The sequence below is a fragment of the Microtus oregoni genome, unplaced genomic scaffold, assembly GCF_018167655.1.
Source record: "Microtus oregoni isolate MIOR12 unplaced genomic scaffold, Mior012 000011F_ref0000422, whole genome shotgun sequence".
In the NCBI taxonomy this organism is placed as follows: domain Eukaryota; kingdom Metazoa; phylum Chordata; class Mammalia; order Rodentia; family Cricetidae; genus Microtus; species Microtus oregoni.
The window spans coordinates 45,206,578-45,277,937 of NW_024543070.1; the positions used below are offsets into that span (position 1 = coordinate 45,206,578).

The 71,360-nt window shown below is 45.9% G+C and overlaps 2 protein-coding genes across 2 annotated transcripts; both read left to right on the forward strand.

Moving 5' to 3' along the window:
• Positions 1-20,104: 20,104 nt before the first annotated feature.
• On the forward strand, positions 20,105-41,754 carry LOC121453372 (fructose-1,6-bisphosphatase 1). The gene is made up of 7 exons (XM_041660107.1): positions 20,105-20,399; positions 31,582-31,744; positions 33,412-33,504; positions 35,534-35,674; positions 37,608-37,745; positions 39,439-39,558; positions 41,355-41,754. The coding sequence occupies exons 1-7, from the start codon at positions 20,230-20,232 to the stop codon at positions 41,544-41,546; spliced, it is 1,017 nt and encodes a 338-aa protein (XP_041516041.1). The 5' UTR covers positions 20,105-20,229; the 3' UTR covers positions 41,547-41,754.
• An 8,548-nt stretch (positions 41,755-50,302) lies between these two features.
• On the forward strand, positions 50,303-63,978 carry LOC121453487 (fructose-1,6-bisphosphatase isozyme 2). Its single transcript, XM_041660302.1, has 7 exons — positions 50,303-50,507; positions 53,875-54,037; positions 55,481-55,573; positions 60,024-60,164; positions 61,151-61,288; positions 62,308-62,427; positions 63,596-63,978. Exons 1-7 carry the CDS (start codon positions 50,338-50,340, stop codon positions 63,791-63,793), a joined length of 1,023 nt encoding a protein of 340 aa, XP_041516236.1. The 5' UTR covers positions 50,303-50,337; the 3' UTR covers positions 63,794-63,978.
• Positions 63,979-71,360: the final 7,382 nt, after the last annotated feature.

Here is a 71,360-nt window from a genome sequence, read left to right on the forward strand (position 1 = left end):
TGATAGTTTCACTTCTTCGTTTATCAAGTGGGTTGGAGGGACATGATTAATAGCACTTGCTGCTCTTGCAGATCTAAGTTTGTTTCCCAGAACCCACAATGGGTGGCTTACGATAGCCTGTAATTCCAGCTCCAAGGGATCAGATGCCCTCTTCTGGTGTCTGTGGTTACACACCCGACCAAACATAAATAAATCAATCTAAAAACAAAAATCTAAACAAAGCGTTTAAAAGCTGTGTGTTGTTCCATATATAAATAAATCCGTAGGCTATTTTAAATTTCTTTGTCTTTTTACAACATGTTTCCAAGAGCATCTTTGTTTTTAATTAATGACCGCTTTTTGGATTATACGCTCAATGCCTTCATTTCTGGCACCCGCTCACGTCTCTATTTCGCCATCATTTATTTTGCCAGAGCATAGGAATGGGTGAGCTGTAAAGTTTAACATTGGAACTCCTGCTACTCTTTAAGAGCAAAAGCCGGATTCCTCGTGGTGGAGAAACCAGGGAGGCACGGATGAGTTGTCTGCTCTATCACAGCCAAGGGGCCGAGGTTAGGGGAGCAGGGCTGAGGGGGTGCTCGATCCAGGGAGGATGAGCTGTCTGCTCTATCACGGCCAAGGGGCCGAGGTTAGGGGAGCAGGGCTGAGGGGATGCTCGATAAGGACGAGGGACAGAGCATCTCTCTAAAGCTTGTACTGGAACACCTGCAGCACGGCCAGAGACTGCACTCTGGATTGCTTTGTTTATTGGTCTACAGCTCATTGTACACAGTGGTGGGTTTCATAAAGACAATTCCTTCCAAGTACATAAGGTCTTATATTAATTTATATGTAATAATCGTATCATGTAATATAATATTACCTTTATATTAATGCTCTGTATCTTTCCCTTCTCTTCCCCTCTCTCCCCGTCTTCTTCCTTTCTTCATCTTCCTTCTACTTTCACGTTGCATGCATGCATGTGTGTATGTGTGTGCGTGTGTGCATGTGTGTGTGTGTGCGTGCGTCTATCTATATAAAGTTCAGGGTTCACATGTTAGAGAAACACATGATATTTGTCTTTTTGAGTCTGGCTTATTTTGCTTAATATGATGGTCTTCAGTTGCACCCATTTTTCAGGGAATTATGCAATTTTATTCCTATTTATGGTTGACTAATGCACCCCTGTGTGTATATGCTACTTTTCTTTATCTGTTGATTGATGCTTAAACTGATTCTATACTTCGCTACTGGTTTGCAGAAGCAACAAACATGAACCACCAGTTGTCCCTATGAGATGCTGATGTGGAGTCCTTCAGGGATGTAGATCTGATTCTAGGTCTTTTGGGGACTCTTCATACTGATTTTCATAGCGACTGAATGAGATTGTAGTCCTATGTGTAGATATATTTCCATCTTCGTTTAATTAAAGAAGAAATTGAGCCGGGCGATGGTGGCGCACGCCTTTAATTCCAGCACATGGGAGGCAGAGGCAGGCGGATCTCTGTGAGTTCGAGACCAGCCTGGTTTACAGAGCGAGTTCCAGGACAGGCTCCAAAGCCACAGAGAAACCCTGTCTCAAAAAATCAAAAAAAAAAAAAAAAAAAAAAGAAATTGAAATCCAAACCCAGACATCTAGTTTCAGGAGAGGATCAGGAAACAGGGATGACATAGGAGGGAGGAAACTACAGACCAGGCCCTGGGATGCGTGAGTCTGAGCATCACACTGTGGTGTAGTACACAGTGTGTAGAACCACGATTAGTACTTAATATTTACTGGGAGAAGCAAAACCAAACACCGAGTCCCTTATTGCCTGGGTCAGAGTCCTCAACTCAAGACATTCTGCTCTTGTGACTGCATGTGGGCCAGGGCTGCGACAAGGGCGTGGTGCAGGCATGCTTGGGCTTCGCTTCTCGAAGGGCGGCCCATGAAGCTGCAGACCTTTCGAATCTGTTTGATCTGAAGAATCTCAGACCTATTGATCCATTACTTGCATGCTAATAGCCCAGTAAATCTATGTGAATAATGAAGTCCGAAGTTTGAGAAACTTTAAGATTTAAAATCTCCCCCTCCCTCTTCCCCTCTCCCTTCCCCCACACTCGGTGTATGTGGGGGGCATGCACACGCCACAGCACGTGCTTATAGGTGAGACAGCAACAATGGGTATATTTCCACATTGTTTAACAAGGTCTTACTTATTCATGACTGCATACTCTAGGCTAGCTGACCAGAGGACTTCTGGGGATTCTCCTGTCTTCAATTCCTGTCTCCCTGGAAGGCTGCTGGATTGAGGATGCATTCACTACTCTGGATTTAGCACACAGCATCTTCTGCTCTTCTTAAAAGCTCGGTTCTGAGGATCTAGGTTCAAGTTGTCAGGCTTGTATGTCAAGCATGCTATTCACTCAGTCATCTCTCTGGTCCAGATTTTTTTTTTAATATTTTATTTATTTAGGAGAAAGAATTTTTTTAGGATGTGTAAGCCCCACGTAGCACCTATAAGCAGCGGAAGAGGATTTTCATCCCAGTTCTGTTCACAAGAGTGGCTTGTGAAAGCTGGCCAGCAGGACAGCCGTTTCACTTTCTTGGAGAGTTAGGTGTGGTACCGGAGGACTGGAGGGCTCGTTTGTCTATATTCTTGCTCTTAACTGCATGCAGTTCCGGGGCCTCTTCAAGGGCAAAGGTTGGATGGGTTGTGGTGAACAGGAATCCTTAAGTAGAAAACAGCCTCAATTTTATGGCCACTTTGGGGGAATGTGCCACCAGGAAAAGTACAATAACCACAAAGGTGAAACAGCGGCACATTTGGAAAGGGTCTTCCATCAGCCTAATAGCACATTTTTCAGGAAGGTGTATATATATGTATATATATATATACATATATATATATATGTATATATATATATATTTTTTTTTTCTAGCAAAGTTCTCAGAAAGGGTGTGGTCCAACCCCATTGTCTAGCGTGGAACAATAAAGAGCATTCTACTTCGATCACACAGCCATTAGCAAGGGACAGATCCACCAGTCAGGCTTGGCCCTTCAGTCTCCAAGCCCTGTGCTGCCCCATGCCTCAGATATTACGATGGGCTGGCAGTCAGCATCCATTTCTGTCTTCAGCTAGGTGCTTCTTCTCCCCTAGAATTTGGGCTGTGTTTTGGGTTTCTGTGATTTGACACACTCTCAGCTGTTTGGAGATGGGAGTTATCATACAACATCTTTGCTCTTCTTGCAAACTGGGTCAACAGGGTGAACTTGGTACAGCCCATCTTTGTTGCGCAGTGGGTCAAAAGGCATGGGAAGACTTGTTTTTTTTCCTAGTGCAAATCTAGACTATGAGATGAGGTTCTGAGTGCACAGCCGAGGAACCCCAATTTGCATGGAAGACACCCCCAAAGGAATAGTTCTAGGTCAGTGTCTTGATTCTCCTTTTCCATCACGCTTAAAATAGCGACAACGCCTCTTTTTTCCACTGCTAGCCCCCAGCTCTAAGTGTGAGGCATAAATTTACAGTGAATGATGAGCTCAGAAGCAGCTCTGTGAAGATCCACCCCCCACACTGGGACACATATTATTTAAAGCACAGATGTTCTTCACAGTGTGCTCTTCTTGGGAATTTATGTCGCATCATCATCATCTGAGCTTCCTGGAACTGTAGAATCTAAGAACATCCACATTGTCATTCTGGGTTTCAGGGAGAATTCCAGTATCTTATTCAACTGGGAATGACATTACCTGCTGAAAGAACAACCCCCAACTCAATTGCAAAGGAAAAATTTTAATTTAATTTTTTTTGTTTTTGTTTTTCTGTAGCTTTGGAGCCTGTCCTGGAACTTGCTCTGTAGACTAGACTGGCCTTGAACTCACAGAGATCCACCTGCCTCTGCCTCCTGAGTGCTGGGTTTAAAGGTGGGTGCCACCACCACCCCGCCTTTCTTCTTCATATTTGTATGTAATGTCTCTTCTTCCTTTTTGTTTTTCCTTGTCTTTTGACATAGGATCTCTAGGCTTGCCTTGAACTGCCTAAGCAGCCGAGGATGTTGGGGTTACTGTGTGTGCTACCAAGCCTACTTTTTTGTTTGTTTGTTTTGCATTTTTGTTTTATTTTTCATGACATGGTTTCTCTGTGTAGGCTTTGTTGTTCTGGAACTCACTCTGTAGGCCAGGCTGGCCCTGAACTCACAGAGATCTGCCTGCTTCTGCCTCCCAAGTCCTGAGATTAAAGGTGTGCACCACCACTCCTAGCCCATGCCTGGTTTTATCCAGAGATGGGGACTGACTAGGGCTGTGTGTACCAGGAAAGCACTCTGCCAACGAAGCGACGACCCTGGCCTCTCTTTATAATGTTTCTAATGCCGACTGTGTTCTGACCCCACCGTAGGGTCACCTGGCAGTTTTCACATAGCACAGAGGGTACACAGTGTGAGCCATAGTAACTCTCATCAGGGCTTAAAATAAGCAACATTTAGAGAGAAATTTAATTACACCATTCTTGTTTATTTAACAATAATGAGAGTTAATAGCACAGGGTGCTGTTTATTGGGCGTTTTCTGAGCTATTATAACAATGCTAAACACGTTAGCTCACGTAAGCCATTGTAGAAGGTTGATTTCCGTCTTGCAAATGATGGAACTGAGCTCCTCCTAGATCACTGCTAGAAACTGACAATGTCTGCATTTGAACAGAGATGTTTCTGGTTCTGAAGCTTGTGTGTATTTTTCCTTCATTTCCCTAAATAGGACCTTCAGAGTTTCATGTGACTTCAAGATACAAATTCTAGGGTAACCGAAGGATGCTAAAGGGCTGGTTTTGAAAAGTTACCTAATTCCTTTCCTTTGTGAAAATACTGGCCCAGGGTGAGGGCTGAAACTTCGTGGGAGCATGCTTCCTTAGGGGTGTGCAAGGTTCTAGATTCAGTTCCCGGTATTGGAAACACATACACCTTCCACACCACGCATACACACCACACACAGACACACACACACCCCACACACATACCCCACACCCATCTCACACACACACACTACACACACAGACACACACACACCCCACACACAGACACACCCCCCCACACACAAGTACCCCACACACCACACACACAGACACACACACACCCCACACACGTACCCCACACACCACACACACACACCACACACCCTCCACGCCACACACAGACACACACACCACACACACACACCACACACACACATACATACACCACACACACACACACACACACACACACACACTCAACCTCCTGTTGAATCTACTCCTCTGACAGAGATTGCAGTAGCTGATTTCCCTTGCTAGGTTCAAGCAGCACAGTAGAGTCTGTTCAGAAGTGCTCTGTTTGCTTACCCTGTGGCATAAAGGGTTAAAGCGTGCGAGAAGAGTCACACTCTCTGGACACTGGAGTCTAGACCTTGGCAACCGAGGGATGAATGACTTGGGGCTGTGTTTAATTTTCAGCGTTACCCAAATACGCGAGCTGGGTACCAACGTCATGGAGGGGTCAAGGGCCCCACATTTAAGGGTTGCGTCAGCGCTCTTCGCAAGGACTGCTGACAACAGCGCTGTTTTCCCAAGAGCAGATGGGAGTTCCCGAGGGGAATGAGGGTTCCACACGCCTCTCTTGCACTTGAACCTTTGCTCCTAAGCAAACACGGTGCATTTCACAGGCAGAAGCACACGGACTCAGCTTGGCGTGGTTCATCTCAGCTGACCTTTCTCTTCTATCTTCTAACCTTGTTTTTAATAAATGTTTAACTTCTTGATTAATTTCAGTAATTTCTGAGGGCAATTTTTCACAGCTCAGATAACGTGCCTGAACGCTTGCTGAGATGTGGGCAATCTCGAAACTGTAAACACTTCAGACTGCTTTTTTCTTCCTAATACTGTCCCTCGTTATGTGGGAGTAAAATTCAGTCTTTCTTCTTTCTTCCGTCTGCATAATTGCCAGCATTTAAAGACGCTTGCTTCTTTGCTTTCGTTGCCTTTGGGGAAAGAATCGGTTGCTCAACCTTCACTAAATTACTATTTTTCTGGTTTGTTATCTCTCGTTTCCTGAAGACTGGCATATAATTAGTGCTTGCATTTTGATGTTTTTCACCGGACTGCCTTCTCTTTGCTAATTCACCTGCTTTCCATTTTCTTCCTCCCCATCTGCTGCTGCTGGGGAGGAACTTCTCGCCCACATCTTTATTCCATTTGCTTTTAAAGACTCTTTGTGGTTCTTTGGGAGGAGAAAATGTTATCTGCTGCTACAGAATCAGAACCATCTCCCTTGTCGTTTTGCCTGAGCAGCTTGGGTCCCATTTCCATTCTCCCTTCTTGGGTATTGGACTTGGTGGCGCCATGTAATCCTGTAATGGAGCCACACTTAAAAGCCAGATGAATTCCTCAGAGAACTATTTCTCTCCAGCAGTCCCATTACCAGTGTTTATCAATGCGTGGCGGACACAGCAAAGCTACTGGGAGGTCATCAGCAAGCGTAGGAGGACATCGCGGTGCGGTGCTTCCCAGCACACTGACCTCCAGTGTTTCCTTCCCTGCCTGTTGGACCACAGTTTCCTGACTTCTGTCAGTTACTTCTGTCTGGCTCCTTCTTGCCAGCTCGTCGGCTGTTATAACAGCAGGTTTCATCATGTGCCTTGTGATAGGGTTCTCTGGTTATTAGTACATACCGTTTTAGAAACAAATGTTGACAAATGCTAGCATGCTACACATATCTTGAATTTTTTTTTCTGTTGACTCTTTGAATTCAAGATTATCTCAGTGTCTTTTTTTTTTTTGTCTTTAATTTTTGAGACATGGCCCTTCTACATAGCTCTGGCTGTTCTGGAACTGTCTTTGTAGACCAGATTGGTTTCAAATTCATAGAAATTTGCTTGCTTCTGCCTCTCAAGTGCTGGGATTAAAGGTGTGTGCCACCACGCCTAGCCATTTCAGTGTTTTTTAAAAACCTTTATTCCACAGAACCATCACCCAGCATGCTAGTATTTTCACTTAGTAATATACAGAAATTGCATTTTCATGTTTATAGATTCCCTTATGATTGCGATGTGATGTTTGATGCTTGCATACACGTGTGGAGGCCAGAGGGCAGCCTCCATAGCTGTTCTTCATACTCTGTCTGCTTTTGGGGGTGAAGGGTAACACTTTTTCTGACCTAGTGCTCATCTGTTAGATTAGGGTGGCTGGCCAGTGAATCCTGGGTGGAGTCTTGTCTCTGTTTCCCTACCGCTGCCATCCTGCCCACCTTTTTTTCTTTTAAATTAATTAATTGATTAATTAATTTTAGAGGGTTCTGACTTTAATTCACGCTTGCATAGTGAACACTTTACAGAATGAACATCTCTCCATCACTAAGACAGTGTGATTTCTGAACGTTTGGGTTGCGAGCCAATCCTTTAAAGGCTGAGCCATCTCTCCAGTACTCAATGTAATTCCTAAGAAGAGTGCTCTCTCACCGTGGGACCTGAACCTGTCAGTTACTGCCCTCAGTGTCCTACTGAGTAAAGAAGATATCCAGGGCTCCAGCCTCATTGTCGGAAAGACCTGCACGGTGGGCGTGAGCAGGTGTTAGTTAATTTAATGAGGTGGCAGTTCTCAACACAGTGCATACCCAGGCGTTTCTATTTTCTGGACCCTATTTTATATTTTGCTTGCTTGTCGTTGTATAATTTATAGAAATTGCAATTATTTTCAAACCTCTCACTACAGTGTGGTGGTGTTCTCACTACCCAGGAAGATGAGAGCCAGTTCCAGTCTAGCACTGACGTATAATCTGGACTTCATCTCTGCCGCCAATGAAGGATGGCCTCCTTGAGGTCCCTAGTAGTGAGACTGGTCTTTATTTTCTGACCTTCGCCAGCCCTGTACTTAGAATACCGTGGTAACATTTTAGGATGGCAGTTCCACAGTACAAGATAATATCCAGATGGTACGATATGAATGGGGAGTGACCGTGGCTAACTTCCCTAAAGCTTGTGGTTTGATCTTTCACAAGAGATAAGAACACTCTGTGGTATCATAGCCCTGTAATGCCCCAGAGATTATAGGATTATAACCTTTGAGGGTGCCCTTGGGTTCTCTCATGCCTCATTTCTAATGTTCTGGTGTGTTCTTCTTAAAAGTAGTATCTAATCCACACCCCTGATTTTCCACATCGGGCTCGCTGCCAGACTCCACTGAGTGTTGGCTCCAGCGACGGCGGTTGTGCTATTGTCCTCAGCTGTTTCCACACCGGTGCAGTGTTGAGAACTGCGACAAGGAGAGTACGGCACACACACTTCTCTCTGACCCTGGAACACACATTTTCATTGGTCTTAATAATTAAAACCTTGAGTCAGATATTAGGGGATGAAAACTGAAAGATCAGAGAAGCAGAACAGTCAGCCATTAGAGAGTTCTTACCTCTATCAATGCTCAAACCAAAGGAACAATCCTGTTCTCAGACTGCCTCAGGCTGCACTGCTCCTCAGTCTGTACTGAGCTCCTGTCTCCTTCTACCTCATAATTCTCTGTCTACCCAGCCGTATCACTGCTGTCTCGACCTCCCTAGTGCTGGGATTAAAGGCTTGTCATTCCAAGTACTGATATCACCTTTGTGTGAGCTCTGTTTTTCTTTTTATACTGGATTAATCTTGTATAGCCCAGGGTGGCCTTGGGGTGGCCATCAGTCCCCAAGTCCTGGGATTAAAGGTGTGTGCCACAGCTGCCTGGCCTCTAGTGGCTTAGCTCTGCACTTTGATCTTCAAGGCAAGATTTATTTGTTAAAACACAAACAGAATAGCACTACATGAACCTTCTCAGCCAAAGCAGAGTCACTGTGAGGATGGAAATGATCACTGTGTGTAAAAATTTCATAAACAGTGGATCACTTGCTGATGCTCTTCCTTCCCTGTTTGTGATGCAGAAGAATTCAACTAGGAGATATAAATAGTCTCTATATTCATGTCCTGTAACTAAAGTGACAAAAAAAAAAAAACCCTACAGAAGCCTACCTAAAAGTAACACCAATGTATTAATTCAGGGTTTTGGAGACCAAGCATGAAATCAAGAGATGGGCCAGGATTTTCATCATCTGATAGTTCCAGGAAGAAATGTCTCTTGCCTCCTCCAGCTTCTGGTAGTTCCAGATGGCGTATGCTTTCATTGTGATGGAAGTTCTTGTCTATAATCGACTGTGTTAAGAAACATACAGAAAACTGGCCCAGGACACTCCTGGATGTGTCTGTGGGGTGTTTCCCTGAGGTGACTGTCACACAGCTCAGCAGACTGAATGGAGAAGACACTAAATGGGCAAGGTATTATCCAGGCCTGGGGGGCCCCTTGGAGAAAACAAAAATCTGTAGAAGGGAGGAGCTGGTGCACCATGTGCTGGACTCCTAAGTGTTCTTTTAATTAATTAATAAAAATAATTTTATTGATTTTTTTGAGAATCCAATGAACACATACCATGTATTTTGATCACATTCACCCACCTAGTCTTCCCTCTAAGTCCTCCACAATTCACCCCTCCCACTACCCCCTCCCAACTTTGTGTTCTCTTTTTTAAATATAGTTTCCCAAGTTCAGTTTGGGCTATCTATATTCTCATAGTTATGGGGACACCCACTGGAGCCCATTCAACTTACCAGGGATCATAACCTCAAAGAAAACTAACTTCCCGCCTTAAAAAAAAAAAACCTATCAACTGTCAGTGGTTTCTCAGCTATTGTCTGGTTTGATCTTGTAGAGGCAACCACAGCTGCTGTGAGTTCATGAGGTCATCGTTCCAACCAAGTACAAAAGACACTGTTCTGCTCAGTCCTAACCCCTGGCCCTTACAATCTTCTCTCCACCTCTTCTTTGACGATGTCTAAGCTATAGGAGTTTAAAGTATGACAGAGATTTCCCATTTGTGATTGAGAGTTCCACAGACTCTTATCTCTTTATTTTGGCCAGCTGGGACTTTCTGCCTTAACTGCTGCCTACTGCACACAGTAACTTTTTAAAAAATGAACTGTATCAATCTACCAGTGCAGGGATATGAATTTAGGGGACAGTTTGACCCTGTGTCCCAGTGCTACAGTAAGAGTATTAGGCTCACCCCTGGGGGGCTATGAGCTCTTTAACTGTAGGTTCTAGGCTAGATTTATAGTACCAGGAAAGTGTTTCTTTCTGTAGAGCAAGCCCCATATGCAATTAGAAACTGGTTGATTACCCCCATGATATCCAGGTCACTATTGCACTCATGGACATATCTTGTCACAGCAGTCTTATAACTCAAGGGGTTCATAACTGGGCAAGGAGGTTATTGATGCTTCTCCCCAGCAGCCTTTGCAACACTTTCATGTTCTGTGAAAGCTAGCCAGCAAGGAGAAAGCTTTCTGCTTAGTACTAGCTTGATTTCTATATATTCTGTGACCAAAGTAAGTGGTGTCTTTAGAAATAGGATATGTTTGGTTTCTATGTGTAGCTTTGGAGCCTGTCCTGGAACTCACTCTGTAGTCCAGGCTGGCCTCAGTCTTACAAAGATCCACCTGCCTCTGCCTCCTGAGTGCTGGAATCAAAGGCGTGTGCCACCATTTCTTGTCCTTATCATCAGGTTTTGGTGGGCAACCCAGGAAAATAACCGATTTAGCTGTTGTTGCCTACTTAAGATCAAGTCAGTCAATATTCTAGATTAGAGTGGGGAGGACACTCCTGACCAATAACTTGAGAAAAGTCACCGGACTTTTTATTTTGGCAACCTGCAGCTTCTAGAAGTAGCATTATCTCTTGTGTAGGGTAATACCAATGGAACATTTTTATCTACCTATCTGTCTGTCTATCTGTCTGTCTGTCTAGGAAACATAAAACGACAGTTTGCATTAGGTTTCTTTAATCATCCTTCATGGTAGCTATTGTTAGTTATCCATCCCTCGCCTTCTCCTCTGCCCTACGCTCCCCCCTTCTCTCCTCACCTAAACCTCCCTCCTTCCCCTTTATATTTTCTGTGTTCCATAGTCCTTCTCCTTGAAGCTCCTTCTTCTCCTTCCCACCAATGACAACTTTCTCATTTCCTGGATTCCATAGGCACTCCAACTTAAACACACAAGTCTAAAGACTTGACACTATGATCCACATGTAAGAACACGTAGCATTTGCCTCTGTCAGTATAACACTTGGCATCTCCACCCATTTACCTGCAGATTCCATGCTTCTTTATAGTTAAATAAAATTCTCTTCTGAGCAGGCACCATGTTTTTGTTATCCATTCCTGCAGTGATGGGTGTCTAGGCTGATTCCATGTCATAGCTGTTGTGAATGGAACAGAGTAAAATGAACAGATGTGTCTCATTATCATTTGTGGGCACCATTCATCAGCTTTGAATTTAGATTTGCATCTGAGACTCTCCAGAGGCTCCTAGGCCTCTGGCTGCATTATTGATCTCTCTTGATCTGGGGCTTGTAGCTTCTTGGGCCCATCAGCCACTGGTTTTTCTTGTTTTCCAACCTAAAGACAGCCATTGTGGGATGAGCCCACCTCTGATGGTGAAAACCAACCTAATGAATCCTTTCTTGTAATACAGCTCTGCTTCTTTAGAGAACCAAGCAACACACACTTCATCCTAATAATTTGTTATGTGTGTTATTTGTTCTAACCTCAACTAGATCAAGTTATACATCATGATAGCAGCAAGCAAATTCTCATGTTGTGCAAGAATATGTTTCTTCAGGACCCACAGCTGAAAATACATCAAATATTTTGCTACAGTGGGTGGGAGTAGGGGCCATATGTGTGTGTGGGAGGGAACCTTATTGAAGACATGTTTATGCAAACCACACAAAGGAATAAACATTTCAAGCAGTCCAAGGCATTATAATAAAGAAAGACTGGCCTGTGGGGAGTTGGACTTAACTATTAGTAAAACTGAGAGAAAGATAGCATCTACTAAATTGTTTTCTTGAGTCAGAGTCCATGAGTTAAGGGTTTTTGAAACTTTCAGAGATGGTGCCAGTGAGGAAGTGTCAGGACATGGTGTGTCATTGGAAAAGGACCTAGTGGGTGAGGGCAGCCTCCCCATTGTTCTCTTAGGTGATGGGTGATGGTTGGCTGGTGACCTGCCTGATAAGGCTTCTCTGTATTTCTCATATACCCTGGACCACTTCTGCTGATGTTTTTCCTCCAGTAAGATAGCCTAGGAACGCAGATTCGTATGTGAATGGGAAGGGAAGCTTCACTTTTCATATTTCTGTTTCTAGAAAGTAGTATGTGGACAGACAGCCTGATCTCTAGGAGGACTCTAGGGAACAGTCTGGACCTTGCAGAGGATACTTTGGCTTTCAAGAATATGCTCTTGGGACTGGTGCTCATTGTCTTCAATTTTGCTTCCAAACCTATCCCACTCTTCTCCATATGCTCTAGGCCTGGGAAGATGACTTTTAGGATAGCATGAAGGGTTCTCTTGGTCTCAGGATGCCATTTGGGTTTGTCCTTTGTACAACCTGAGAAAAATGGGGAAGTGAGGGCTGATCACATTTTTCTGGTACCCTCAGGATTACAGGAGCTAGCCACTTCTCTCTTCCTGCTTTTCTGCTGCAGGCAATAGACCCTTTGACCTTGGTTTCTTTGCGTATAGATTCTGGTGAACTTTAGGCCTAGTAGTAGCAATGACATTGTGCACAGCAGTCAGTCACTGTAATATCCATCATGTCTACACCTATCTACAGCTTTGTCAAAGGTTTCTTTGTGCCATTATCCTGAAATCATCTTAAATTCTGTACGCCTGCTCTTCCCCATGCGGACTCTGGCTCATAAATTCCTAAAAGTATAAAATTGAAAGATAACGGGCCGCATGGGGTGTTCAGGACTTAGCCCAATTATGATGACACCACTGTGGTCAATAAGTGGTCGCTCAAGATGTGTCTTAAAGTGGCACTGGTCCAAGCTTCAGTTCAACAGAGTTCTTCTGATGTGTGCTAAGCTTTTACTGTTTACAAGCCCAGAACCAGCCATTTCCAGGTAATAAAGATGCTATCATGAGCTGAACGTAGTCTATGGCACTCACAGCCACAGCTTAATTTCTCTCACTTGCCCCCATCACACTCAAACACCACTTGATAAGTATTTATTAGGGCTTATAAAATTTAGAGTGGCATGCTACTAATACCTGGGGATGAAAGAGTGAATAAAATAGAAACGCCCCTGCTTTTGATACATAAGAAGGCTACCAGGGAGGGGAGAGGCGTCGGTTATAGTCTCTCACACTCATTATAGAATATGCTCTGCAAACTGATGGAGGACTTCAGATGGACACCTGTTTCTGTAGGACACAATCCTTGTCCTGGACCAGAGTCAGGAACTACCCTGCTGAGAAGGCAACGGAAGGAGGGAAATGAGCCACGCAAAGACTCCTGTACCAAGTCCACGTGCCAAGGACCATTGGAGGGAAAGGGCAGCAGTGGCTAGAGTAGAGAAATAACACATGAAGTCATTCGGCAACAACACCGAGGAGGTCGGTGGAGCCAAATGGCGCAGTCTCCGTAACCAGGGCTGGCATTTGGATCTGAATTTAAAACTGAACCTTGCCTTGATGGTGCACATTTGTAATCCCAGAATTTGGGACGTTGAGGCATGAGGAATGGAAGTCAGGTCCAGACTGAGTGCCATGGAGAACTCTATCTCAGCAAACAAACAAACAAGAACTTAAGAAACCTACCAGGTGGGGCTGGAGAGATGGCTCAGTGGTTAAGAGCATTGCCTGCTCTTCCAAAGGTCCTGAGTTCAATTCCCAGCAACCACATGGTGGCTCACAACCATCTGTAAAGAGGTCTGGCGCCCTCTTCTGGCCTTCAGGCATACAGACAGAATATTGTATACATAATAAATAAATAAATAAATATTTAAAAAAAAAAAAAAAAGAAACCTACCAGGTATCTAAATAAGGAAGGGTGCTTCACGATGGTCTCAAGGTTTGAAGGCATCACTGGAGGGCAACAGAGAGAATGGACTGGAGGGTAGGGGTGCGTGTGTAAAGATTATAGCCTTGGCCATAATCTGGGCGAAAGGTGGCAGCCTGGGCTGAACTGGTACCAGAGAACACATGGGGACCTGGATAATATAAAGGACATTAAGAAAACAGCATGAAAAAGTTGGAGGTAGATTGGATGATGAAGGATTGAGGTGTCTGACAAAGTCCTACATAACTGGCTGTGGACAAGAGCATCAGGCTAAAGAGTAAAAGTGTTGGGTGATAATCTGGTTTGGGACACAACGAGTGGAGAAGATAAAAAACAGTTCTTAGTTTAATGTGCTCTTTGAGCCATCTAGGCTGAGCATGTCAAGAAGCAATTGGATCCAGGGCTCTGTGGCTCTGGGGATAGGAGTGAGCTGAAGTTGGGAATGATTCGTGGAAATCACTGTCCTTGAAGTTCTAGGCTAGCTCCGGTGGGCTGTGCACGGAGAGAGTTTGGGAAGAATTCCGGGGAGGGGTGGGCCGGGCAGACTAGAAGCGTGGGTGACAGAGACCAAGAGGATGTTGCAAATGAAGGGAGTGGTCAACAAAGTCTAGAGTTCTTGAGAAGCCAAGAGGAGAACTGAAAAATAGTTGCTGGGTTTAGCAACATGGCAGTCCCCAGTGACCTTAGCAGGAGTGGTCCATGGCAACCAAAGTTGACTTGAGGTCATGCTGGGCAAGGCAATGGATTCCTCCAGCACTTTCTCAATTGATTTGATGGCAAATGACAGCTGAAGAGCAGGAATGAAGACAAGGGAGGGATGCACCGGCCAGCCCTCTTTTCTTGTCTGTTTTAAGATTTTTTTTTATTATTTTAATTTTTTTTTGTGTGTGTGTAGGTGTGGTATGTTCACTTGAGTACAGAGGAGGCCAGAAGAGTATGTTGGATCCTCTGTAGCTGGAGTTACAGCCAGTCGTGAGTCACCTGATGTGGGCACTGGGCACGAAACTCCAATCCTCTGCAAGAGCGGTATATACACTTAACTGCTGAGCACCTCTTAGCTTTATTCCTGAAGGGGTCCTCGTGTAGCACAGGCTTTCCCCATTTTGTAGCTGATGACAGCCTGGCATGTCTGGTCTTACTGCCTCTGCCTCCCGTGTGCTGGAGTTTGAGGCCTCCTGGCTGTGTGCAACGCTGGAGGCTGAGCCCAGAGCTTCTCGAATGTTAGACACACCATCAACGGAGCTGCCGCCCAGCTTTTCTAAGATGTGAGGCATTTAAACCTATCTGACTGTTTCTGAAACAGAACTCACTGACAACAGGTAGCTGGCGACCCAAGGAGGAGACTGGGTAGACAGCAAGCAGATTTCAGGGAGGAAGCAAGCAGTCTGTTCTATTTCCTTTCTTTCTATGATGAAAACCATAATTCATTTAATGATATAAACCACATACAGAAAGAAATCATAAATAAAAATTTATTTTCAGATAAACAGTCATTAGTTAAATAGAAAGGGAAAATTGTAAAAATAATATATCGTGAATGAAAATGAGTCATTTCTTTGCAGATACAGAAATTTTTCATGTGAAAGTATGCTTGAAATAATTTTGTATCAAGAATTGGCTCAACTATCAAAGGCTAGGCTCACAACCAAAAATATAAGGGGCTTGTTTCTCAGGCTCGGAGGCAGGACTGGAGAAACCGCTGAGCAGTGAAGAGCTCGGGCTGCTCTTTCAGAGGACCCAGCATTCATTCTTAGCGTTCACGTGGTGGCTCACAACAGTCTGTAACTCTCAGAGATTCCAGTGCCCTTTCCTGCTTCCCTGGGTACCACAGATGTGGGGTGTATAGGCATATAGGCAGGCAACACACTCATACACATAATAAATAAATAAATGTATGAATGAATGAATGAATGAATGAATCAATCAATCAATCTCTGAGAGCAGAGGTTAACAAACGAGGAAGGGGTTGGTAGAGACACTGGATTTAGAGCAGAGAAAGTTGTTCAAGGAGAAAATGGAAAGTGACCATCTGAGATCCCGTTGTGTGTGTGTGTGTGTGTGTGTGTGTGTGTGTGTGTGTGTGGTTGAGGGTGTGTGGGGATGTAGAGAGTCGACATCTGGTGTCTCCATCACTCTCCACCTTACGTTTTGAAACAGGATTTCTCATTAAATGTAAGTTTCATCAATTCATCTGTCAGAGGAGAAAAACCCTCCCCTCTCCAAATTGCTTTTGGTTAGCATTTTATGAAACAACGGGGAAGCAAACCAGGATACTTGCCAAAGACAGTAACTCACCAGAACCATATATAAATACATAGAATAATGATAATAACAAGCTTGAGTTTCTGTAGAAAGAAGCTCCTGAGGTACTTCTGGGTCAAGAAAGCCCAAGCTTCTTCCCCTGGTTGCTGTTCTTTGCTTCTCTGTACTTTAAACAGTTAGAAAAAAAATAGTTTCGTGGTGGTTATGCTAATTAGAAACAACAGCATGAAACTTGGGTAGAACAGAGTAAGTCCTTATAAGTCTGAAACCTTGGTTTGAAAAAGTCCCATTGTCCACTGGGGAAGAGGAAGGGAGTAGGGGAGAACTAGGGGATTAGGGGAGACAATGGGGTGAATGTGAGCAAAGGTGTCTGCATATATGAAAATGCCACAATGAAGCCCATTATGCTGTGCAATTAATATGCACTATAAAAAGTCCCATTGTTGCTGGTCACAAGAGCCTTCAGTGAGACCCGTATGGGAGAATTGCACCCCAATCTGAGAACCAACTAAGATAAACTGCAGGAGGCACAGCAGGCCCTTCCTTCCTTGGAACGTACACTTTGAGAGGAACGCAGAAAGTCCTGGAAATATCCAGAGTCTGAGGCAGCAATAGTGGAGAACTGGGCCTCTGAGACTTGCTGGGGTTTCTCCCAGGACTACAGAAGGCTAGGACAGGGGAACCTGAACTCTGAGATCCTGAAGACCAGATGGGCTAAGCATGTGCCCATGAGTCAGCATGTCTGAGTGTCAATATCCGCCCCTCTTAGCTGTGTGACCCAGAGAAAGGTACCGAATTTCTCTAAACCACAGGTTCCTCATTTGTGGAAGGGGAATAGATTCTTATTGCTCTCAGCCACAAGGCTGAGGTGCGGCAGAATGAGAGAATTCATCTGAAAAAGCCTTAGCTATATGCTTAGCAAGCACTGGAGAAATATGAGCGATGATTTCATAACTCCTCCTTGTTTCACAGATGACAAAACTTGGCCCTAAGGGTGAAGTGGTGTTTGTAAGGTGGTCTGGTTTGCAGGAGAGCGAGGCCTGCATCTGCACACTCTTTCTCTGTCCTGCTGATAATGAAAAACATTGCTAGTATCAGAAAGCAAAGCCAAATTCTGGGCTCAAATCCCAACTCTTCCACTGTCTGATGCTAAATACAAGAGGAAAACTGTTTTTTTTAAATTCATTAATGTGTTTATTTAGTGTGCTAGGAATTGACTTTATGGCCACACGTATACAAGCATGCTATACAAGGACGCTATCACTGAGCCTTGTACCCTTGCTCGGGGACACCTCCACTGTGTTACAGGGTCTAAGATGAAAGGCCACGTGACTGCACTCCCGAACCTAGCAAATGACATTTCCCTGCTACCCCCTTTCTACATTTTCCTCTTGCCTTCTAAGTCAGGCTCTCAGAACCCTCAAGTGGAAGAAAGCCACAGGCAAGCAAGCCTTCAGCCTTCTACTGGAGTGTCCATGGGCTAACGAGATGGCTCGGTGTGCAACGTCGTTTGCCATGGAGCCTGACATTTTGAGTCGATCCCCAGGTACCCCATGGTGGAAGGAGAGAACCAACTTCCAAAGTTGTCTTCTGACCGCCACGTGCATGTTATGGCGCACATATTTGCTTACATGTCCACACAATAACTAACTTAGAAAATAGGCCGTACTCATGATTTCTCTGTACTGGCCTTTGGTTCAGGGCCTTGGGGGAGTCGACCAAACTCAACAGGTACACGCTCATAGTCCTGGAAAGTACACGGAAGGTGCGTGGATCCTTGAGTGGGGTAGCTGGAGTCTGGAGAGGTTGGAGAAGTAGGGTTGAACCTGAAATGTGGGGAGAGTCCCAGTGGGGATCAGGGAGAAGTTGAGTTGCTTAAGCAGTCTGGCAATGTCTGTGGCTGTCGTGTGACTTCTAACGTGAAGAGTAGAGGATGGCCACAGATACAGACAGCCAGGCCTCTGTTGGTGGTGACATCAATGGGTACTGCAGGTCCCATCCAGCTCAAGGCGAACAAAAACTTCTTCCATAGCTGCTAGTACTCCTGGGTTAGACAGTGCTAGAACTTTGAAGGCAGAGGCTGCCACCCCTCCTGTGTCAGGCCCCCTTCCAGAGCAGCCTATGAAGGATGAAGAGTAACCCTGGTGTGTAGCATCTTGACCCTCACTGGAGTGGGCTCAGAAGGGTCATCTCAGTCTCAGGGCTGCCTGTGGCCTTGGTTGAGCTCATTATGGCTACTATGTCATGGCTCAGTGTCCTCTGTCCCACCCTGCTGTGACCATCAGACTGTTCCATATTGTCTCCGGGGATGAGAGGGTAATTTCTTAGGAAAATGAGTCACTGGAACACAGGGTGGGGCAGGTGGAGGAAGAGAGGATGGTACCGGAGGGCTTGCCAAGAGACAGAGGGTCCAGAAAGCGTGGTGCTGGGAGGAGTCCTCAGAGACGGCAGTGCAGAAAGGATGATGCTAGAAGAAATAGTGGGAAGAGAGAAGATGACGCTGAAGGAGTTGTCCGGAGACAGTGGGTCCAGGGCAGGGCAGGATGCTTCAAGCCCACACCATGTGAAGATTAGTGGAGATTGACAAGGGACTCAGATAAGCTGGACAGAAGGCAAGCTGCTAGGTCTCCCAGCTTCAGATCATGACCTTCTACAGTCTGTTCCCACACCGTTTAGAAGAAAACACGTCTTGTTACTACCCAGCTTAAAACCCTCCAAAGGTTCCTCAGGCACTGTGAATAGAACCCACACGTGTCTTGCTATGATCCATGAGATTTGTCATAATTTATTCTTTCTCACCCTCTTTTCATCCCCTGCATATGTGTGCCTGTTTGGGTACTCACGTGAGGTTAGAGAACAGCCTCGGGTGTTACTCCTTGGGCACTGTCTACCTCATTTTGAGAGACAGTCTCTGATACATTTGGTGCTAGTTGATTGCACGAGCCTGGCAGGTTAGCCAGTCTCACAGATAGGTCCTCACTGGCTCCGCCCCAACATCCTTCAGGTTTTTTTATTTTTTTATTTTATTTTATTTTATTTTTTTTTGTTGTTGTTCAAATATTACTTTCTCGGTGAACTTTTCCCTGACCACTCAGTTTCCTCTTCCCAGCATTCTGTGTGTTTGTTTTTTTCTGTTTCATCTTCCCCTATGTCTATGTGGCTCCTGTAGGGAACTGATCCGTGATTTGTTTCTGTTTCTTTTTGCTTGTTAAACTCTGCTGAAGGAGGCCCCTGGCCACAAAGAGAACTGGTGTTCCGGTCCACAGTAGCTGTTTCAGTAATTGTGACTTGAGACAGAATAGGAGCAGGTCAGGTTGCTGGCTGTGGAAGTGCGTGATCTCAGGACAGGGTTGTGTCTGGAACTGTTTCCCTTGCAGAACACGCTTGTTGGAACCTAACTTTCTCAACAGTTCTCCAACTCTAGAAACCTCGAGGAGGCAACAATTAAGGATTCAGACTGATGAAGGATGGGGGTACACTTCCCAGAACGTGAGTCAAGAGACAGGTGACAGGGTGCAGAGAAGTGACCGAGAGAGCAGTGGTTAGGCACCGGAACTGGCCAGCGTGGACTCCACCAGCTGTGTAGGGAAAGTAATCAAACGAGAGTTACTCAACCTCTCTGGATTTGCTTTGTATTTTAAGGGGGGGAAAGTTCATCAGGCTTCCTCTTCGGCAGGTTATTGCGGGGATTGAAGGCGATCGTCATGCAGGTAACCCAGAGGCGTGCTGCACAATGCATGCAGGGCTGTGGGGCAACAGAGGAGGAAGTGTTGATGTCAGCGTGGCATCTAGGGGAGGGTGCATGGAACGGAGGGAGGGAGGGAGAGGTTAGAACTGGCACTGGCAAAACGACAGTTGAGTGGAGGCTGGGAGCAAGGAGGTGTTTCCTGGGACTGGGGGCGGAGACCTGGCAGCTATAGGCTCCGCCAGGACTCAAGCTCATTGAACTTCTGCAGGCACCGACAGACTTCAGTACTCCCGCTGTGACCATCACCTGTGGCCCTACCTGCCAGCACTTGCAGCGAGTACCTGCAGCCGGCACCTGCATCGGGCCCCAGCAATGGCGGACCAGGCGCCCTTCGACACGGATATCAACACCCTGACCCGCTTCGTCATGGAGGAGGGCAGAAAGGCTGGGGGCACTGGCGAAATGACCCAGCTGCTGAACTCGCTCTGCACCGCGGTCAAAGCCATCTCTTCCGCGGTGCGCAAGGCGGGCATCGCACAGCTGTGAGTTAGGCCTCTGGAGGCTGTGTCTGGTCTGTTAGAGCTCCTGACTTCTCTGACCCCCTTGCTGATAGTCAGTGTGACTATTTGAAGCCTGAGATTCCTGTCTCTTGCCCTGCTGCACACAAGCCTTCATTCTCCTTCCTCCATGTGATGGAGCAGGCCCCCTAGGAGGGCTGTCTTCCAAGTGCACAAGGTGCTCTAGCCCTCTTCTGGTCTCAACTCTTCCTTGTAGCTCCTTCCAGTCTCATGGTAAAAGTGGGCGACTTACCAGCTGCCCACCTCGACCTCAGACAGAAAGTGCTATCATGGGCACTTTCCTCTGCTTTCCGTTTAACCCGTTACTCTCTTTGAGCTCCAAGATAAGTTTCTAATCCCATATCATCCTTGACCTAGACTAGTCCCGTTAAGAGTACCCGCCACCTGGCAGTCTGGGAAAAAGCAGATGCCCACAGTGCCCTGGGTGCTCCTCTTTCCGGGGCTAGCTGTAGAGGCTCACCTCATGGGGCAACAAAACCTATTTACATTGATGCCATGAGCAGATCTTGCCCAATTAGTGAAAAGTTCAAAGACAGGGCAGAAGTAGTAGATTGCTTTCGATGGAGCCAAGGAATCAGTCTCCTTCTTCGGAACCATTTGGGGACCTTGCTATTCAGACCCTCCTTCAGGGTCAGTTGGGGAAGGTCTGAGATTCTGCCTTTCCAAAAAGTTTCCTTGTGGTGGGTGCTTTATTATTAGTATTATTTTATTGTTCTAGAATCTACTATATACAGACCAGACTGACCTTGATCCCACAGTGATCTGCCTACCTCTGCCACCTGAGTGCTGGGATTAAAGGTGTGCATCACCCCACCTGCACGGTGGGTGATTTTAATGCTTTGGTCTATATTTCATATTGTAGGCAGTAGGAACTGAAGGGACATGGAGTCTCAGAGACACCTTCCTATAAACTACACAGCTTTTTCTCTTTTCTCTCTTTTTTTCTTCTTTCTTTTTTTTCTTTGCTCTGGTTTGAGCACATGTTTGGTATTTAGCTGGACCGGATACCACTGAACGGAACCGGACTTTTCAAATTATCTGTATACTTCCTCATGATTTTCTCATGCCTATGAACAATGCAGAAACTATGTGAGGTTTGTAGCTAAGTTGAACATATAATTCTTTGAAAAGCATTTTTAAATTCTCCAACAATGTGACATGGGTTGTTTGTTTCTTTATGCGTTTATTTCTTAGAACCTCTGTTTCTACTGTGTGGCTTGATTGACATAAATCTTAAGAAGGAAACACCTGGTCACATATACTTTTGGGTACTAAGCAGGTCTAGGTCTTGTTAGAGAAACCTAGGAACAGATATGTTAGAGGCGAGGACTCCTTCACTGTTTTGTTTCTGGCCCTAAGGAGTCTTTCAGCAAGCACTCAGATAAAGTCCCACCTCAAATGAAATTTGCAGCACACAGATTTAACTCTCTGAGGATCTGAGGGCTCTGTAAGAGACAGAAGTTGGCATTGTTTATATTATTTTCAAAATAAACCAGTACTGGTCACAATCCCAGAGAGACTTAGAAACCCTGATTCTGCTATGGGATCTCCCAGTTTTTAACTAACCTGAGATAATGGGAGTGGGGTTTGGTAGAAAGTGCTAGTTTTGGCACAGAAGAGAATGTGTATTCATAGTCTAGATGGTCAAGACACCAGTTTTGAAAATACTATTGCAGATTCCTTAAAGAGTTGTACCCATTGACAAAAACACCAAGCCATTCAAAATATACGAAGGAAAAAGAGACCCCCCATGTGCTAAATCCTTGGGGTACCCATTGCTAACTGGTGTCGACTATTTTCTCAGATACTTGTTTGTGCTCAAGTAGATGTCTATATGAACATGCATTTATACATTCCTATGTAGCTGGCCAACGAAATGGGACTGTATTTATCGTGTTTATCTTTACTTAAGTAATGAACATTTTCAACCATCAGGGTGTGACATCCTCGGCCTTCTTTAAAACTGCTGCAAGGTGTTTCACTGAGCAGACACCTCCTGAGTAATAGAGCCATTCTGCATTTTGTGGCATTTAACTCCACTACTCTGGCTGTTACAATGGCAGACTAGGTGTTAATGATGGTTACACGAATAGCTGACGGGAAGAAGCTGAATTCTTGCAGGACAGGAAGCATGTGACTGTTCACAGTGTGGCATGCAGTCAGACCACTAGCAACCGGATAGGATCTCGACAGGCCTCCAAATTATGTTCACTGGGGCTTTGAAGTGTTGAATGAAGAGCCAGTGTGCCTTCAAAGAGCTTATTAGTGAGGCCAATTGGCCTGAGAAGAGCGTGCACCCAGAAGGATGGGACGGTTGCAGTTCCTGCAAGAGCCTCATCAGAACCGGTCTCAAAAGCTCAGCCTGATGTCTCACAGGGAATCAGCGGAGTTATAATTATGGATCATGCTGCTACCCTGTCTCAGTCAACCTTGAGGTCACCATTGTTGTCATCTCCCTTGCTCCTAATGATGCAATATCCTGAGGCAGCATCTCACATAGCCCAGGTCAGGTCGTGAGCAAGGGAAGGCTAGAAGTAGGGAGTTGGAGGAGAAGGCATGGGAAATGGGTGGGGAAGATGGAGTGATCAGAGGTATAGTAGCAGAGAAGGAAGGGGAAGGACCTGGCAAAGGTGAAGAGAGGACTGGATTTGAAAGGCATTGAGAGGTGTTCTCGAAGAACTGGTTCTAGCAAATGGGAGTAGAATCTTGATACCAAACAGGAAAGCAATACAAAACTCCAAAGGGAAATACAAGGAGGCGTTGACTTCTAGAGGCTGGGGAGCAGTGAGTGAATGTGGACTTTGAAAGCCTTGCCTTAGGCTATTGTAGAACATACAGACAGTCTCAGGGCATCCAAGTCACTGAACTCAGCACCTTGGTCCCAAGAATGCCACGACTGGGTTTAGAAGAGTAGGGGCATGGCTGAACCAAAAAGCCCATCTCAGAGAGAAAGAGCTGGGCTTAGATTCCTGGGCTGACATTTAATTAACGTGGTGATATGGATGGGTGGTGAAGCATGTGTGAGCCTCAGTTTCCCCTCTTGTCAGATAGGGACAACCACTCTTGAACCTCTGAGTACTGTGTGAAGATGAAGGAGTTTGTTAGTTACATGTGGATTCATCCCTGCTTTCCTGAAGTAAACTATTTTCTTCTGTAAACTATTTTCTTTGTGCTTTGTCTTCCTTCTGTTTTGCAGCTGCCCACATACATACCAGCTGGAATATATTCCAGGCCACAACATAGGGAATTGTGTGTGTGTGTGTGTGTGTGTGTGTGTATGTGTGTAGGTCAGAGCTAAACCTTTGCTGCTGTTCTCAAAGGGTATCTGCCTTGTTTGTTGAGACGGGGTTTCTCATTTTCCTGCAGTTCACTTGCTGGCTAGAATAGGCAGGCTGGTTGGGGAGCTTCTGGGATCTGCCTTTCTCTGCCTTCGCAGCATTGAAATTACAATCACGTGCTACCATGCTCTGTTTTTAAAACACAGGTTCCAGGGATTGAGTTCAGAAATGATGGTTGCATGGCAAACACACTAACTGAGGTGTCTCTCCAGCTGTTTCTTTTTCATATATGAGCTCTTTCTTATTTGATGAAGGGAACCAATACAGAGATCCAGTTTTAAGTTTGGCGTGGTGGGCTGGTCACTGCATGCTGACACCTGTCTTTACATTTGCAGAATTCATGGCACAAAACTGCTCAGAACAGTATCAGATTCGCTTTCGGTTCTTGGCTTCTCTGCACCGTATAACTTGTGTGCATTGAAAATCTCATTCCAGGGCACACTCAGAATGGGCCTCATACCCTGACATCTGCCCATCTGCACCCTGCATGAACAAAAGCCAGGGCTGGGTTCTGTGACCCTGAAAAGAGCTGGATTGGCACCTCTTCCATGTATTTCTTAACTAACCCTTGGATTTTCCCCCCTGGGTGAATGGTTGGTCATTTACCAGAGGATCAATCAATAACAGAGTGGAGATGGGGTTTCCTGGGACTTCAATGATAAGACTTAAATCATAGACTTAAGTAATAACCTCCCTCCCCTTGCCCTTGGTTAGATGTTCTGAAAATATTATGGACCTCCAGCATGCTGCCAAAGGGGCTGCTGCTCAGAGCTCTGGTGTCGACACTGGAGGAAGGGAAATAGCCTGTCAGTCAGGAAGTCAAGGATGTCATACAGGGCTTGTTAAACACATAGTGGTTCCTGGTTTCAGTCCTGCTGTTCAAGGCTAAGGCTGGCGCCTCAGTGGAAAGTGTTTATCTAGCATGGAGGTGTGGCGGGGGTGAGGTGATCAGAAGTTCAAGGTCATCATGGTATACATAGGCTACCTGAAAACTCCCCTTCCCCCCAAATGCACCCAGCTTCTGGCTCTGACAGACCTGGGATCCTCTCTGCTGTGGTGGGAGAAGCTGCTTTTTGCAGCAGTTGGTGGAGAGAATATTGCAGGGAGTAAGAGATGAGTGCTCAGCCCCGAACCTAGAAGCTGTATTTATTCTCCTACCACCAAGGCTCCTGGAAAATCTCGGGAGAGGAGGCAGGAAGAATGTAAGAGCCGGAGGATGGGGAGGAGTGCTGCGAAGAGCTGTCTTCTAGACAGCTTGGCTATAGTGAACCCACAGCAGCTGTGGTCCCCTGCACAAGACCTACAAAAGCCCAGAGTAGATCTCTGGCCCCGCCCCTCACTGAGGATCTATCAGCAATGGATATTTGCCAGGGGAGACTCATTCTGTTTGGAGAATGTGGGGCTATAGAATTCCCATGATCTAGTGGATGACCCCACACCCATGCTCACATGGGTAGAACACTAACTCGGCTTAGAGGATGTAAAAACAAAGACTTGAAATCAGAAGGAGCGTTTTAAGGGCTGTGGGGAGAGCCAGTAGGTGTTGATATGGTGATCTTTCATTATATTGCATGTATGAGAGTCTCAAAAATAAAGAGAAAAATCAAAAAGCAGAGCTACTGAAGACCTTGCTTCTTCTTCTGTGAACATCTTAAATCTGCCTATAAAACACCAGAGTCTTCATGGCCAAGGAACAGCTCCTGCTGTGCTAGAAACCATATGCAAACTTTGTATAAAATACTAATACTTAATATAAATTTCTGAAGGTTTAAACATATTGAACAAATTAACCCACCCTCTAAGGAATCCCATGTTCTATTAATGAAAATAGTTTATACTTTCAAACTTTTAGTTTGATAGTAAAAGTAAAAGATGAGATATACAAAGTATTTCCTAAGGCCAGTGATAGCCCATGGGCTTCAGAGAGGGAACGCTGTGTCTCTGAAGGCTAAGTCTTGGCTTTTCTAACTCCATCTGCTTGATCTGAAGGATCAGCTAATTTGAAGAGAACTGAAGTGAAATGCCATAGGACCTCAAAGGAGCTAGTTTTTCCCTTCATGCCACATATTGTGATGACAATCCTATGTTGGCCATCTTCTTAGAAGCTGTCTGAGAAGTGGTTTGGAGCTGGTCCCCCACCTACCCAGCGACAAACGGTTTAGAGCTGGTCTCTCCCCACCCAGCACAAATCATTCACTCAGCGGATGCCTCTGGGAATGTTAAGACCAGTCTTGCCTGTCATTTTACAGACACATCTGTAGACCAGGTGTGTCACACTCCCTGTTTCCGGCTAAGTTTATCAGGAGAGCACAGCCAGGGAGTTTGAATGGGTTGACAAGGATCACATACTTGGTAGGAAGAACATACAGAATTTGAATTCAGGTCTTTGTGCCACAGACTTCTTGCTAAGACCTCACTTTGCATCTCAGCACAGATGGATTAATGTTGACAGAACTTGGGGTAGGATGATAATACTTCTTTTTTTTTTTTTAGATCTGCCTCCATTCCTATTTTTTCTTTTATTTATTTATTTTTTTATTCTTTAGAAAAGGAGAAAACAAAACAAAACAAAAAAAAAAACAAGTTTCCACCTCCTCCCAGCCTCCCATTTCCCTCCCCCTCCTCCCACCCTACGCCCCCTCCTTCCAACCTTCTCCCCCTCCCCCCACTCCTTTCCCCCCTCCCTCTCCAGTCCAAAGAGCAGTCAGGGTTTTCTGCCCTATGGTAAGACCTAGGACCTCCCCCCTCCGTCCATATCTAGGAAGGTGAACATCCAAACTGGTTAGGCTCCCACAAAGCCATCACATTACGTAGGATCAAACCCCCGTGCCATTGTCCTTTGCGTCTCATCAGCCCTCATTGTTTGCCATGTTCAGAGGGTCCAGTTTTATCCCATGCTTTTTCAGTCACAGTCCAGCTGGTCCTGGTGAGCTCTCAATAGATCAGCTCCACTGTCTCAGTGGGTGGGTGCATCCCTCATGGTCCCGACTTCTTTGTTCATGTTCTCCCTCCTTCTGCTCCTCATTGGGACCTTGGGAGCTCAGTCCAGTGCTCCAGTGTGGGTCTCTGTCTCTATCTCCATCCATCACCAGATGAAGGTTCTATGATGATATGCAAGATAATCGTCAGTATTGCTCTAGGGTAGGGTCATTTCAGGTTCCCTATCCTCAACTGCCCAAGGAACTAACTGGGGACCTCGGCTTGGGCACCTGGGAGACCCTCTAGGGTCAGGTCTCTTGCCAACCCTAAAGTGGCTCCCTTAACTAAGAATTGTGGTTCCGTGCTCCCCTGTCCAACCTTCCTTTATCCCAATCCTCCTGTTTTCCCAAGGCCCAACCTCCTTCTCTTCTAACTTTTCTCTCCCCATCTCCCCTTACCCCCATCCCACCCCACCCCCAAGATCCCAATTTTCTCCCCGGCAATTTTGTCTACTTCCCTTAGCCAAGAGGATAACTATATGTTTTTCCTTGGGTTCCCCTTCTTATTTAGCTTCTTTAGATTCACCTATTGTAGACTCCGTGACCCTTATTTATGGCTAGAAACCAATTATGAGTGAGTACATCCCATGTTCATCTTTTTCGGTCTGGGATACCTCACTCACGGTAGTGTTTTCTATTTCCATCCATTTGCATGCAAAATTCGAGAAGTCATTGTTTTTTACCGCAGCGTAGTACTCTAATGTGTAGATATTCCATACTTTCTTCATACATTCTTCCATTGAAGGGCATCTAGGTTGTTTCCAGGTTCTGGCTATTACAAATAATACTGCTATGAACATAGTTGAACAAATGCTTTTGTCATATGATAGGGCATCTCTTGGGTATATTCCCAAGAGTGGTATTGCTGGGTCCAGGGGTAGGTTGATCCCGAATTTCCTGAGAAACCGAAACACTGTTTGCCTACATACACACAGGCGTTATTTGGAGCTTTTGGCCTTTATCAACTCATTCTCCACCATCTCCACGCACGATGAAGCTGATTGTCTGTACTCCCATGCTATAGAAGAGCCAGAGGCCAGAGGTATGAAGTGACTTGCACAGGGCTGTTAAGTATGTAGTAGAGCTGGGACTGGAATCCTGGTGATTTAGAGTTCTGGCCTGTGGCTTTGACTGTCACCTCCTGTGTTTTTCTGACAAGCTGGTGGGAGGGAAAAGCCACTATCCCTGCCTGCACAAGTTTGTGAAGGAAGTACACCTTGGTTTTTTTTATTTGTTGTGTGTGGGGAGGAGTGCAGTGAGGGATGTCACTGGCTAGAGCAATGGTGTGTGAGGTGGAGAAGGACAGAGGCCTGGCTGTGAGGCAAAGGTGCCCAGCTACAATCCATACATTGCTCTGACCACTGTGGTAGCATCATTGCCCGGCAAATGGAAAGCCATTCTCCTGAGCCCAGTGTCTACCTTCAAGTCACAGTGCTGTGTTTCCTTGGAGGTGACTTAGTACCTGGGCTTGACAGGGAAAGCCCTCACACTCCATGTCCTTGAGAGGTTTCTGGAAAGGACCATCCTTCTAGAAGAGGCAGGCCCACACTGGGGGCAAAGAAGAGCTCTGAAGGAAGATGGAGGAGCAGGGTCACCCAGTGGCCACCACCTCAGTGCAGGGATAGGGCTGGTCTCCATACTGCTCAACCCTGTCGAGTGTTGTCTGGCCCACAGGACTCTCATTAAGGACAGGCCTCTGTGACCCCTGACTTCCTGAATGCTGGCTTCTCTGTGACCCCAGGGTCAAGCCCTCTCAAGCAAGGGCACACTATGGACCTGACTTACCAAGTCACCTCTGCCGATAGCACTGAAAACTTCCATAGCACAGGGAAAGAAGTGTGATGCCAGGCCTCATGGTATTTATGGTTTGGTCAAATGTTGAGAAAAATGCTCAGAATGCTCAGAAAAATCAGCTGAGTGGGCCGGGGCCTCTCGTGACTGCATCTCTTAAATTTCCTGGATCCAAGCATTATGGGAGAAAGACCTCAAAAGTTTTAAAAAAATGTACTCTTTGGATATTTACACAGCAGGAAGCCCCTTTCTTCTGGAGATGCTTATACCTTTGCTTTGCAATCATTGCTGACAGGTTCAGAGGTCTTCTGGGATTTGGGGTGTCTTCTCTTTCTTAAAAAAAAAAAAAACCACAACAAAAAAAGAAACAACGAAAACAAAGCAAAACAACAGAACACTAAATTCCACGCAGCTGGAAGACAGGCACCGAGTGCTTTCCCGACCATCCAGATGAATTAGCCACCCCGTTACCTGACTTCTGCTCCTCTCTGACTGTTACACTCATTTGGGAACAGCCGTTCTTGCTTGTTTTTCCTCACTAAGCTCCCTGAGGCCAGGAGCCTGTTCAGCACTGCAGCCCCAGCACAGTAGATCCCCAGAGAGTCATTTGTAGATTTGATGAAGGCATGCGTAGGCTTTTCAGTAAACAGGAGTAGGTGGGACCGGGGTCCATTCTCCTCACAAGCTGTGGTTTGCTAAGATCTGCGTTTCAAGGGGTCTTGTGCTGGGAACCCAGTCTCCAGTATGCTCCTGGTGTTGAGAGGTGATGGGGCCCTTTAAGAGGTGGGACCCAGTGGGAGGTGGCATGCTGGCCTCACCCCCCTCTCCTCCCCCTGCTTCTTGTCTCCCCTGTGACCTCTCCTTCATCCAGGTATTGTAGCCAGGGGTGTCATCCTCCAATGAGGTGACCCAGGCTAAAGGCTTGTTGTCAAAGTTGGGGCTATGCTTGTACCTTCTGTCTCCCTCATCGAAGCAGCTCTGTGTTGCTTCAGGTTCTTCATCACAGTTGTGACAAACTAGGAGGCAATGTCTGTCTGCAGGGCCCCAACCCTCTGCCTGGGGCTCTCATTTCCTCTGCCCCACGTCTCAGACTCCCCAGGCTAGTTCCCATCAGTCTGTATTCCCTATTTTCTAGTTAGATGATGACAGTGACTTAGTGGATGATGACATCATCTAGTGACGATGGCAGTGGCTGATGCTAACAAATGAGCCAACCAGGCTTTTTGCTTGGTGCCAAGACTGTGCTGAGCTCTTTGTGTGGTTTTTCCAATGGCGGCCCTATGTGGGAGATACCATTCCTTCTGTGCACATGCAAGGCGAGAGGGAGGTTGGAAACCAGGGACTCACAGAGCTGAGGCTGGTCTGCACAGGGGACTGTGCATCCTACATGCCTGGGTCCTCACCTGTCAGTACTGCCCCCCTTCTGAATCAATGGTGGCTATCATGGTGGCAACCTCAAGCGAGAGGGAGGAAAGCTGCCACCATGGTGCTAGGGAAGGAGAAGCTCCCGGGATGGTGATCCTACCGAGTATCGAGATACACTCTTCCACCAGAGTGGACTTCACAGTGAATTTCAGAAAGAGACAGTGTGCAGAAACCCAAAGGCAGGCATAGGCTGCCAGTCTACCTGCTTCTAGGTCTCAGTGAAAAAGGAGTGGCAGGCAGAAGAGAAGAGGTGGAGGGCCGGAGGGCAGGATACTGATCTCCAGGCTAGAAGGGAGTGACCATGACTGTGGCTGACTCGGGCAAATGAGTCAAGCAGACCTTTTGCTTGGCTGTTTCTAGACTGGGCTATGCTGTCCTCAGCTGTGCAGAAGCAAGTTAAGTTTCAAGGGAAAACTAAGTTTTCAACAGTTGAAGCAAGGGCCTGGAGCTGTAGCCCAGCTGGTCGAGTACCTGAGTAGCATGCACAAGGCTCTGGTTTGGATCCTTAGCTCCTAAGGTTTGGGTGTGGAGGTGGAAGCAGGAAGATCAGATGTTCAAGGTCATCTTCTGTTCTTAGAGAATTCGCGGCCTGCTGGGCTACTTGAGATCTTGTCTTAAAGAGAAAGGGACAGTTGAAGCAAGCAGTCGCTGAAGCGGTGACAACCAGTTCCCAGGAAATGCCAACGACATCTCAGGGTGTCATTGTGCCACTGTGCCCCTACCCCCTTCCAGCTCCCCGGCTAAACCCTCACATCCACTCCCGCTGTTCTTGGCCTCCTTCCTGTGTCTTTCATCAGCCTGCCTTCCCCTCATCCAAACAAAACCAGGCTTCATTCTGGATGAGCCCCTTGGATTCTGGGAATTCTGCAGTGATTGACTTGGAGGTAGCTCACAAGGAGAGTAGGAGCTCAGGCTTCTCAGCCCCTCCCTTCTGGAGGTCCGACTCTAAACAGAAGCTGAGGATCATAAGAACAGACCTTGCTGGGGGTTAGAGGGAACAGCTCGCTGCCATGCACTCTGCCTGCCTGTGGGTCTGAAGTCCATAGGTGTTGGCAGTCCATCTTTCTCCTCCCCCAAACAGCGTGAGACTCCTTGTCTTTCAGGATGATTTCTGTCACAAGCCAAAGCATCCCCTGGGTTAGCCCATACACCAGGCTCACTCCAACCCGGGCTTTTTGGCTTTTTTTTTTTTTTTTTTAACTTCTACATGTGCATTAAACTTCTGCAGGTGGGGATAAACATTGCTTCCCGCACAAAACAGACAGCAAAAAAAAAAAAAATCACCCCTTATTATGTATAAAGCACAGACACCGTAAGAAACACACTGTGTGAAAACAGGGCAGTGCTCTGTTCATGGGGGAGGGGAGGATTGTTTTAAAAGGTTTAGGAGGGTCGCGGTAAAGATTGGGAAACATGAATCTGACCAGGGACACATGGGATCTCAGAACTGGAACTGGGTCTTGGGAGCAGTGTCCCTACCCCTTCTGCCAAGCCTTCCAGACAAGGAGACCCCGACATGTCTGTTTTCCTTCTTCCAGATCCACTCACTTAGACTTGCTCTCAGTGGGGGTTCTGGTGGCCTTGGCTTATTTTCTGTGGTTTTCTTCCCTCTAGCTTTGGCATCGCTGGCTCAACCAATGTGACGGGGGATCAGGTGAAGAAACTGGATGTCCTTTCCAATGACCTGGTTATCAATATGCTGAAGTCGTCCTTCACTACCTGTGTTCTTGTGTCTGAAGAGGATAAACATGCTATCATAATAGAGCCCGAGAAGAGGGTGGGTCCGTGTCTGCATGCTGAAGGCTTGCATGTAGCCATTTTCCTCTCGGACTGCGTGCAAGATTCTATCTGCTTCTCCAAGTTAGATTTTTAGGGATTACCCAGGCTCCCTCAGTTTGGTTTTCCTGCCCTCCCAAACCTCTGAACTCTGTCCCAAAGGCTCCATTGATCCTGTTCTTCCCACTTCTCCACGTGTCTCCCCATTCCCGAGTGGTCACTACTGTGTTTAGGTGTCTTCAAAGCCTGGCTTGGGCTAACTGCCTCTTCAATGCGGCCAGTTCCCAGACCTCAGGCACTGGGATTCCCTGGAGGTCGGATTGCTTTGTGCGGGCAGAGAACAAGAGATAGCCTGTGTGACCCAGTGTCTAGCTCCAGTCTGGCATGCTGTAAGGCTCAGTGACAAACAGCTGGGGGAGGGTTGGAGCAACCGCTGGGGAAATGTCCAACATTGCAGAGAGGCTCAGGGATTTGAACACGAGACGTTACAGGAAAGGGTTTATCCAGCTCTTATAAGACACTGGCAGCCAATAACACAAACCCGAGACTAGAAGCAGTTACACTGTCTGTCTTTCCCTGATGAAAGTGTGCTGGGGCCGTGGACGAGTAGCCCTGGGAAAGACAACCAGAAGCTGATTAAATGTTCAGCTGTGTTGACCTTAGTAAGGGGCAGGAACCAGCCAGGAGCCATGCGCTCCGCAGCAATGGGCTCCACAGTGATGCGCTCCACTGCCCTTCTAACACATTGCTGCATGCCACACAAGTCCTGATCTTTCTGGCAGTCTTGGCCACTTCTCCAGCACTCCCACTCCTGCTGCGACAGGCCATCACAGCGACTGCAGTCTCATTTTCCTGCATCCATGGCCATGAACAGTTAAGGGCAAGCAGTCAAGGATTCCCTTAGATCTGGGGAGGAACAGTAAACACCCACCTCCACATGCACACACACACACACACACACACACACACACACACACACACACCTAAAGACTCTAACTGGAGATGGAAAATGAGTTGGTAAACTGGCTCCCCTGAAAATTTTCTCCAATTTGTTGTATTTAAAAAAAGAACTTAAGAGTATAAATGTTCAAAGACTGGACTGCCTGCTTGGAGTCACGGATAGAGCTTGGAAGACCCTGTTTGGGGAGCTTGAGAGCTGGGGCTGGCCAGCCCAAGTGTGCACTGATGCTTTGTCCACCACCATCCAGGGCCACTTCTCTCCAGAGTCATATCAGGGGTGTTGTTGAGAAATCTGTGCACCACCTTTCCATGTACTGCCTCCCACGCTGAGTGACAAATGTCTTACAGACTTAAGTGCTAAGGAGCTCGTCCCTTCCCTTGAGGCATTATTTCTGTGCCTTACAAGTAAAGAGAAACAAATGAGTATTTTTTGTTTTTCTTTCTTCCTTCGGCTGCCAGGACACTCTCAAACCAAAATCATGATTCTGCTATATCAGTGATGTAGTAAGTTATGATTTAATTATTTGCATTCTATCCCTTCTATACTTTCTATTTTAAATGTTTTCTCTGCCTGAGATTTGCCTGTCTGTCTATTCTTCCATCTTCTGACAGAATATCACAAACAAATAAGATCATATATCTCACCTTGTCCTTGAGAGTTCATTCAATGTATACTTACCTTGTTTGCATTTTGTTTTCTTTGCCCAGGGCAAATACGTTGTCTGTTTTGATCCTCTTGATGGCTCATCCAACATTGACTGCCTCGTGTCCATCGGAACCATTTTTGGCATTTACAGAAAGGTAAAGTATGGTGTCCAAAGCCCCTGGTTTTGATCAGAAAATGAATGCGGAGCATGGAGCTGTGGGGCTTGAATAGATTCAAGGTCTCATTGCCCTGCCCATTCTGTACAGAAGATCCACAAAACTGCTAAGGACAGTCATAACATGTGGGCGGAAAAAGAGACCACCTCACTCTTTCAGTTGCATCTCTCTCTTACAAAGAAACTGAGATTTAAAATCGACAAAAGACATGCAATGACGACCTCCCCAGACCAGCCCAACCTGCCTTCATCAGTTTCTTCTTTAAGCCATAAGCTTCTTAAAATGATCTTTTCATAAATTAAGAAAACAAAACCAAAAAAATATTTCCCATGAGACAATTCACCTCTCTCTAATCTTCCTCTAGAAATTGGCAGCATCCTTAAAAAAAATATTTGGTCCCCATAACTAAGAATGGAATTTTAAAAGGAATGGTTATTTGCCCTTGTGAGGGAAAGACCTTGGCAATAATCCCACCCATTCCTGCCTGACTTTTTCCTCCACCACCTCAAGTCTCCCAAATTGACAGTGTCCACTGTGTGCTCCCTATGGGGTGACATGGAATGATACAACCCAATGCCTGTCGCATTGGTGGCCTCAGTAGAAGAGAGGCAAGGCTCAGGCAGTGCTGGCTTTGCCCAGTGCCTTGCACTTGGCAGTCCCAGGCAGCTAGACGGCATGCACTGGACTTCTAGGGGAAAGGCGTTCATTGCTCTGAGTATTCGGGAGGAAATGTGATCAAGAAGGGTTGTTATTGGCCAGGCTAGGAACCTCTGGTCCAGAGATTCTCCTGAGTGTGTAAACATCTCAGTGAAGTGGCCAAGCTCCTCATTTTAAGGGCACAGAAGAGAACAAAGGTGTTGGGTGACATAGTTCAGGGAGGGACAGGAAGCTTGGTGCAGGGTATGGCGAATCTATGTGGAAGCCTCCTGGGTGGAGAAGCAGTTTCTGTAAAGGCTTAGGGCAAGGAAGGAGAGGTAGTTAGAGGCCTGTGTCCCATCTTTGTGCCTCTGGCTTCTAGGGAAGAAGGTTATTATTTTAAAATGACCCAAACAAGTAATCTATATGACAATGGTCATTCATTTTCCTTTAGTGACACATTGGCCAAATTTGCCATTTAGAGAAACCAACTAAAAAAAATCTTTTTTCTATTTCTCACCAACCGCTCAGCCTCTGCTGGCCTCCATTCCCTCTCTAGTTCTCTGAGGCCAGCTTTAAAACGTGCCTCTTACACTGGGCTGTGGGGGAGAAACGTCAGCAGCATCTGGCCTGTCCTCTAATGACCCCAGAGAGATGCCACAATCTCTATTTCTGAGAATTTCTTTGATGTGGGAGTAACTGACCACACTGCTCAGGGATAGTGTGTTCCAACTGACTGACGGACGCACAGAGAATCAATTTTCCCCTGAGATGCTCAGCCCTGCAGCCTTGTGCTAATTTGTTTAAATAAAGATGGAAAAAGCAGGTAAAGACACTGGTGCCCGTAATCAGGTTACATTAGCGGAGCTGGCGGGAAGGCGTGCTGTTTTTTGGAAGCGATAATGGAGGCACGAGGGAATATTAAATTAGGAAGATGTGAAGGGGATGTTGATTGGGAAAAAGGATCTTGATGCAGGAAGCTGGGGGTCTTTCAGGAAGGCTGTGGTAGTGATAGGATCAGAACACTACTGTTGTGAGACAGGAGGCAACCTTTGGGATGCTGCGTGCTGTCCCTAGAGGTTCTCAACCTGTGGGTCAAGACCCTTCCGAGAGGCACATATTGGATATCCTGCATAACATATATTTGCGTTAGGATTCCCAACAGTAGAAAAATTACGGTTATGAAGTAACAGTGAAAGTAATTCTACGGTTGGGGGTCCCCACAGCGTGAGGGGCTGTATTAAAGGGTCACAGCATAGGATGGTTGAGGAGCAAGCATTGCGAGATCCCTGCCATGCATCCTCTTGATGTTGAACTGGAAAAAAAGAACCACAAACCAAAATGAAAAGACATGTTTTCTCTTTTGCTTTAGAAAACTACTGATGAGCCTTCCGAGAAGGACGCTCTGCAGCCAGGTCGAGAACTGGTGGCCGCTGGCTATGCGCTCTATGGCAGTGCCACCATGTTGGTCCTCGCCATGGACTGTGGTGTCAACTGTTTCATGCTGGACCCGGTGAGACATCTCTTAGGTTGGGTGCTTAGCTGGTAGCTTTGAGCTTGTATGCAGTTTGTGTGTGTGTGTGTCCCAAATGCATGGTGCCTATGGAGGTCAGAGGAGGGTGTTGGATCCCCTGGAGCTGGAGCCACCAGTGGTTGTGAGCCATCCAGCATGGGTGCTGCAAACCCATCACTGCAAGAACAGCAGTGCCTAACCATCTTTCCAGCCACCTCCCCCCACCTTCTACAGACAACAACAAACCACACACACACACACAAGGCATGAAGCACAGCATGGTGCCCTCTGGAAGAGGCAGTTCACTCTTGAGAGGGCTGGGGGAGTGTGTGTGAGGTGTGGCAAACTGCCTTAAATCAGAGCCTGGGCTATCTTTGACCCTTAGCGCTACTGCACTTTCACCTCCCCGGGAGCACGGGCACTTAATAAAAAAACTAAGGCCAGAGCGGAGGGCGACAACAGAAGTCTAAAGTCTCTGCTTGAGGCCCCAGGGTAAATAGGGCAGGCCCAGAGCGAAGTTTAATCTGAGAGAAGGGTGCAGCTTCTGAGAGCACTGGCGTTTGCCGAGTCAGCCATCCGGATTTCCCAGTCGACCTGCCCGGCTCCTGGCGCCCTCTCTGCTGCTTTGGAGTTGGCAGACCCAAAGGGAAAAATACTCTGTCTCTTGATCGTGGACAGGCTAGTGGAAGGGTGGGTTTCTGGGTACCGGGGAGCCTCCCTCCCTCCTCAGATACAGTCGTTTGCTGCATCAGCGCGGCCGCTGGAATGTTCCCTTGCCGACTGCCTGCCAGGGCTCCTTTTCATTGAACACTTCTGCTTGCTTTCTTTGGCCTGATGGAGGCGAGGTTACTCCAGGGAGATACCAAGTGCCTCCTTCTTCCTTTCATCTCCCTTCTAGGGCACATTGATGGCCGAGGTCATTGCTAGGATAGCTACCCGTGGGTTTCCAGCAGGCTTCAGCTTTCAATGAGCTTTTACAGCTCCTGTCTCAAATGTGGGAGACTCTTCTTTACCCACTAGGGGCTAAGGCTGGGTACAAGATGGTTGCTTGGGGAGCTGGGCCGCCTGAGCTCGGCAGGCAGCTCTGGCTCCTCGCTGTGAGAGTTTCTTTTCTAGACATTTTAGGCGGAGATATTTATTTTGCTTTTCTGGCTCCACAAAAATATTCCTATAAACTGATTGCCCAAATTTTTGGAAATAAGAACCGAAAAGCACAAACGTAAAAAAGAAGAGATCCCTTGCAGCGATGAAGTGTGACTGTGGCTAATCCCTCCCCTCCCCACTCCCTCCTCCCCTCAACATTTCCTCCGTGAGCTCAGGAGTGGGTCTTATTCTCACAGTTACTGTTTTCTGTCTCACACACTTCCTCCCTCCCTGCGTCTGAATGGGTTTTCCTTTTTCATTCTTTGACAATTTCATATTTTCTCTCCTCATTCCCTCCCATTGAAACCTTTCTTCCTCTCCGATTTTCTTCCCTCCTCCCCTCCCTGAGAACCACTGAGTTTAAATAGGGAGGCTTGTATGGGCACGGACAAGGGCTATTTATAGGGGCATGAGCAACTTATCAATGACCACAACTGTGGGGGAAAGGCCGCCTTCTTCCTAGGAACCACCAATGACAACAGTCCTTCAGGGAGGGCGGGGCCTGATAAGCCCCTCCCTTAAACTCCCAATCCCCTTGCCTCAGCCTCTCTAGTATTGGGGTTTGAGCTGTGCCCTCCCAGGTCTGACCTTGTAAACTTTCTTGCTTGCTTTGTGGAAATCATTTGCATCCATAAACCCTGGCACTCTTCTACTCCCTCCGTCCCCTCACCACTGGAGCCTTTGGCTGCAGACACTGCTCCTGGGATGGGGTGTGGTCTCAGGCCAGGCTTTGTTCATGCCCCGGGGGAGCTTGCTGGTCATTTGTCTACCTTTCTCCCTCGTTTCAAAGGCCATTGGAGAATTCATTCTGGTGGACAAGAATGTGAAGATCAAGAAGAAAGGTAATATCTACAGCCTTAACGAGGGCTATGCCAAGGACTTTGACCCTGCCATCGCTGAGTACGTCCAAAGGAAAAAGTTCCCTCCAGTGAGTGAGTAGGCACGTGGGATTGCTGTGGCGTTGAGCTGGGGGAGGAGAGCCCTTGAGAGGGAAAGGGACACTTGGTCTTGAGAAGGGCCTGGACTTCGTCTGGTACTCTTGCTTTATGAGTAAATCTACTGATGGGAATTATCCTGGAGATGAAAGGAGAGAGAGGTGGAAACCATTGAACCTAGGTGCTGGGGCCAGAGTGTTTGCTCGGAGACACTGAAATCTGAGTATTATTTCCTTTTTATTTCCAAGCTTGCTCTGGACAATAAAGTCCACCAGATGAGCTCCTTTACAACAATAAAACATTTGTATTCTGGTGCCCTTGGTCCCCAAGCACCTCCCACATGAGGTCTGCACCTTCAGGCCTATGTCCCTGATGGATCTTGGTCTGTTGTACCAGGAAGGCCAGCATCAGGCAGAGGAGATGATTCAACGGGTAAATTTCTTGCTTCACAAGCATGGGGTCTGGAGATTGGTCTTCCAGGTCCAGCTTACAGGAGCCCTTCCTGTAACACCAGGGTAGTGGGGGCAGAGAAGGAAGCTTCTGAGGACGGCCAAATCAGACAGCTCTGGGGTTCATGGGAAAGATGGGACCTTAAAACATAAGGTGGAGAGTGATGGAGGAAAACACCAGACAGCAGCCTCTAGCTCCCTCATGTATGCTCCTATATGTGTATTCCCACAAACCCATGCACATGAGAACATGTACACACCTTTCTGCACGCCACCAAACACACACACACACACATGGTGGACAGTGACTGCTTTGGTGCCTCACTACAGAGGTTGCTAGTTAGTGAATATGAAGAAGAGAAATGGCTGATTGTTGAGGAGCTCTCTACGGGTGTTGGATTTTGCCTTACCATTGCTGCCCTTTTCTGAGGATGAAGCCCATATGTTAGCATGGCATCTCGGGGCCTCAAAGCTGGCCCCAGGCTTTCTCTCTAGCATGGTTCTCTCTCCTCTCCCAGGCACACTCCCTGTTCACATGCATGCCAGCAAGCCCTGTGACAATAGCACTTTTACGTCCATGCTGTCAAACCTTTGCTTGTACCAAGTCCTGTCCCACAAAACATGCCCAGTTCTTTAGCTTGACAAGGTCTTTGTCAACCTTCAAGTTAAATTTTTTGTATTGTCTGGAACCAACCACACTTCCTTGGGGCTAGTCTGGAATGCGAACTGTCAGGAGATATTCAGGAACTAAGTCCCCATTATTCCCTTCTTCTTCTATGGAATGAGATTGTCTTAAGCTTTACCAATACTATAAGGAGATACCATGACCGTGGCAACTCCTATAAAGAAAATATTTAATCGAGGCAGCTTGATTACAGTTCAGAGGTTCAGTCCATCATGCTGGAGAGTGTGCAGCCAGTGACACATTTCCAACAGAAGGTGTGGCCCAGATTAAAGGGGTGCCCTCCAGCCTCAAGATCTGGATTGAAACTGTGTGTCACCCAGCCTCCTCCCAACAAGGCCACACCTCCTAATAGTGCCACTCCCTATGAGTTTATAGGGGCCAAATACATTCAAACAACCACAGGCATTTTCATCTCATGTCCTGCTCAGCTCCAAGTGGGTGTTTTGTAAGACACTTGGGAAGTGACTGTGGAATGGGATAAGCATCAGAGACATGAAGGGGGCACCCTCTGTCTTCCACGGCTCTAATTCTTTGCTGCTCTTAACCTTATAGGATAATTCAGCTCCCTACGGTGCCCGGTATGTGGGGTCCATGGTAGCTGATGTTCACCGCACTCTGGTGTATGGAGGGATCTTTTTATACCCTGCCAACAAGAAGAGCCCCAATGGAAAAGTACGTACATGCCCAAGGAAGAGAGCAACAAGCAGCAGGTTTTGTTTCCAGCCTGGGGATTTGACGGCATTAGGTTGAAGGTCACGGAGCTGATGAAGTCCCCTGTGGTTGCTTAAATGTCTGTGACAGACTCTGGACTTGAGGCCAGGCCCAGACTGGATCAATGAAATGTGAAAATGTCTCACGAGGGCCTTCCCAAAGCTGTAGCAAAAGAGAATCAATGGAACTCCAGCAGGGGACTAAAAGCGCTCAGAGCTTCCAGGGGGTATGGGCTTGGCTTGCACAGAATGGGTTCCATTCATAGAGGGAAATGGAATAGTCCTGTCTCATTACCAAGACAGCAAATCAAATATGCTTTGCAGAGAGGGGTCTGCTTTGATGACTCCCAAGGGGCATAACATAGAAGGCACTAATGAGCTTGGCATTTGCTACTTAGAAAGTGATGTTGTTTGATGAGGGACAAGGCTGTGGGGAAACCAGGGCCCCCAGGGGAATTCTTCCCACTGACTCTATTGGCCTTGTTATGGCCAGCTCTCTAGTAAGTCACAGGGCTGGTGTGCCTTCTAATGCTGGCTTTGCTTCTTCATACAAGGTGACAAAATGCTTCCTTTTCAGATATTCTGTCCTCTCCCCCAGCTCTCGTTTTCTTGTAACAGTCTCACATGCGGGGAGGCTGTGTGAACTCCTGATCCTCCTCTGTCCACCTTCTAAATTTCTAAAGACTGGGTGGTGTGAATCACCGTGCAGGGTTTTACACAGTACTAAGGATCAAATCCAGGGCTTTGTGTATGTTACACAAGCGCTCTTAGCAACTGAGCTACATCCCCGGCACCTCTTAATATACGAAAGAAGAAGCAGGAGGAGCAGTGCCCTTAGGATGTCAGGAACAGAGATGGCGGGTCTGGTGGGTCTGCTCATGGCTCAGGGTGTCTGCTTCACTGAAAGCAGTTTTCTGTGTTCTTAGCACACCTGCTTTGCTCTGACAGCCTGGAAGTATCCAGTCAGCTTGCTTCATCACGCTTTCCTCAAGTGATCTACTTTCTTTTTCTTTGCCAGAAATGTGGAGGTGCCTCCCCGTTTTCAAGTCTGGCCCTGATTCCCATATGGAAACAGAGGCAGAAAATACTAGTGCAGTCTGTCTGCTCCACAGGCCAACTGCAAGAAAATGTGCCCAATAAAAAAAATTAATATTCAAAAGCAAATACCAAGATATACGGCAGACAAAGTCCCAAGCCTGGAGCATTAGGTGGCTTGAAAGAGCAATGCTCAGGGCTGCAGACAATAGTACACTGTTTGAAGGAGCCAGTCTGCCTTCCAGATGTCTGCAGTCAGACACCACTGTGGATTTAAAAAAAAAAAAAAAACGCCTTAAGAACAGACAGCGCTCCATCCAACACACACGGAATCACTCATTAAGTCCAGTCTCTGGCTGTAAAGAGTACTGCCAAAATGTCACTCTGTCCCAGATCCAGGTGGTCTGCCTCATGTTTGCATCAGGTGGTTGACTAGCTCTGGCTCCATGAATGGTTTTATTCAACCAAATCGTTAATGGTTCTGTCTCAGATGCATTGTGGGGCATGAGAGAACTTTCCTAACTTAGAAGGAGAGAGGGAGAGACAGGGGAGGGACCGAGGGAAGAAGAAAAGGAGAGAGAGAGAGAGAGAGAGACTCCGTTACCATGGAAACTTCCACCAACTCTGCAGAGCTTTACAATAGAACACCACCCCCCCCCCCCCCCCCCCCGAGATGGTAACACCTTCTGGCTGAAGACCTTGGTCTCTGGTCTTGTCTTCCAGCTGAGACTGCTGTATGAGTGTAACCCTATGGCTTTCGTAATGGAGAAGGCTGGAGGAATCGCCACCACGGGGAAGGAAGCTGTATTAGATATCATTCCCACTGATATCCACCAGAGGGCACCAGTCATCATGGGGTCCCCTGAAGACGTACAGGAGTTCCTGGAGATCTACAAGAAGCATGCAACCAAATGAAGGCTGACCTCGCCCTTGACCCCAAGCAGAGCCTTTTATCTGGACCTCAGGCAGCACTACCCCATTCTGACCGTGTAACAACAGACCTAGTGGTGTGGGTAGTTTCACAGTTCAGTGCTTTGAAATGCAGCTGCATGCTATAATGCCATTATAGCAGGTGATATGTATTTTGAGCAGGTGAAGGAGAAATAAACACATTCTTCCTTTATAATTTTTTTGTGCTTTGTATCAACAGAATATTAGGCAAATCATTTAATCTCCACCACAGCTGCACGAGCATAATGCTATGCTGGGTTCATTTTTATCCATGACGGAATGGAGGACTGAGGGTTAATGAAACCAGCTGAAGATCTCTAGCCTATGAGTGATAGATAGGGCTGGGGGATGAACGATGCATCCTGGTCACTAAACTGAGTTAACATCATTTCTTATATGCGCAGTCCTGTTCCATTCTGGCTGTTTTTGCCATCCTAGAAATTAGTGAGTGTCTAGCTTCTCCACCTCCTGCAGGTGTCTATAATCACCCAAGACAAAATGGCAGTCTATGTTACTATTCAGTGGTGCTTTTTATGCAAGAGTGGCTTTTACAACAAGACCGTCTAATCTCTAGGGAGGGTCTAATTGTCATAATGGAAATGATTGACCATAAGAACTAAATTTAAGGAAACAGACTGTGTGTCAAGCAGATATTTTTGCATCAGGAGCTTTCCTGAGAGGACCTGTCATAGCTGGTCCTGTGCAGATGGAGTGCAGTGAGAAATACACCTGCTTGGCACACAGTCTATTTTGCACATGGTTCATTCCTTTCTGGATCAGAAGTTCAAGATTGTGGAAAGTTATAGCAGGTGTTAGGAACATTCTACCCTGTGTGAGCTGTGTGTGTGTGTGTGTGTGTGTGTGTGTGTGTGTAAAATGTGCTTTTTCACTTGTGAATGCTACACCAATTCCATATTCTTCCAATAGAACTGTTGTTTCAATCATAAGTCTTGGATATGCTTTTGTTTGCTGACCTAATTGCCTGGTATCTTTTGATTGAGATGCGGGTTTATTTAATGGAATGCTTTTCAAGAATGCCTATTTGTATCCTGAGTACATCCAAATTTTTCTCTGTTTTTAGCCCTGAGCCAAGAACAGATCCAGAACAATAGCACAAACGCCAGTTCTCTTCTGATCATCTTTTGATTGAGCCCTGGAGGTTTTAGATGCTGTCTTTGGATAGACGAGTTGCTGGGACTCACTCACAGTCACATGAAAATGAATGAGATTTAGTGTAGTAATATGGGGCGGCAGGGCTGCGTCCCCCACACCCGGCCGCCCACATGGCTAGCTTATGCTCCGAAATAACAACACACAAACTGTATTCTTTTAATCACTGCTTGGCCCTTCTGCCCTAGCCCTTACTGGCTAATTCTGATATCCCGATCAACCCATCTCTAATAATCAGTGAGCACCGGTCTTACCGGGAAGATTCTAGCCTAGTCCATCCTGGGTCGAGCTTCATGGCGTGTGTCTGCCTGGGAGCTGGGAGTATGGCATCTCCCTGAGGCGTCTGCTCCCGAGAGCAGAGCGGTGGAGTCTCTGACCTCACTTCCTCTTCCTCCCAGAGTCCTGTTCTGTTTACTCCTCCCACCTATCCTCTAACCAATAAAATGGGCCAGGGCAGTGCCTTTATTAGCCAATGACCTTCCTCCATCATTTCCCCTTTTTTGGTTTAAACAAAAACAAAGGCTTAAACATAGCAAAATTACATATAACAAAACAGTTATCAAGTAAAAGTTACAATAATCTTTATCATAACTAAGGAAAACTATAACTATAACTAACTATTCTTAACTCCATCAAAGACTCCAGAAAGATATATTACCTAAGTAAACAAGAACTAAGAAACTTAGTTCTAGAAATGACAAAGACATCTCGCTGCCTGGACAGTCACCCAAAGTTCTTTTGTACCGTTGGGGCATCCATCTTCAGCCTTCAGGCCCATGGTATCCAGCAGACATTTCCATAAAGCAGGAAAATTCAAAGTCAGTTCAGTCACTATCTGTTGTGTCCTGCAGAATGTCTCGCAGACTCTTTCAAAATGAATCAGGAACCCCAAAAGATCATCTCACCTTAGGCAAGTTCAGTAGTCCTCTCTCTGCGGGTTCTCTGTGTCCAGTTTATGCAATAGTCCAGGCAAGAGCAGTTTCTTGCCCAAATGGCTATCAAACTCCATAAGGTGCCTCTTCGATGCCCATCTTCCTCTTGAAGTAGATTGGTGCTGCCAGGAGCAGACGTGTCTCATTGTCATGAAAAGTCCTATTCTGTAATCTTTGAAAGACATGAAGAATGTCTATCTAAAATATATCTCTATATATCTAGAAAATCTAATTAACATGACTACAAGCTTTACTATTATCAATGATTATCCATTAACAACCTATATTTCTTAATTATACAGTACATATTTAAATGAACTACACAATCACAATACCTTAATCAAAATCAGAAACACTTATACATATAACAAAACTGACCTTAAATCTCTATCAATAAAGCAAAATCTATACTAATGCAAATTATTCATACCTATATCATATCCCCCTTTAAATGTAAAAGAACATTTATAAACATTTTTTGGGAATATGGGCGCAGTTATTTCTCTCCAAACTGCTTCCTGCTGAATGGGGGCGTCGTTAATTAGGTCTTTCATGGTATAACCTGTGTGCTAGTTTTATCTCAGTTGGCAGTTGAGCGAAGCAATTTTCTGAAGGCGTGCACAGGAACCATTCAGGAGGACGTGGTCCATCATACCAAATCGGAATAGAAGAAATGAACAGCGTCTCATCCTCTGTGAAAACAAAATAAGAAACTCCTTTCCAAAGTATCATATCCTTAGATCCAAATTCATAATATCTATGTTGGATTAGTTCAGCAGTATTTATAAATAAATATCTTTTAGCATCTGTTTCTCCTTCCTCAGCATTTAAACAATTCAAAGAGAGCATAATAGCATACAGTATCAAAATTCTCTGTGTATTTTCCATCTTTGTGCAGCTTTGTTTTAACCTCTATTTTGTTTATTTTTACTTTTAACTCTTTGCTTTTTGAGACAGGTTCTCTGTATCTTTGACCTGAAGTAACTCTGTAGACCAGGCTGTCTTTGAACTCTCAGAGATCCGCCTGTCTCTGCCTCCCAGGCATTCAGGATTAAAGGTGTACACTACTACACCTTGAACTCACAGAGATCTCTTTGTCTCTGCCTTCTAGGCACTGGGATTAAAGGCATGTGCTACCACACACAACAGCTCTCTTCCTTTTTTTATGTTTTTTACTTTAAGAACTTTAACTTTTAGTCTGTATATATTTTTAACACACAGTAAACCATTTAGAAATTTTCTTTGTCTTTGATTCTCTCTTTACTGTATATCTCTCTTTTTCTGGCCACACGAGTCTTTAATTTACCAAGCAATATGGGTAGGATTAAAGGCGTGGCTTTGTCGGCTGGATCCAGCCCATTCCTTAGCTTTCCAGCCTCATGGCTGAGGTACTGGCTGTAGCCAGCAAGCTAGCTTCAGCAGCCTGTGTTTGCAAACCTCAGGGACCGCCTGCATAAAAGAGTCAGTTTGTCCTGGCAGGACAGCCCAGAAAGCCGGCATTTTTAAACGGCACAGCTTTTTTCCTGCTACGGCTGAAAACTGAAAAGCATGTGTTCAGCTTTTCTTCAACACCGTTTAAGTGTTTCGTGGCAGGACCTCTTAATGAGCTGCAGGCTTTGCAGCTGAAGCTGAGTCAGGAAGCCTCTCTTAGATGAGGTGCTTTCTTGCCTCTAGCAGGCAGAGTAGAACCGAGAAATTGCTGCTACCAAGAAACCAGGCACAATGCTTTCATTTTGTTCTAGAATTATTTCCCAAGCTGTCTCAGGCTTTATGTGGAAGCAGTTGTCCACGTGGGCGCCATATGTAATAATAAGGGCGGCGCGGCTGCGTCCCCAGCACCCCGGCTGCCTGCTCAGCTAGCTTATGCCCCGAAATAACAACACACAAACTGTATTCTTTTAATCACTGCTTGGCCCTTCTGCCCTAGCCCTTACTGGCTAATTCTGATATCCCGATCAACCCATCTCTAATAATCACTGAGCACCGGTCTTACCGGGAAGATTCTAGCCTAGTCCATCCTGGGTCGAGCTTCATGGCGTGTGTCTGCCTGGGAGCTGGGAGTATGGCATCTCCCTGAGGCGTCTGCTCCCGAGAGCAGAGCGGTGGAGTCTCTGACCTCACTTCCTCTTCCTCCCAGAGTCCTGTTCTGTTTACTCCTCCCACCTATCCTCTAACCAATAAAATGGGCCAGGGCAGTGCCTTTATTAGCCAATGACCTTCCTCCATCAATTTAGTTTCTACAGCGTGGGCTTGCCCTGAAGTGAAGGGTCCTGCTACTTTCAAACACACGGCATCTCCTCTGCAAGAACCCTTGAAACCTCCCCTTGCACAGTAGGCTGCCAGGTCTCTCTGCCTACTTCTTTAGCACTAGCAGAAGCAGGAAGTATCATGAGATTCCATTTCCCATCCACTGGTCTTGGTTTGTTCTTAGAGTTTTCATAGCTATGCCTCTCACCTTCCACACAGAAGACCAGCAGAGGGTGCATTCACCGTGCTTGCGAGAGGGAATCCTTCAGATGTGACTGGAAGCCGTTCCTGCTTTGACTTTGTCAACAAGGGCAGTTTACACACAAGGCATAGCACTGGTCATTGGATGAAATAGGTCAGGCAGGGCAGAGACGGAAGGTCCACTTCAGCACCATTCATTCCCAAAACCTTTGGAGTAAGTGCAGCCCAGTCCTCAGCCTCAGATGTGAGAATCATTTCAAGATGCCTGTATTGGTTCAACGGTTCCTTCTCAGAAGACATGCTCACATGCAAATCTTGGTGACCGGCCCATGCGACGTTATGTGAATAAAGGGTCTCTGCAGATGTGATAAAGCTGAAGATTTTGAGATGAGATCATCTTAGACCCCATGGGTAGGCCCTAAATAGAGCCGGTGTCTTTATAAGATCACACAGGAGAAGGGCACTGTGTTAGTCAATTCTCTAAAGGAGCAAAACGGAGACTGGATGCATGTGTGGGCATGGTGCGCACACACACACACACACACACACACACACACACACACACGTGGATTTACAGGAGGGGCTTACAGGCTGTGGTCCGAGTAGCTCACTAATGGCTGTCTCCAACAGAAAGGCTGAAGAATGAGTTGTTCTGTCCATGAGACTGGATGTCTCTGCAGTCCCGAGCTGGTGTTGGAATCCCTGGGAGGTCCTGGAGACCTGCCAGTTTTCAGTCTATGTTGGAATCCCTAAGAATTTGTTCTAACTCAAGCAAAGGAATGAATGGCTTAGCAGGATTGATGGACTTGCCAATGAGAACAAGGGCAGCCAAGTGAACAGCAAAAACTTTCCTCCTTACATGTCCTTTAACGTGGGCTGCCAGCAGGAGTTATGGACCAGATATTGTGGGGGGTCTTCTGCCCTCAAAGGATTCAGATTCAGGGAGGGCCTCCCACCTCAAATGATCTAATGTAGAAACATCTCTCACAGGTGTGCCCAGATGTTTGGAATTAGTTAATTCCCGATGTAGTCGACAACCATCTTAGCCCATGATAGTGAAGGCAGAGACCAGAGTGACGTCATAAGCCATGGCAGCCAAGGAATGCATCAGAAGCCAGAGGAGGCAAGAAAAGACCCTTCACATAGATTTCAGAGAACACATGGCCTTGTTGCTACCTAACTTCTGGGCTTTTGGCTTCCAACATAGCATAGAAAAATTCCTGGATTTTTGGGTGTGTTATGTGTATCAACACATGCTTATGTGTGTGTGTATGTACATGTGGTATGCACACGTATGGAGGTCAGAAGTTGGTGTTGGGTATCTTCCTCAAATGCTCTCCACCTTATTTTTGAGACGTTTCCCACTGAACCTAGAGCTCACTGAGTGTTAGATTGGCCTTTGTCTCTTAAGTGATGGGATTTGACTTATCTGGCTTTTACATGGGTGCTGTTGTTGGAACTCAGGTTCTCATGCATGCGTGCCAGCCCCTTTACAAATCCATTTCATGAAACATCTCCCCAACTGAACATTTCTGTTTTTTAAGTAATCTGGTTCTGTGACTTTTTATTGCAGGCCTAGGAAGTGTGTTCCCACCATGCAGTATGTAGTCTCTGCGGGACAGCCCAGAGTACTCCTCCCTTGCGTCGCTGTCCTCTTCAAAGGCTGCCTCTTTCTTGGGATGCCTCTTGGTTTCCATGAAGTGCTGAGGTGGAGAAGGTGACCCTGTGCCTCCACAAACTGTGGTGGGGAGGGTGGAGGTGGAATAGAGGTGCGGGGAAAAGGCACACGTTAATAATATGTTTCGTCACGTGTCACTAATGTGTCAGTCGTCCTGAAATATGTGTGAGGGCAGCTGTCCTCTACCTCACCTTCCCAGACCTCCAAGAAGCTTCCTTTGTATCTAGGTGAGCACCAGCTAGTTGACAGACCGCTCAGAGACTGAGTGGCTTCCCCAAAGGTGCTAAGTACAGGGTTGCTGGGCTTCCGTGACAAAATCGTGTTGGGATCCCATGATAGGATTAAGTAAAGCAGCTTTGCCAACAGGAAAGGTCCTCAGACAACATTCCAGAATCGTATTCCAGGTCTCTAGATGGACGGCCTTGACCCACGAGCAAGACTGCCTGTTCCAGAGTTCGTTTGTCCTGATCTCCTTAGACTTGTGAGCGTTTTTCAGGGACCACAACCAGGTCACCAACAACTCTGCCACTAATCTGTCAGCAGTCCTGAAAACTATGAGGGGCAGCTGTCACCCAGCCTCTGGACTGTCACCACAGCTGCTCTTTAAGTTTCCCCTCTGTCATGTGCCCCAGAAAGCTTTGGCCTTTGCAAAGGTCAGCAGCTGCCGTCACAGGCCATGTAGGCTGCTGGAACTTCTACCATTTAAAGGCAGCATGTGTATAGGCCAGAAACCCACATAGAGTGTCTCCCTTTATTTTTTGCCAGGGTTTCTCACTGAAGCCAGAGCTTCCTGATTTGATTAGACTGGCTGGCCAGCAAGGTCCCATTGCTGTTTTCTCCCCAGAGTTGGGATTACAGGTTCACGTCACTATGTCTGGTTTTTAACACAGGTACTTAGGAATTCAAACTCAGGTCCTCGACTGGTGGGGCAAGCACTTCACCAACTCACCCAGTCATCCAGCCCCAGAATGGGGCTTCTAAAGGAACCTTTGTCTACTTTAATGGATGTCACAGCCACAGACTGGCAAACCCATGGTCTTTGAGAAAAGCAAAATTAAAAAGAAATATATGCGCAAATTACTCTGAATTTTCTATGACTTGTAGCCAAACACAGTTTAATGAAATAATTATTGAAGGAAGATATACAATTGTGGGCAATGTATAAGTCCTCAGTGTTGCTGATTGTGTATTTGACACAGAGTTTTGATAGGTTACCCAGACTTGGAATTCTCCTTCCTCAGCTCTCCAAGTGGGTGGAGAAAATTGACATTATTTATATGCATGCTTATAGTTCTAGGTGCACTAGAACATTGTAAGGGCACAGGTTTCTAAGACACTGAGTGTGATACCAGGCCTACCGACTGATTTTTAATTCTTACAAGCTGTTATCTCGATTTCTGAGGAAACCGAGGCTTTCAGAGTTTAGCAACATCCCCAAGTTACCCAGATAGATGCAGCCAGTTTGGGGCACAGAGCCTGGTCTGTCTGCAGTCAGAGAAGACGAGGCTATCACATAAACAGAACACCGTCAGCTCGAAGCACAGTTCTTTCTAGAGCACTTTAAAAAGTGCTTCTTTAACATTTTTATTAGATTATTTTATGCGTATGAGTGTTCTGCTTGCTTGTATGTGTGCACACCACTGACATGCTTGGTGCCCTTGGATGTCTGAAAAGGACATTGGACCCCCTGGAACTGGTGCCCTTGGAAGTCTGAAAAGGACATTTGGACCCCCCCCCCGGAACTGGAGTTAGAGATGGTTATGAACCACCAAAGTAGGCCCTAGGTATCAAACCCAGATTCTCCACAAGAGCAGCCTGTGCTGTGAAGCTGAGAACCTGTGTTTCTTTCAGCCCTGATGTTTCTTTTCAGATAAATACTTTTTAAAATAAAAATTCAGATACACTGTTAAATCGACCCTGGGACTAGATACATTGCTAGGAATGTCATGTTTATCTTCCAGATCTGGGTACCTCCCACGAACATCCCTCTTATTGTCCATGCTTAGCGGAAATAAACCGGAAAGAACCCTTGCACAGTCCTCCTGGGGTTGCTGTTAGTTTGTTATGTGACCTATGCCCTAGATGAAGTATTGCCAATCTGCCCTCTGGGAATCCCAATGAGGTTCTGCAGCAGCGATCTTCAGAGCAGCACACTTTTGTGTCCACATAAGAGGATTTTGTCAGTCATTTTTTATTAGTTGGCTTCCTCTCCTCTCACCTGTGGCTGAGCGTGGCTTCTTGGGATCTTCAAAGAGAGGTGCTCACATAGAGAATGAGGCAGTCCTTCCCAGCAGGGCTGTTCTATTTACAGCCTGCATACTGCTCTGTGCCAGCTGCCACACATCAGGGAGGCCAGGGAAGTTTCTTTGAGGGCTTGTCCAGCTATGCGAGTCACGTGGGCTGGGGCCCTTTTCACTTGGGCCCCGGCACAGTCAGTACTGGTGTCTCTCCAGCGTGCAGGCTACAAGGCTGCTGCCCCAGAAAGCAAAGATTCCTGTAAGGAGGTTTTGAGGTCTTACCTGCCACAATGACGGACAGAAGCCCCTTTGAGACAGACATGCTCACCCTGACCCGCTACGTTATGGAAAAAGGGCGGCAGGCCAAAGGGACTGGGGAGCTCACACAGCTGCTCAACTCCATGCTGACTGCCATCAAAGCCATCTCCTCGGCTGTGCGCAAGGCTGGCCTGGCTAACCTGTGAGTCCCGGAGAGCATGCACGCTCAGGCACAGCTGCCCAGAGACCCACGCCCGGGCCAGGGTGTGGGACCCACAGCTGCTGGCAGTAGAAACCCGGTCCAAAGCTAATTTGCCTTTTGTGCCCCAAGGATGCTGCATTTAAATCCTTTGTTTCTGCTTTGATAAGGCAGCCTTTGGCATATTTTGCCAGAAAAGGGGAAAAATGCTTAGTGGGAAGCTATGGAGAAAAGTGGGATTTTTCCTATGACCACTGATTATAATGATAACATCTGTTGCCCCCAAACCTATGTTGAATTCTCATGACTTATATTTGCACCGACAGATTCTTACTGGGACTTTAAAGTGTGTTTGGTGCCGTTTTCCTGTACAAGTGTTTGGTCTCGTGACCTCTGCCGGCAGGGTGGGAGGTAGAGGTCACCAGAACAGATTTACAGGGCCCTGGCTGTCATGGAAGGAGTCTGTTCTCCTCATCTTCATGCGGTCTGTGAGAATCTGGACATGCTGGGCTGGGGCAGGCAGAGCAGAATGTCTCCGATTGGTTCTCTTTTGCAGAATGAGGTCAAGTTCATGCTGGAGCTGCTGGGGGCCACAGGCAGGGCTCTGGTTTTAAACCACGATGAAGAGAAACCAACTTCTTTTGGGCTTCTGTTTTGATTGCAGTAATTCCAGTGAAGGCTCTCTTGGAAGCTGAAGGGGTGGGGTGGTGTGGGAAAACCCCCAAATGGAGAGCCAACAGATTCCACCCATTTGAATATTTATTCTTAACAGTGTGGCACCTTTAATCCCCAAACCGTGACAGTGTTAATATCATAAATGCTGTTATCAAGCCATTAACGAGCTCAGTATATGAGTGTTAAGGACTGGTCGTGGGATCCACGTTAAAGATGCTTGTCTAACTGTATCGTTACCTCACTTGGCAGAACGGCCAAACTCTGCCTTTAAGAATACGCTTCCAGAATGTGAGTTGCCTTCACGCATGATGCTCGCCCTGAGTGATATTAGATAGCACCTCTGCCTCTCCTGTGTCCCAACTCTGCTATAATTAGGGTGGCTGCCTGTGACCCGTCAGGATTCTCACCCACACTTATACCGCTCCTCTGGGCAGGCTTCTCAGTACCACAGCTGCCTTGGCAGGGCTCTTATCTACCAGCTGTAACCACTTCTCCGTGGTTTAGTGTCTGACCAAGAGGTCTTAGGGGCTAGATAGTTAAGCGCTTTATTTAACTTGGCTTCCCTTACCTTGTGGCTGTGGACAATGGTTTTTTTTCTTGCTGAGACCTCCATGTTTGTGAACTGGGGAGGTACTTACCGCTCTAACTCACAGGGTTGCCGTAAGGGTTAGTAACCTATTGTGATGACAATTCTCACAGTGCCAGGCCTGGGGTAAACACTCAAGAAATGCCACCACTTAGCTACCATGGTTCCACGCCCCGACTGCAAGAAATTTGAAGCCTGGCCTATGTGGTGATTGACCACTAGGTGGCAGGCACCACTCTAGAAATGGTTTTAGTCTGGGCCATAGGCCCCTGGACGGGCCCCTCACAGAGGATAGTAGCCACAGCTGAGGAGACAGGTACTGCAGGTGTCCTGGCATTGTCTCGTGTGGGTTTGTCCAGGTGTTTGACACGGTGACAGCGCACTGTGGTCGACAGATGGCTACGTTCATAGCCACCCTCGGATGCACATGGCCAATGGGCTGCAGGCTGGACATTTGTCCAGTTCTTCATTCTCCAGCAGCAGCTGCCCCAAGGCTCCTTATTACACACGAGCCTGTGATCCTGATGAAAATAACCTGATTTTATTGTACTGTTGTTACTGGCTTGCATACTTCTGTCTTAAACCAAGGGGTCATGCCTTTGAGGTCATGCGACCAGGGTTATTTCCTAGGCTCATCATACCCGACATCAAATTCTGGCTGAGGGTGAAGTGGAATGGGGGCTGTAAGTCAGGAAGGAGAGGGAATGTGTTTGCTGTAGGTAATTACGGTCCATCAGTGGTTCTCAACCTGAGCACCTGTTTACATCACCTGAGGGTTTCTTCAACAAACAAGTGAAATTCAAATATACAGAAGAGGGTAAGAGGCTTTTTTTTTTTGCTATGCTTTCTCCATATTGCAGTAAATGTGTATTGTGCACAGACTATGGGAATGCAGACAGCAGGACATGGCTCTTGTTCTTAGCAAGTAGATGGTACAGAAGGGCATCCTCCACCATGAGGGAACCCCAGAGGTGTGCCTGGTGCAGAAATGGGACATGGAGAGTTCTTAAGGTGCTTAGGAAGAGTAGAAGCAAAAATCACGTTTTGGGGATGGCAGGAGCAGAGGTAAGGAGAGGAACAGCACCTGGGGTGGAGCGTGGCAGACGAAACAGGGGTCTATGCTGGTGGAACTGGAGCAGCCCAGACAGGATTGACAGTCTCGCTGCTGGAGTGGAAAGTGGAGACACCGAGGCTGATCTAACATGTTGACATCCATGTAAGGACTTGGCTCTGAATGTGGGCTAGTTAGCTCCCATGTTGTGGTAAAGGCCATGATCAAAAGCAACTTGGAGGAGGAAAGAGTTTATGTCACCTTACAGCATGCAGTAAGAGAGACACCAGAGCAGGAACTCAAAGCAGGAAGTTTACGGCAGGAACAGAAGCAGAGACCATAGAGGAAAGCCGTTTACTGGCTTGCTCTTCGTGGCTTACTCAGCCGCTTTTTTTTTTTTTAATAGAACCCAGAACGTCCTGTTCAGGGGTGACAGCACAACACAGTTGGATTGCCCCCTCCCCCATCAGTCAGTAATAAAGAAAATGTCAGGTGGACACTCCCACAGGCCGATCTCGTGAGCCTCAATTGAGGTTCCTTCTTCCTAGGTGAATCTGGTTTGTTTCAAATGACAATTAAAGTAGCACAGAGTGAGGTGAGATTGAGCCTATCACTGGGAACACCCTGAACAGGTGAGACATGAGAGGGGATGGTTGTATGTTACTGTTCTGAGGCACAAGACTCTGGGGAAGTTTAAGGCTGAAGCTTGGTGCTCCAGCGTAGAAAAGCTATGCCATCTTTAGTTACCATGATCGGTGTGTTTTAGGGGCTCTCCCATCCTTCCTAGCTTCAAGCGCCAAGCAGGGGCTTGCATTTTCGTGAGGCTGAATTCTGTCAATCTCCCTAGGAGACTAAGGAAATACGACAATTGCCCCCAAGGTGTAAAGGAAGTCATGTTGAGTGCCAGTTCTTTGAGTCATAGCACACTCCCTATATTTTTATAATTTGGAGATGGCAGTGTCATGGAAGGAGAGTGGGTATGCTGTGATTTGGACCCTGGGCACTCTTTTACTGGAGTTACGACTCCTTCAATGACTTAATGCACACTGTCTTCTCAGGTACGGAATTGCAGGGAGCGTGAACGTGACTGGAGATGAAGTGAAGAAACTGGACGTGTTATCCAATTCCCTGGTCATCAACATGCTCCAGTCCTCCTACAGCACCTGCGTTCTAGTCTCTGAAGAGAATAAAGAGGCAGTCATCACAGCCAAGGAGAAGAGGGTGCGTCCCCGGTGGACTGCAGTACCCGCGTTGTCAGTAGATGGTGCTACTGGGATGAGAGAGTGGTTATCTTGCTTAGTCTTTTTCCGGAATTTTCTTGCCTTGGCATCTTATTCTTCTTTTGGGGAAGAGCTATCTATACATACAGTACACTCTGATTCAGTCCCTCAGTATTTCTTAGCTATGGCCTTCACTACACATGTCCTCAAGAAAACTGGGATTCGTCAGAGGAGGTAGACAAATCCAGGAAATAATTCATGATGATCCCATGCTTTTGACAGAGTTATCCGGTGCAGGGAGAAGGTTTACATTTACCAAATTCACAACTATTTGTTAAAGAGTGAAGTTTCTAGTGGCCAAAACTGCAGCCAACATTCAATCACAGTATCGTTCTGGTTAGTTTTTGTCAACCTGACCCCAACTAGAGTCTCCTGAGAAGAGGGAGCCACAGTTGAACTACCGCCATCAGATTGGCTCATGGGCAAACTTGTGGACATTTTCTTACTTTAACGTTGATGTGTGAGGCCAGCCTATGGTGGGCTGTGCCCTCCCTGGGAAGGAGGTCCTGGGTTGGTAAGGAAGCAGGCTGAACCTGCCATGAGGGTTGCAAGTCAGTAAACAGCATTCCTCCGTGTTTCTGCTTCAGGTCCTGCCTTGGGCTCCTGCCTGGGCTTCCTTTGATAGTGGAGGTGTAAGTTAAACTCTTTCTGCCCAAGACTGGTTTGGGCCAGAGTGTTTTATGACAGCAAAAGAGAAACAAAAAGCTCTGTGTTCTGTGCTGACCTATTATTCTTTGTCACACACACTGGACCCGGGCCAGAGTGGTGATGGTGGTGGTGGTTTCTTTGTAACTGGAAGAACTATGAAGATGAGTAAAGTCAAATTTATTAAGCCCTTTACCCGTTTTACATAACCCACATCACATCTGCTATCCTCAGCTTTAAATTTCAGCTGGTATGGTTCTCAGCCCTCTCCACCAGTATCTATCACTCCTGCATGTTAGGTTTTGATTGTATCCTAACCTACTTTCTATGCCAGGAACAGTCGAAGATCTGCCTGCCTGGCATTCTTCTGCCTAGTTCTTCATGTGCCTGCTGTCCCAGCTAGGTCTATCCTCAGATGTTAGCTTTGCCTGCCTTCTACCCACACACATGCTTAAATTATGCACACGGCACTTGCCACACCTGTGTGCGTGTTTGCCTGTGTATCGTGTTTTGGAGCTTGAACGTCAGTTCCCCCACCTGAGCCCCGCAGCATGTGATCCTTAGAGCATTTTCCAGCACATCACACACACCTGTGGAGCTATGCCCATAAGCAGCGGCTTTCGGGAACGAGGAAATGGTGGGTCCATGGGTCTAAATCTCTGATTAGTGTAGATATCGGTCACGTGTCATTGTGGTGATGGGCGGGCGTGCTGACTGGGTGCTTTTCTCTGTGATTTAGGGGAAGTATGTGGTCTGCTTTGATCCCCTGGATGGATCTTCGAACATTGACTGCCTGGCCTCCATTGGGACCATATTTGCGATCTACAGAAAGGTGAGTAGATAAGCTGGCATCTTTCCAGATAGTTCTGAGACTGACAGCTGAGCCTGGAGGCCTGTCTTTTCCTCCACTCACTGGACACAACACTACAGGCAGCTCCAGAAACATAGCAAGCCCCTGCCAGGGTTCTCCACTCTCCATTACCTTCTCCTAGTGTCTCCGGGGAGGGCAAAATGGCAGGACTCCCACGGGACCTTGTTTTGATTGTCTGGATGGAACAGACATGCCAGGCACCGCACAGACTGGACATCCTTTATCCAAAGTGCAGGGGAACCAGAAGTATTGATGTTTCAGGTTTTAAAATATTTGTAAATACATAATAAGTTGTTTTAGGGATGAACACAAAATTCATTTTGTTTCTTACACTCCTTGTACCCATCACCTGCATATGACTTTACACTAGATGCTTAGTGCACCTGCAATTTGAGCTGCCTACAGCACCAGAACAGGTGTAGAATTTGCCTTGCATGATCTCTGCTGACACTTAAAAAGTTCTAGATTTTAGAGGATCTTATTTATTTATCTTTCTCTCTTTTTTATTTCATATGTGTTTGTGTTTTTCCTGAATGTATGTCTGTGTGAGCGTGTCAGGTTCCTTGGAACTAGAGTTGCAGACGGCTGTGAGCTACCATGTGGGTGCTGGGAATTGAACCTGGGTTCTCATTTGTAAACATAGCATTGGTAGGTAGTTCTAGCTGGCTTTGAACTTGCAATAGTCCTGCCTTGTGTCCCCAAATGCTGGGATTTAGACATGAGCTACCATGAGCAAGCAAGTAGGGACCCTCAGCTTACATTGGTTTCCTGTTACTGCTGTGGTAGCTTATCACCCTCTCGGAGGCTTTAAAACACCTGCTGATTATCTGTTTCTAAACCAGACAAGGCTTAGCACCCCCTTACCATTGAAACACTCTCCCTGACACTAGCCCTTGGAAGCCAAATAAGCTCAAATTTTCATTTGATGAGACTGGACTAATATTATCAGGACAACCCAGGGTCACCTTCCTATTTTAAATCTATAGCCCTGATGTGGTGGTTTGAAAGAAAATGGCCCCCAAAGCAAGTGGCGCTATTGGGAGGTGTGACTTTGTTGGAGTAAGTACGGCCTTGTTGGAGGAAGTGTGTACTGTGGAGGTGGGCTTGGAGGTCTCATATATGCTCAAGCCACATCCAGTGTCTTAGACTTCTGCTTGGTGCCTGCACAAGATATGGAGTTCTCAATTACCTCGCCAGCACCATGTCTGCCTGCACACTGCCATGTCCCACCATGACGATAATGGACTGAATCTCTGAACCGTAAGCCACTGAATTAAATATTTTCTTTATAAGAGTTGCCGTGGTCGTGACATCTCTTCACAGCAACAGAAACCCTAACTAAGACACCTGAGCACATAGGCAAAATCTGTTTTGGTCTGTAATGCAACAGACAGAGCCTGGGAGTTTAAGTACGTAGTTTTGGGGCCATTCTGTTTACCTTATGAGCTTAACAACAGAGAGGATCTTAAGGGTTGGCCTATGACCAGCCAGTATGACCATAAATTCCATACCAGGCATCACAATCCAGACACCATTTGTCTGTACTCCTGTAATGGAATTCCCACGTGGGCCTTGCTGGTGTTCCCTCTAGACTGCAAACTCCTGAAGAAACAGTAGAAGAACAGTGGAAGAAGAGGATAATGTTTCAAGGTTAGAGATGAAGAAGTGAAGGGGCTTTGTTTCTAGGAAGAGAGAATGACCTACAGTGTGAAGAGAGATACCCAGGTGTATCTTTAGGTAGCTTTCCATATTGTTTTCTTAGACATCACTCTTCTGCGCACCTCACTTCTGGTGCTATTGCTGTGATAAAACACTGTCCAAAAGCAACTTGGGAGGAAAGGGTTCATTACATCTTACACTTTACTGTGACTGAGGGAAGTTAAGATAGGAACTCAAGGTAGGAACCTGTGTTATCATTTATGATGCGGGTGATGCATGGGTCCCTTGGTGTGTGGGAGACAGACAGATACACCATGCAGAGAGAGCTTGGGTATAGAGTTTATTTAGTGGGTATTGGGAATGGCATAAAAGTAAGGGACTATGAGCTGGGGAGAAGGGGAAAGAGAGAAAGAGAAGAAGGGGGGAAGGGGATAAGGGGAAGGAAGAGAGGCAGAAGCTGCCTCTTCAGAAGAAGGGGGGGAGGATTGAAGTGGGCGGGGCTTGTCTCTTAAAGGGACAGGGTACCCAGGTGACAGGCCAGGCCAGCAGGTTACAACAACCTGGAGATAGGAAATGAAGCCCACTCCTCTGGCTTGCCTTACTATAGTCCTTATAAAACCTAGGCTCACCTGCATGGAGGTGGTGCCACTCACATTGGGCTGGGTCCTCCTCCATCAGTTAGCAGTCAAGAGAATATCCCATAGACATTGCCCACATGCCAATCTGATGGAGGCAGTTCTTTAACTGAGGTCCTGTCTCCCAGATGTGTTGATTTGACAACCACCGTATGTGGGCTAGCCTTTGCCTCAGTCCCAGGAAGTGGGTACAGATAATACTGTCACCTTTTGACTGAGGGACAGTGGAAGGACAGGGAAGGAGAGTTAACTCTGCTTAACTCACAGAGTCAGTAATGGCAGAATGTTAATTCACATGGGTTCCCCAATGCTATTGTTGCAGCCGTTAACATCTGGAGACCAACTGTGTTGGAACCAAAGGAGTTTTATGTAGCCATTATGCTCAAATTTAGATGGACTCAGACACAGAAATTTTGTCTTAAATTTTAAACAAAGTGCAGGCTTGATGGCCAGTCCAAATAACCATGAGTCTTCTCAAGTGATATTTTAAAAGGAAAGTACACTTTAAACACACCAATGAAGGTGTGGTAGGGTGTTAAAAAAGATATATTTCATTATACCATTGGGTATATGGAATACTAAATCATAAAATCTGAATGACAGGGCTGGTTCTGGGTCTGGGGCCACAGTCAGTAGGCAAAAGTGTATTAGTTACAAAATTGAAGACCTGAGTGTAGCCCCATGGACCCACATAGAAATATCAGGTGTGGTGGAATGTGTTTGAAATCCTAGTACTGGGGCCGTGGAGACAGACAGATCCCTAGGGCTTGTTGGCTACCAGTGTAGCCTAACTGACGAGCTCCAGACCAGAGGGAGACCTTGTCTCAAAGAAGGTGGATAAGCCTGAGGTTATCCTCTGGGCTCTACGTGTCTGCATGCGCGCACACACACACGCCTCTTTTCTACCCATGCACACACACACATGTGAAAAACATGCCGAGGAAGAAATACTCATGGCTTCTAAGTTTCTATCAACCGAAATATTTCACCACAACATGCCACATGATGTTGTGTGAGCTTTTTGATTACCGACTTCAATTACAAAATTCTCCATTTGTAGCGTGGAGATAACAATGTTGTCTACCTTGCAGGGCTCCTGAGTAAAGATCATTGTACTGGGTGAGGACATGGCTTGGGGCGGTGACAAAGGGGGCGGCTTGAGCATCTTCCAGGGCTCTTGACAGGATGCAACCTTCAGAGAGACCCAAGAGCAGCCTTTGCTTTGGCTCAGTCTGAGTTGTTGGTGAGCCAGCCACTCACTGCCTCTGGATGCGTTTGCTGCAGTTTGCCGTTGTCCCCGAGTCAGCCCCATTTTTTCCACGTGCAACCATGAAATGCAGCATGCCAACCATTGAAATGAAGACTTTTTCAAAATATATATTAAACATAGGAAGGCGGAAAAGACAAGATTTTCTGAGTAAATTTGGAGTGTGGGGGTCATAGGAGAGGGTAGAAGGGGAGAGGGGAGTGGAGAAAAACGTATAACTCAATGAAAATAATAAAAGAGAGAAAAACATATAGTTTAAACATGAGGTAGCTGCATTATCTTTTCATCATGGTAACCAAATCCATGGTTGCTTGGTCACATGACTTTGGACAGACATCATGGTAGTGGGAGTATGTGCTGAAGAAGATTCTTCATCTAGTGGAGGGCAGGAACTAGAGAGAGAGACAGAGAGGGGCAAGAGAGAACCATCAAAGACATAACCCCAGTGGCCTCCTTCCTCTGTGTGTCTCTTCTGATAATGTTTCTAGCAAAAATGTAAATTGCAAAAACACTAATAAAGACATGGTGGAATTTTAGGTACAACACTGTCAAGTTTCCGTGTCTCCAAATAGTTCCATTGACTGGGGACCAAGCCTTTGCTTAACATGTGAACCTTTGAGGTTAAAAATGCTCCTACCCAAATGGTAACAGCAGCCAAGTATATGAAGATGGGAGAGCAAATCTCAGTTTTCCTTACTAGCTGAGCTATGTGAAGCAACCGCATTCAGGATAGGGGGTAAGAGCTATAGGGTATTTGAAAAGTTTTACCTCTCTGCGTGTGGTTCCCTTTCGTGGTTTCAGGAGCTCTGAGGTGCAGTCCCTGGTGAAGGTTTCTTCTTCTTTTCCACAGACCACAGAGGATGAGCCTTCCGAGAAAGACGCCCTGCAGCCTGGCCGCAATATTGTGGCTGCTGGTTATGCGCTCTATGGCAGTGCAACCCTGGTGGCTCTTTCCACAGGGCAAGGAGTGGATCTCTTCATGCTGGACCCGGTAGGTACTGAATGCAGCAGCATTTGTTCTTGGGGACTCCATGGGCTTCTGTGTTTGAATTCTTATTCCTTGGAATGATTTTTTTTTTGATCATTTGGAGCACTTGATTTTGGAATTAGAGAACTATATCATGAAAAACATGTAATGTTTTGTATAAATAAATTTATTTTAACTGACACATTAAAAACACAAAATTGTTTATATCCAGTGAGTCCCATGTAAGGTTTCCAATGTTTAAATAATGTTAATATATCCTTCAAACATTTCTTCTTTCTTTTTGGTGAGGACACTCAGGCTCCTTTTGCATAGTTTCTGTACACACAAATGCATAGACATGAATACACAGGTGTGCACACACATGAACACACCTCACACATACATGAACACACACACAAATAAAGGAAGTGAACTAAAGCATCAGACTGCCATGAAGTAAAGACGCACATAGTGACTGAGTGATGTCTAGGAGCTACAGGCTTTGAACGAGGAAGACACAGTACTTAGGATAAAATGAAGTTAGGTTTCTTTGACAAGGAGGAAGATTTGTGGGAAAGGAGCTATATGGGCTTATTAAGACACTCGTTTGGTGATTTAAGGGGGATTTGAGGAGGAAGAGGTCCATTCTGGATGAGGTGTCATCTAGATGGTGCCCTGAAGATATTAAAATGGGGAAGAGAACCTGGGGATTAATTCAGATAGGTTGTTTAGAAATGACGTTGACAAAAAAATCCACATAAAGGAAAAATTATCATGGCCTCTTTTCTTTGATCTGTTTTATTTCTTATTCCATTGTTGCTTGTACATATAATTTTATTCTTCCTATCACTTATGAAAATACCACATGGCAGGTTCCAGATGGCCCCAGGGAAGCCCAAGTTTCTCCCAGCAGGCTGTTATCTTCTAGTATCTCCTTACTGTTGTATGGTATGCTGTTAGCTTCCTTTCCCTGGCCTGGCTCACCTTTCTGAAGTCTCTTATCGCTCCAGGCTCTTGGAGAATTTGTGCTGGTGGAAAAAGACATCAGAATTAAGAAGAAAGGGAAAATTTTTAGCCTCAATGAGGGTTATGCCAAGTATTTTGATGCTGCCACCACTGAGTATGTTCAGAAGAAGAAATTTCCTGAGGTGAGTGAAGACAGCCTGGGACAAGAGCAGGGAGCTGGTGTAGTTAAGGTGCACTTAAATGGAGTCTGTGAGCAGTGTGTTACAAATTGCTTAAGGTCAATTTACACCATCTGCATCCCTGGAGCTGAGACCGTGAGCATGGCTCGCAGGGGCGGTAAACATGCTTCCACCATGTTGGACTGTGCAGAGCCAGGCAGGGCTGCGGAGTTGGTCCTAGCTATGCCCTCTTAGCATTAAAAAAAGGCTCTCCTGGTCAGAAAATGATTACTGATATGTAATAAAGACAGATTCAGATGAAGAATATCTCTAAATGGGTCACAGTGTTGGATAAATGAACTTGGGCTTAAGAGAGAGAGAAGAAAGGGTACAGACAGTCATAGATTAAACGAGTAAAGATAACAAATATTAAACAGTAATGAAGAAAAACAAGCCATGTAAAGATGGGAAATATACAGAGAGTCTTTATTATGTATATTATTGTTGTTTCTTTGAATTTTTTGACTGAAGAGAGACATTTGATTCTTGGGGATGTTCCATCAAACCACATTAACCTGGAAGGAATCCACAGGTTATCATCTTCTGTGGAAACAAGAGCAGAACCTCTTTTCAAAAGCTACAAATGCTTAGACCCAAATTTAGAAGTCAAGATACCTTTATGTTTGTGTAACTTAGCAGCACCTTCTCCATTCTTGCTAGTCTTAGCTGGGGTCATCCTTGTGGATTCCTGGGAATTTCCATAGCCCCAGGTTTCTTCCTAACTCCATAATGGCTCTCTCTATCAAGATATCTCTATCATTGCTCCTCCATTCCATCCCTTCCCTGATTCTAGCTTCCCATACCCTCATTTCCTCATCCTTTATCCTCTCCCCTTTTACCCTGAGTTTACCAGCAAGATCTCATCTATGCTAAACTGGGTGGTTCTCATCTCTTCCCTCTTTTATCCTATAGGGTAGCAGTACACATTATGGGGCCAGGTATGTGGGCTGGTAGTTTTCATCTCTTCCTTTTTTGTCCTATAGGATGGCAGTGCACCTTATGGGGCCAGGTATGTAGGCTCCATGGTGGCTGACGTGCATCGCACCCTGGTCTATGGAGGAATCTTTATGTACCCAGCCAACCAGAAAAGTCCTAAGGGCAAGGTAACTTCCGGAATCCACTGGCTGCCATGATAGTCAGTGAGTTATTGGGATTCTTTTGCTACTGTTATAGCTACTGATATGCTCCTGGTCACATGTTTCCTTCAGAGCTCAGAGGAAGAGAAATACATTTGTTCCTCTGAGTAAGTTTTGAAGCTGCAGTAGGTTTGGGGAAGAACAGGCTAATGTGGCTAAGACGGGCAAGTCTTACGAGCCCTCTGCTCCTCTGGCCTCAGGCCCATTGCTTGCTGCAGTCACAAGGTCATTTCCCACTTCTGTGGTCGGGTGCTCATCTCTCACTTTGTCTAGAGTCACAGGCTTTCATAGGCTCTGTCTGATTTTTATCAGCAGCACTAACTGACCATGGATTATTGAACCCCAGGGAATCAGTCTATTTCACAGAGAAAATGTAAGCATGATCTTTGCGCTTGTTCTAGAAGGGTTTGCATATACCCTGAGCTCCACACGAGAATTCAGAATAAAACCTTCTATTCAGATGGAAAAACCAAGGAGGCAGCATAGGCATAGGTGTTACCAGACAGATAGATGCGCTGCTTCGGATTCACTGGGCCGGTGGTGCCTCCTGAGTGGTTACCAGTCCATGGTACCCATAGGTGGATACCATCTCATACATCAGGTTCCCATGGGCTGATGGCCCAGAGAAACACTCCTGTGTAGTGGCATTTCAATTATCTTTTAATAAGTAAACTTTGCATGGTGATCAGAGAGTAAAACAGCCCCACTGGTCAGCTTTACAGACCAGACAGTGGTAACACACACCTTTAATCCCAGTAGCCACACTAGTTGCTATAGAAACCAGGTGATGCACGCCTTTTATTCTAATGGTGCACACCTTTAATCCCAGCCCTAGAGAGGAATATAAAACGGGAGGAGATAGCTCTCAGATACAGTCTCATTCTGAGATTCCAGGAGGTAGGATCACCATTTGAGACTGAGGTTGAGATAGGAGCCAGTGGCTGTTTGCTTTGCCTTTCAGGTCTTCAGGGTGAACTCCAATTTCTGTCTCTGAGTTTTCATTAATCATGTTTCACTCATGCTCAGGAGTCACACAGACAGCTCAGCAGTTCACGCTGCTCTCAGTATTTAGGGGCACACCTTGGGCTATCTGGCCATTTTAAAAATGTATGCACCTGTCCTCCTTTTTCTGCAGCTCCGGCTCCTGTATGAATGCAATCCCGTGGCCTATATTATCGAGCAGGCAGGAGGCATAGCAACCACAGGCACCCAGCCTGTCCTGGATGTGAAGCCTGAGAGTATTCACCAGCGAGTCCCCCTCATTTTGGGATCCCCGGAGGATGTGCAAGAGTACCTCGCCTGTGTGCAGAGAAACCAGGCAGGCAGGTCATGAGCCCAAACTCATGAGTCCACTTCTCTTGGCCTCGCACTTCGTTGTATGAAGGGTTAGATGAATGATCGACAGAGACAGAAGGAAAGGCGAACAAGCAGAGTTTGCCGGTCACTTTCAGAGCATCACCCTGCTGCTAAGGGCAGGTTTAGAAGTCAGAGGCGAAGATACGGCCCAAGGGCTAAAATAAAAGCATGGATGTGAAAAGAATCCCTTTCATGGTCTTCTGTCATGGGCAAGGCAGATGGGCAAAGCAGGACTTTCAGTCTCCTATCTCATATGCAGCATCTACCCAGCCACCCAAGGGTAAAGACACAAGACAGTTAATTTAGCTACTTCCTCTGCCTATATGCATTATATGCATAGTGCATGCATAGGCTTACAAATGTGGTGATTATTAGTAGAGATTTTGTTGTTTATTTTGGGCAGGTTTTGAGTTAGGAATCTCATGACTACTAACGCGGAGTTCCTCACTGAGCCCCTTTCAGTCTGTAAACTGGATAATTCATAGAAAATGTGGTTACCTTTTGGCAAATCCAGATGTCACACACAGTTTATACTTAAATTGAATACTTACAGTTTTTAATTTCTCTGTGTTTATTTTTTTTGGAGAAAATATTTTAAGAGATCCTAGAGTCTAACAAAAATGAACTAGCCAAATGGTTCCACCTTTGCCCAAATTATGTCGAGACTAAACAAGTACTTATTTCTCTACAATATCAACTTGTTTTAATGATAGCTGATCCATATGTGCAAGATTTCACAAGATTTCTACAGATTTGACAGTGACTAATCCAAAAGACAAGTGTTCCTGCAGCTCTGCAAAATATGGGTCCTCCACAGGATCAGATTCTCATGGAATTGTCGAATAGATCTGTCAGCTGTACATTTACTATATGATACCATGGGCTCACCACAGGAATGGCAGGTTCAAAGCAGAGATATTTGTCACAGTCAATGAGACTGAATTAAAAATTGTCACGCACATAGGTTTGTCTAGCTGGCCTTTCTCTTTGTGAGTGTTCAGCTCACATTTACCAACCTGCTGACCTCAGAACCATGGAGAAGTCTGCATAAGAGGGCCACAGGAAAGGAAGACAGAACAGAGTATTCTTGCCACTCCTAGAGAATTGGAGGGAATCTTGGGTAGCATCAACAGCAATGGACTTAGCTCCCACTGTAGGTGTGGCTCTCATTAGGACACCTTCATCTTTTGGGATTTGCATAAAAACCTGTGATATTAGCAGCAGAATTTGCAGGCAGATACCTATAACTTTGCTCCTTTTAAGGTTAAGGGAAAAGAGAAAAGAGACTCAGTTGCTCCCACCCATCTCGTGGCAAGCATGAGTTAAAACCACAATACCTTGCACTTTGCAGTGCACACTGAAGTCTGGGCTGTTATAAATCATCCCAGGAAGTGAAATGAACTGGAATATTTGGAGCTAAAATAATTTTCCATGTTTTCAATGACAACCCAGAGGTCTTCCAGTCTATAAGAAATATTCACATGGAGAATTATGTGTTATATGTGGAATGGTTTGCATATTCTCTGTGTGCAGAGAAACAGGGAGTTATCTGGAAACCATTGCAGCAGAAGGCTGTGCAAAGACTGGTTGTATAATGAGACCACTGATGGTCTACAGTGATTCTATCTTCCAATGTTGGTCTGAAGACAGTGAATTATCTCTACAATTGTCCTTTCCCATAACCTGAGCTGGAATGACAACATAGGTGTTGCAGTTACTGCTTCCTCCTAAGGATAGGACTCCTAAATGTCCTTCACATATAGGAAGATTGATCAATCATGTCACCAGTGCAGCCCAGGCTTCCCCAAGACTGGGAGAAGTCTGGTAGGTTCTGTTTACTCACTGACATCAGCTTGCCGATTTTTCAGGACATCTGACCTTCAAAAAGCATCTACTGTCCAATAGGAGTGACAGCTGCCATGGAGAGAGAAAGGGTTTGGTCTGCAGAGTCTACAGTAGTGTCTGACATCACACAGAGCAAAGCAGCACTTTGTTGATCAAAGCGAGGATGCCAGCTTTTTCTTGGCTTCCCAATGGGCTCTGGATGATGGGGACGTGACTTGTAATAGTTGATCCTTCACAGGCGTCACATAGCCTTCCATTTTCCAGCCCACAGATCTGGGGACTTTACCCAACAGGGGTTTGGAAAACTCTTCCTTACTTGAGTTTCTGGCTTGTTAGGCACTTATCTGGGGAGTCCACAACTGAACACATGCATTCAGCAGACTCAACTCAGAGGTTGACTAGGCAGAGGGACCAGTCCAGCTGCCTCTGATTTACTCATTAAAGTCTAGAGTCTCTGGATCCACAACCCTGACTCTATCTCCTGCCCTTGCTTTGATTGGCTGGGTCAGCAGTCGTGTGGGACTTCAGGTGTTGAGATGGGCTCTAAGCCCATGTGAGGCAGGTATTGAGAGTTGGAGGACGGGTGAAGAAATGGAGGATATTTATCCCCAAATCCATGCTGGAGTTCATTTCTTTTCAACAGTATAGGAGGCTGGATAGGGGATGAGCAGGCCAGAGGCTATGTATCAGTCTTCACGCTTTCTGAGGTTGAGTTACTTCTCAATTGGAGATGTCATGTTTTGTTTATCTGCTCAGCCCTTGATGGGCCTTTGACAGCCTTTATAACTGCGTCTTGCTAGTGCCACTGCTGCCTCACTAGGCCACAAATGTATTTCCAACCTCTGCTTTTAACTCTCTTGGGCACACATTCAGAAGGCCTGCTGATGGGTGTCTAATTCGGCTTTCTCCTTGCTCCCACAAAGCAGGCACCACTGTGCTTTGCCTCCAGCCGTGACCAAGCTGACCAAACTGAAGTCAAGCAGTTAGGCATATTGTTTTAACACAAAGATGACACATTTTACACTCTGATAGTGTGTGTAGCTTTCTTCTTCTCAGTGCTCAGCCACTGTCTCCAGATCCCCAATGGAGTCTCTGAGCAGAATGCTCTGGAAGCCACTGACCCTGTGTGACAGACACAGCCTCATCCCTTGCTTCAGGCGTCATCTGAACAGCAACCGCATGGCTAGGTAGTCAGCACTCAAATATATGAAGGGATGAATCAGATAACAAACAGATCAACCATATGAAGAAGGTTTAGTGCTTTAGTTATATTATTCCTGAAACAGAAACTGACCAGGTGGAAAGGAGAAGGTGAAGGAGATGAATGTAAAATGACGAACATCCAAATCGAACCAAATGACAACAGTCACTAGAACACAACAGGAAGGGATACAAAACAGCAGGCAGGGACCTATACCCTAAAACCCATCTATAGTTCAGATGTTGGATCAATGACTGGACTGTTAAATTCAGTCTATGTTAAAGGAACAATAATTTCTGACCTAACTTCTACCCCAATGACAAAGAAATAAAGCATCCTTGTGTTGCAGGAAATTTAATCGCATTGTGAACCTCGAGATTGCGTTATTTATTGGAAAAACCTGTTTCTAGTTGTGGTGTGGCTCAGCCCTAACACATACCTTTAATCCAAGAGCTGCTGACTGAATAAAGTCAGCCGTCGGTCAAGGCAGAGCAAGCAACCGGTTGATAGGAAATGAAGATAGGATTATTAAGAAAAATACCATAGAAAGTGAGAGGGAGTTAGGGGGATGGATAGAGAGACACACAGGAAGTAGAAGGGAGGGATTTTGAGTTTGAGCAGTTTTGTTTGAGATGGCAGAGCAGAGGCAGAATTGAGGGTTTGCGAGCACTTTAGCAGATAAAGCAGGCTTTAAATGGAGGGAGGGGCTGAGGAAGTCAAGGTTAGCAGTTTAGCAGGCAAGGATTTACAGTTCTAAAAGTGTGTGTACTCAGAACAGAGCATCCAGATCTATGGATAGACATTCCTAGAGTTAAAAGAGATGGACTAGAAGCAACAGTAATAGGGGCTTAGCATTCCACTCTCATGGACGAACAAATCACCCAGATTAAAAACAAGACAAAACCCCGAGAAATTAAACTGAATCTTAGGCCAGATGGCAGTAACAGAAGCCCACAGAACATTCTGTTCAACAGTGGCTGAAGACACATGCTTCTCATCAGCAAAGGAACATTCTTTAGGAAAGATCATGACAGGCCACAAAGAAATTGCAACAAATTTAAAAGTAATCAAAATCATATCAAGCATTTTTCTAGCCACAATGCAATAAGGCTGAATATCAATATCAAGAGAGGACTCTGGAAAATATGAAAATGCACAGAAACCAAACAATTTACTTTTCAACAACCAACGGATCAAGGAAGAAACCCTGAAGGAAAAAAATACACACACACACACACACACACATATATACAACATATATATATATATTATTTTAAAGAAAAAGAAAAGAAAAGAAACTAGAGACTGTGGGATATAACAGGAGCAGTCTAGGAAATTTAAAATAATCAGCATCTTTATCCAAACACAAGAAAAGAGGAAAGATCTCAATACATGTTCATCCTGTATTTTAAAGAATAAAAAAAAAAACCCAAAAACCCAAGAACAAGCTAAACCCAGACTTGGAAGAAGGAAAGAAATAATGAAATCCAGAGCAGAAATAAACTGCACAGAGACCCAAACAGTATGAAGATCAGATAATCATTGCATCAGCTGTGCACCAAACAACGCACCCACTAGTTTTCAGTGGATAGTCCTAACCTATGACCACATAGATGGTATCCATGAAAAGTCAGTGCGTCAGAGACTGGAGAGTCGGCTCAGGGACTGAAAACATTCTCTGCTCTTTTGGAGAACTTGGGTTCAGTTCCCAGCACCCACATAGTAGCTCACACCTGTCTATAACTCCAGTTCCAGGGCTTCTGACACCCTTACACAGGCATAATATCTATGAACACAAAATAAAAATGAATTATATATTAAGTCAGTGGATCAAACCAGGCATCAAGCCTTTAAGGCCAGCAATCAGGAGTCAGAGGGAGGAGGGTTGTGTTGTGTTTGAGGTCAGCCTGATCTGCACAGTGAGTTTCAAAACAAAATAAAACCCAAACCAAACCGCATAAACAGTCCCCCCTCCATACAGGGGTCATAAAACAAAGCACAAAGGTGTGAAAATGGTAGAGAGACAGCAGGAAAGAGGGAGGGACAATGGGCGTGGAAAGGCAAACAGGAGGGTGGAAGTGAGAAAAGACAAAAATCACTGTAATATATGTATGAAACTGTTAAATATTACAGTCAATAAACAATGTAAAAACCAAAGCAATATTTGTGCTTATTTGGTTATAAACAGAGCCATTCCCTTGCCCCGAACCATTGTAATGAAATGAGGACCTGGTCGTCTTGGATACCAAGCTTGGAATGTGGTGGCTTGGATGACATGGCCCTCGAAAACACCTGTGTTTCAATATTTGGTCTGCAGTTGATGGAACTGCTTGGGAAGGGTTAGGAGAAGTGGCCTTATTGGAGGAGCTATGTCACTGGGGCTGGGCTTTGAGATTTCAAAAGTCTTGTGCTCTTCACCCCTTGCTTGCAGTTTAAGATGTGGAGAACCGAGGTCTCAGTTTCTCCTGCCACCATCATGGACTGTAAACTTCTGGAACCATAGTTTCATTAAGTGCTTTCTTTGGTAAGTTGCTTTGACCTTGGGGTTTTATCATAGCAATGGCAAAGTAATTAATACCTGCACATAGTATTAAACCAACTCCTAATGAGTTATCAGTATACTCAGATTAGTGTATCTCTCTGCCCTCCCCAGAGAAGCTTCTCTTTGCAGTAGATGCTGATAAACGTAGAGACCTACAACTGGCCAAGGTGCAGAGAACAGAAAAGCCTGGAGTGTTTAGTCATATGTGGAAAATAGATACCATATTCCTCCTTTAAACAGGCAACATTCATTATGGAAAAGTGTAGAGGAAGAGTGTAAGAGCCAGAGCTGGTTTATGACTACAGGAAACTGTTTTGTGGACACAGTAAGCAACTACAAATGTGAACTCACAGACAGTGACAGGATGCACTAGACCAGTGCAAACCAAAGCAAGAGCAAATGCCAGCACAGAGAGGGTAGCTGGACACACAATCTTACCCCCAACCATGCTGCAATTGGCAACTTTAAGCTTCTTGGTGAGGGAGATTCAGTTTTCTCTAAGACTATAGACACTGGTTAGCTGACTATACCAGCGAAAGGGCAACATCCAAGAGTATTTGGGTACCAAAAATTAGTCTTGATGGGTTTAGAAAATAAAGTCATGGATTTGTGTGGGCAGGAAAGTGAGACAGACCTGGGAAGAGCGGGAGAGGACGGTGAGTGTGATCAAACCACATTGTACGGGACTCTCAAAGAGCTAAACATCCCTGCGGCTGCTGCAGGCTGTGCTCTGTGCTGCCACCTGAAACCATGCAAGAGGATTGGAAAGGACTCAGTTTTAGTTTAGAGGCTGATCAATGGCAGTCTGGCCCTGTTACAGTGAGTATATGGGCAACACAAATTGACCTTGTTTTTTTTTTGTTTTTTGTTTTTTTTTTTGGTGGGGGTGGTGGTGGTGATGCAAGGTGGGAAGGTGAACCTGGAAGGATTGGGAGGTGAGCATGATCAGGTTGCACTGTACAAAATTCCTAAATAATTAATAAAAGTATTATGCTGGGAAAAAACAGAAAAAGAAGAGAACAGTTTCAGGACTGATTGATACAGTTTGCTAATGTTCTAGACATGAGGCTTCTTCCTTATTGGTGGACAGGGAAGGTCGTGTAACCAATGTGTTAATGAAAACATGTTATTTTCTGGGAAACCCCTATACATTTTGCTGATGTCTGTGTTAGTGCAGAGTTCCAAGAGCTTCACCACCTCCTGTTTGCTCAGGTGTGGTGTTAACCTTTATCCTAGAGACCAACACCTGTCCACAGCGTATAAAGATCCATGGTTATTCAGCAGATAGATAACTTGTTGAAAATTCAGGCCAGGTCCAGGTCGCTGTGGGTTGAGCTGAGTACAAGTGAGAGAGTCTGATGGTTTAGACACAGCTTCTGAGTTCAAGCTGCATCCACTTCTCATGCGTGATGGAGGGCACCTTTAGTCCCTGACCAGCATCCTACTGAGGTGATGAGTGGCACAGAAGACTTTATTTAATGTCATTAAACATTCTATTTTCCTGACAAAACTGGGAGAAGTGGAATTTGCCCCCATCTTAGTTTGTAGCTAAGGAAAAGGGTGGGGACCTGAAAGTGTGAAAATAGCCCAGAAATACAGAATTAGAGTTCAAAAGATGTCTGGCATGTATGACCATCAGAGTTCAAGGGATGTCTGGCGTGTATGACCATCAGAGTTCAAGGGATGTCTGGTGTGTATGACCATCGGAGTTCAAGGGATGTCTGGCGTGTATGACCATCGGAGTTCAAGGGATGTCTGGTGTGTATGACCATCGGAGTTCAAGGGATGTCTGGTATGTATGACCATCAGAGTTCAAGGGATGTCTGGTGTGTATGATCAGACTTCAAATGGGTCACAGTGGAGGAGGAGAACCTTGATCGGATTTGAAGGATGATCAGGTAGAAATAATGATTTGTGCTGACTCGATCTATTTCCACAGTAAGGACCAGCCTTCAG

Excerpts from the sequence above, each read along its gene's own strand:
- LOC121453372 (XM_041660107.1), top strand. The coding sequence starts at position 20,230 with ATGGCGGACCAGGCGCCCTTCGACACGGATATCAACACCCTGACCCGC. Across the intron at positions 37,746-39,438 it reads AAAGGAAAAAGTTCCCTCCA|GATAATTCAGCTCCCTACGG; the intron begins GTGAGTGAGTAG and ends TTAACCTTATAG. Across the intron at positions 39,559-41,354 it reads AGAAGAGCCCCAATGGAAAA|CTGAGACTGCTGTATGAGTG; the intron begins GTACGTACATGC and ends CTTGTCTTCCAG.
- LOC121453487 (XM_041660302.1), top strand. The coding sequence starts at position 50,338 with ATGACGGACAGAAGCCCCTTTGAGACAGACATGCTCACCCTGACCCGC. Across the intron at positions 50,508-53,874 it reads AAGGCTGGCCTGGCTAACCT|GTACGGAATTGCAGGGAGCG; the intron begins GTGAGTCCCGGA and ends CTGTCTTCTCAG. Across the intron at positions 61,289-62,307 it reads AGAAGAAGAAATTTCCTGAG|GATGGCAGTGCACCTTATGG; the intron begins GTGAGTGAAGAC and ends TTTGTCCTATAG.